This window comes from Haplochromis burtoni, unplaced genomic scaffold (assembly GCF_018398535.1).
Source record: "Haplochromis burtoni strain Fernald_Lab_line unplaced genomic scaffold, NCSU_Asbu1 Contig_35, whole genome shotgun sequence".
In the NCBI taxonomy this organism is placed as follows: domain Eukaryota; kingdom Metazoa; phylum Chordata; class Actinopteri; order Cichliformes; family Cichlidae; genus Haplochromis; species Haplochromis burtoni.
Window position 1 is genome coordinate 245,111 of NW_024582396.1, and position 70,316 is coordinate 315,426.

The 70,316-nt window shown below is 41.9% G+C and overlaps 5 protein-coding genes and 1 long non-coding RNA gene across 12 annotated transcripts in view; 5 read left to right on the forward strand and 1 right to left on the reverse strand.

Moving 5' to 3' along the window:
• maml3 (mastermind-like transcriptional coactivator 3) overlaps positions 1-1,658 on the forward strand; it is a 130,811-nt gene extending 129,153 nt beyond the window's left edge. The window contains exon 6 of the mRNA XM_005919144.3: positions 1-1,658. This exon is cut by the window's left edge and continues 3,400 nt beyond it. The gene's annotated coding sequence lies outside the window, so the exon portion shown is untranslated.
• A 1,060-nt stretch (positions 1,659-2,718) lies between these two features.
• LOC121814304 lies at positions 2,719-3,987 on the reverse strand. Its single transcript, XR_006054263.1, has 3 exons — positions 3,207-3,987; positions 2,988-3,132; positions 2,719-2,905 (listed from the first exon to the last, which is right to left on the reverse strand). It is a non-coding gene; the product is annotated as an uncharacterized LOC121814304 (long non-coding RNA).
• Positions 3,988-13,759: 9,772 nt separating this feature from the next.
• On the forward strand, positions 13,760-34,393 carry naa15b (N-alpha-acetyltransferase 15, NatA auxiliary subunit b). Its single transcript, XM_005919148.3, is given in 21 exon segments — positions 13,760-14,012; positions 22,379-22,463; positions 22,554-22,658; positions 24,569-24,726; positions 25,372-25,506; positions 27,018-27,171; positions 27,541-27,660; positions 27,761-27,856; positions 28,307-28,413; positions 28,750-28,822; positions 28,938-29,107; positions 29,203-29,355; positions 29,931-30,059; positions 30,175-30,388; positions 30,485-30,678; positions 30,767-30,875; positions 30,967-31,065; positions 31,209-31,352; positions 32,020-32,117; positions 32,541-32,628; positions 32,631-34,393. Coding segments are annotated over 21 exon segments (2,769 nt in total). The 5' UTR covers positions 13,760-13,958; the 3' UTR covers positions 32,915-34,393.
• Positions 34,394-35,608: 1,215 nt separating this feature from the next.
• Positions 35,609-40,535, forward strand: LOC102289860 (ras-related protein Rab-33B). 2 transcript variants are annotated; one of them, XM_014332607.2, is made up of 4 exons: positions 36,613-36,722; positions 38,701-38,782; positions 39,451-39,629; positions 39,718-40,535. In XM_014332607.2, exons 2-4 carry the CDS (start codon positions 38,750-38,752, stop codon positions 40,043-40,045), a joined length of 540 nt encoding a protein of 179 aa, XP_014188093.1. In that variant the 5' UTR covers positions 36,613-36,722; positions 38,701-38,749; the 3' UTR covers positions 40,046-40,535. The 2 variants fall into 2 exon arrangements, with proteins under 2 accessions (XP_005919212.1, XP_014188093.1); XM_005919150.3 differs by lacking the exon at positions 38,701-38,782 and having other exon boundaries at positions 35,609-36,722.
• Positions 40,536-43,807: 3,272 nt separating this feature from the next.
• LOC102290168 (fibrous sheath CABYR-binding protein) lies at positions 43,808-58,112 on the forward strand. 2 transcript variants are annotated; one of them, XM_042219546.1, is made up of 7 exons: positions 43,808-44,848; positions 47,768-47,865; positions 49,622-49,694; positions 52,072-52,398; positions 54,111-54,902; positions 56,610-56,672; positions 56,963-58,112. In XM_042219546.1, the coding sequence occupies exons 1-6, from the start codon at positions 44,776-44,778 to the stop codon at positions 56,654-56,656; spliced, it is 1,410 nt and encodes a 469-aa protein (XP_042075480.1). In that variant the 5' UTR covers positions 43,808-44,775; the 3' UTR covers positions 56,657-56,672; positions 56,963-58,112. The 2 variants fall into 2 exon arrangements, with proteins under 2 accessions (XP_042075480.1, XP_005919214.1); XM_005919152.3 differs by lacking the exon at positions 56,610-56,672 and having other exon boundaries at positions 43,810-44,848.
• A 3,561-nt stretch (positions 58,113-61,673) lies between these two features.
• elf2b (E74-like factor 2b (ets domain transcription factor)) overlaps positions 61,674-70,316 on the forward strand; it is a 19,084-nt gene continuing 10,441 nt past the window's right edge. For 3 of the 5 annotated variants that reach the window (XM_005919153.2, XM_005919157.2, XM_005919158.2), the window contains exons 1-3: positions 61,675-62,044; positions 68,912-69,032; positions 69,136-69,385. In XM_005919153.2, the coding sequence (XP_005919215.1) occupies positions 68,958-69,032; positions 69,136-69,385 (325 nt within the window). In that variant the 5' untranslated portion in view covers positions 61,675-62,044; positions 68,912-68,957. Of the gene's footprint in view, positions 62,045-64,629; positions 65,593-68,911; positions 69,033-69,135; positions 69,386-70,316 lie in introns of those variants that run through there. The other 2 variants (XM_005919156.2, XM_005919154.3) reach the window with 2 other exon arrangements.

A 70,316-nucleotide genomic window follows, 5' to 3' on the forward strand; every position in this document is an offset into this window, starting at 1 on the left:
CCAGGGTGTAAACATGTTTAATTCTGCTGTAAAGCTGGGCATTTTAACATGGGAGTCTATGGGGACGGAATCATATTTGAAGGCAGCCTCAAGTGGCCACTAGAGGAACTGCAACTTTAATTATCATTATTATTATTTATTTTACACACGATTTATGTGATGGTTGGAGTAACCGTTTCATGATTCGTAGAATAAAAATATTTGCAAAAAGTGCTGTTTCATAGAGATGAATAAAGAAAACTGGAGGCTGAAGGAAAAACATATAAAATGAAGGCTGGGGTGATCAGGCCCTTTAAAGTGTGACAGCAGTTAGTATCGAGATAATCAGTGCTTCCACTGAAGTTAGTGTCTCCCTTCCCTCTCGACTTCCTCTGCCCTGATGTGTGCATAATGAATATGTGTCAAAAAGGTTTTATTACTGTACTTGTTGGTAACATCTTACATCTCTAACGCTTTAAAAGATGAATGAAAGCGTGTCTGCATTACTTTGTATTTAGCTCATCAGAGTGAAAGTGTGGAGGACGATGCTGTAATCAACAAAACCAAAAAAGCCTTCTTCTCTGTAAACTAACTCCTTGTCATCATCTGTTCTCATGGTTGTTGGTGTTGTATAATCCAACCCTTTAAATACGAACTTTAACCACCACGCCCGTCGTCCTGTAAGCGCCGCTGTGTTTGGCAGCACCCGCGAATGAATTTCTCTACTTTTTTGGGGGGTTTCTGTCACCTTTGGGGAGTCCTCCATCTCACTGTATGGAGACTGAATGTCAAGAATGGGCGGATATGTAGGGTTTTTATAGCATTCCCGAGTTTTACCAGGGGGAGCACGGTCACAAATTTAAAACCCTCTCGGTCGTTGAGCCTGATTCGTGTAGGAAAAGCAGCGGAGCGCCCAAACCTGCGGGGGCTCCAATGCTCATGCTTCCAAAAGTTTGATGCCAGTCCAGGCAGGCTCATAAATCACATGTTAGAGGCAGTTTGTGGGAAAACACCCAAGGATTACAAGTCCAACGCGGAGGCAGGAAGCTATAGAAACATGTGTGGGTCAGTGTTAAGGTCACAGCCAAAGTGAGGCTGCGTGACCTGGTTTGAAATCCCTTCAGGAAGAGAAAGGAAGCTTCCTCCAAATATCATTATGTACCGGGACCAAGTCTGTAGACAACATTTTAACGAAAACTGTTGTTATTGATGTTCTTTGTTTTATTTTATTTTTTTTTACTGGTGCTGACATATATGTGATTATGAGAAAAAAAACTATATAAAAGATAATGGCTATTTGTAAATATGTTTTTACAGGTTTAAATACATCAGATAATACAGTCTCTACTCTGTAAAGAATTTACTGTTTGTTGGAAAATAGAGAAGTATTTTTATTTTGAAGTTTTTTGGTTTCACTTTTAACCCATCTGAGCTATGCCATTGCACTTCAGACAATGTCTTACTACTAATTTGTATTGTAAACCTCCTCTCTTTTTTGGTATTTTTTTCATTTGTTTTTTCTAGTTTGAGATTTGACTCGGTTCTTAAGCAGTGCTTATTTCTTTTTATCCTGTACAGAATTCTGAAAATGTTAACAAAAGATAATTACAAGAGACTTTTTTTTGTTTGTTTTTTCAAAAAGATAAAATAAAGAGAGACTATTCTCGCTGATCATATTACATGAAAGCTTCTGTTTACACCTGGTTCATTTACATCATTTACACAGCAGCTGTCAACACGTGAAACGTGCACTCACTGGACACTGTTAGGTACACCTGGTTAGTAATGGGATGGACCCACTTTTTTACCTTAGTTCTTAATTGCATTGATTCAACAAGGTGCTGGACAACTTCCTCCGAGGTTTTTGTCCATATTGACATGATGGCGTCTGCAAGCACATCCGTGAGGTTTCTGAACGTCAGCGGGTCACCTTGACCGTGTTAGTATTAGCGTTAACGAGCAGTTGAACAGGTGGCTGGTGAGTGTTTATAAACGTTTACTTGGAATTCACTCAGTATTGCTCCAATCACGTCCAGACTGACCCATTAGGCTAAATTAACTGAACATAAAGGCTCAACTAAACTTTGGGCAACTTTTAGAATCACGTTATCTGAATACAGCTTCACTCTCAGACTGCAGAGATACATACCATCTCTACTTTTAAGGTTAGTCTTCAAACTTGTAGCCTAACCTTGATGGCATGATAAAGTAACCCTGAACCATCCTTTATTTATGCTGCTTTGGCCTCAGGCTCCTGTGAGATTTACCATCATTCACCGAGTCATCCCCATGCATTTATATGCCAGTATTTCTTTGCCATAACTTTGTCTGCTCTCCCTATAGTTGGTGCATGGGTACACTCATATACTCATCTTTTCTGTTGTCTCCTCTCTCTCACCTCCACAGCAGTGGGAGCTGATTGGAGAACAAGCCTGGTTCTGCTGAGGTCTCTTCCTGTTAAAAAGGAGTTTTTCATTCCCACCTTTTGCCATGACTCACTCATAGGCAACTTTCTGATCATTGGGATTCTCTTTGTAGCATTGTATGGCAAGTTTATATTGTAAGCTTTACCTTGCAATATAAAACGCTTGTGCTTGTTATAGATGCAAAAGAATACATGTTCATGCTTTAAAAGATGATAGGAGGTGGTTGGATCGGCTGCACCTATTCCCAAAATTCCAGGAATTATCTTGGAATTATTATAATATAGGTTAACTCCATCCATCCATTGTAATATGACACTATGCTTTTTTTGTCATGCGCCGTGGTGCGCGGGCACGAAAGGATGCAGGCGCAGACTCCGAGCTAACAAAAGACACTTTATTAAAACAACGAAAGGCGACCCGGGGAAAGTAGAGAGCAAAACAGAAACTAAAAATCCGGGGAAACAATGACACGAGGAAGCCGGGATCGGGACGGCGGGGGGCTGCAATAGAAAGGGGAGATGATTACTAGGGAGCCAGGAAGCGGGGAGAACATATCAGGACTGAGTTAGAGTAAGGCCTTACGATAGAACAGAACCGTGGGAGCTCGGGGGGGAAGTGTGGCAGTCCGTGGGGGCAGGAAGTCCGTGGAATGGCGAGTGGGCCAGGTGAGCACCGCGAGATCCAGTTGAGCCGGAGGACAGGCAGGTAGCAGACGCCGAGTAGAAACCTGGACAGAAGTAGGCAGGTTAAACAAAGTTCCAAGCAGGAGAGAATGCACACTTTTCGTGGAAGTCTGGTTACCACTGTGGGGATGACTACGGACTGGCGTGGAGCATCCGTCAGCGCCGGGTTAAGTGGATCTCCGTGTAATCACCGGGATGGAGAGCAGGTGTGCTGGTGATGGCCCAGCCCGGGGGTGTGGCTACCTGAGCATCACGCATTCCACAGACACAGGACCACGGACCATGACATTTTTTTTAACCCTGATATTTTTACATTACTTTTTTTTTTCTTCCACAGATGGGTGAGGACCTGTTGGGTTCTTTGTGTCCTCTTTTGCAATAAAAATTGAAACATCCGGTGAAAAACTAGCTCATGCATTTATTACTTCTCAGATGTTATATGATTTATATTTATTATAATTTAAATCTACTACATATATTCTTCTCACATTGGCTTCACTTGATTTCTTTCCCTGTTAAATTCAGAATTAAATTTAAAATCCTTTTCCTCAGATACAATGTGTTGAATATTCAGGTCCGATCTTATCTTAAAGAACTCACAGCACTGTTTCACCCCAACAGAGCACTTTGCTCTCAGACTGCTGGCTAACTTGTAGTTCCTAGAGTATTTAAAGTAAAATGGCAGGCAGAGCCTTTAGCTTTCACTCAATCTTATTTTATTTTGATACTGCGCCCCTTCATACATTAGTGCACTTCAGAGTGCTTTTCTTTGAACTGACAGTTATAAGCTGGTGATAAGAAAGAGCAAACTTGGCAAAACAAAACAATTAAAGATTAAAAGCCAACATGAAATAAGAAAACATATAAGAAAATCTGCAATCATCAATAAACTAAAAGTAATTTAATAATGTGTTGCTGGAAAAAATAAAAGACAAAAGGATTAAACAAGTGGTAAAATTAAGAAATCCTGCAAATGGATTAAGAAGAGAAATCATTTAAAAAAATCTGCAAAAATTAAAAATAATTGGAAAAAAATGAGTTAAAAATATGAAACATAAAGTATTTTAATATTTTAATATAGTAATGCTGGATAAAATGGATTCAGACTGATAAAAAGCCAGAAAATAATAATTTAAATATAAACCTGACAGAAATGAGAAGGTAAAAGTAATTTATATAACAGGGGATCAAACATCTGGCCCAGATGTTCAAACCAGCCCACCAAAGGCTCCAGTTAGGCCTGCTGGATGGCTTTGGAAAAAAATGAAAACTGTACAGTGCATTTTCATTTTGTTGCATGTCCGCTGCCACACCAAAATAAGGAATACGACATTAAATGACAGAAATAAAGACATAAAGGTGGTTTTCAATATTATTAATGCTACATAAAATAACAGAACCTACTTCCTGTTTTTCACTTTTTACCATAGAATTTCCTGTTTTGTAAACAGTACAACGGTACAATACATTTTTTTATAAATTGACAGAAAATGTATTAGTCGGGGTAAAGAGCTGCCAGTACCATTTTCTGTAATAGTTTGCATTTATTCACAAAGTCCTTTTTCTTACATTGTAAGCGCAGGGAGTTGTGTTGGAGAGTTTCTTTGAATCAGCTTCTTTGCTACAGCAGCATTTCTTTCTAAGGTAGAAAACTGGATATTTTTCTCAAGACATCTCAGAGCTTAAACATGTAGTTAAACTTCTTTACACTGTAGGAAAGGGGAACAATCTGGAGGTGGTTTCTTTTTCCATGGGTAATTAGGCCAAACTTTTACTTGTCCATCTCACTAAACACGAAACTCGGTCGTGCAAAACCACGGTGTAAAATTAATTTGAGCCAGGGTGACGATGAAGGTTTTCTGTTTATACATCTATAGATTTCAACACGTTCAGGTTCTCCTGCAGGCTGGTCCGTGGCTGGTGGTAGTTGGCGGTTGCATACAATAACTATGTGTGTGTGTGCACAGGGAACATTCACACTTACTCTGTTAAGTAGACAAGCTCATTTCATTCCAAGGTTGCAAGACTGACAGAGACAAATGCACACACAATCATGTGGCGCCTAAAAGCAGACTGACTAACTGCTTCAGTAATGTTTTGTCTAACACACCCAATTTACATAATTAGACTGGAATATGCTAAAGAGCAGAGCCTTAATGCTGTCTGCTTGTAACTGTGACAATGAATAAGGGACACCCTGTTGGTGTCAGGCAGACAGAGAGACAGACAGACCACATGCAGGGCCACGACCTTTTCGTCAAAATACATCTTTTCCATCCCTTTCAAACTCTTCCTTATTCCTCTTTGTGCCACTCCTCTTCGTCTTCATCCCTTTTCTTTGCCATGGCCACCATACTCTTCTTCTTCCTCCTATATTTCTGCCACATCTTTCCCGTCTCTCCCATGCTGCTTTGGTTCTTATCCACTCACTATCCCCCACCCAACATCACCACCCCCGCACACACATACACAGATATCCACCAAACACTCCAGCTTTCCCTTCTGACATTGATAAATGGAGACTTGCAGAGATGACAGCATCATTACTCATGTTCAGCAGCGACACCACCTAGGACAGAAAAAAAAAACGAGCGTAAGAGGGAGGATGAAGGACAGGATGGGAGGGAGATGGTGAGTGAAGGGGGTGGAGAAGAGAGGTTGCAGTTGGAGGTGTTTGCTACAAATGTTAACATCTCCAGAGAGCACAATGTTGAGCTGTTCATTACTGATGTGAAAAGCAGAATAACTGTGAACTGTAGCATCTGAGTCGTTGAAAGTAATCAGACATCAATCAAATAAAGCTGCAAGAAACTAATATGTTCTTTGTCAAGAACTCTTTTAATTGGTCATTTAGTGTATAAATCTCAACAGTAAAGCATCTGTCAGATATCAACAGACATCAAAACAAACTTTTTAATATGAATTTTTAATAAGAACTATGTCTAAAAGCTGGATTTTTTTTTTACCTTATCATCTTCAGCTCTAGTAGAGTGGCTTTGCATGATTTGCAGTTCAAAGTAATGCAGTTTATTTCAAACTCGTCCTTGGTGTGGCCTCACGTCCTACTTTGTATGAAAGAAGCTGATTTTCTCCTCCTTTATTAGGCTAACTTGCTGATTGGCTGCCCGTTACAGAAGTATAAACAGCAGGTAGGCGGAGCTTCACAGTTAGAGTTGTATGCCTGAAATGACCATATTAGGGATTTCCCCTATGGATTTGTGTACAAATCCACTCACCAGCCAGGGCCTGTCTGTGTCGAGTCTTGGTGTTCTTCCTGTGTGGTTTTCTCTCCTGATATTCTGCTTTACTTTTTGCTAGTGTCCTTGCAGCATGAAATGATACCTGCAGCCCTTTGAGTTGGAACAGGTAGTCCAGCTCTTCCAGGATAGCACATCCATACTTACCAGGAAGGTCCCCGGTAGGTGGAGCTAAGATGTAAGGAGAGGAATTTAGAATCTGGAAAATACAAATGGTGGTAGGGCTTCCCCATCATGTTTTTTATAAGTGTCTCTTTTTATTGTGTTATTCTCATTAATCCACCTTTCTCATATCACACTGTGCACATGCCCGATTCCTTTTATTGCATCTCAGTCACTCCCACCTGAGACGAGGAGGAGGAGCTGAGGAGGCGAGGAAGAAGCACGAGGAGAGAAGCGAAGGCAGCAGACGTTCAACAAGATGAGACATCCTCATTTTAAAGTGATGTCATTTAACTTTGACTAGTGCTGGATTTTATGATGTAACAGTGCTCAGTGCACTATATTTAAATTTATAGCCATCTTAATTTAATTCACAAAAAGATTGTGCAACTTGGAAAAATATTATGATTTGTTTGTTTTGTGAAAAGAAATTTAAGAGTCGTCCTCCTTCGGTTGGTTGTACATTCCAGCTGTGCGCTTTACATCTTTTTCTCACTGAAAGTAAAAATACTTTTGCAAAGAATACACCAGAGCATCCTCAATTAATCTCCTCCTGCACCCATCTTTCCTCTTTCATCTATGGGCATTTTAGGAGTTGAGACAACCGTCAGCACAACACACTGCGATTGATTTCTGGGTCACAGGCAGGAGGAGGAAGGACAAAGGAGACGAGGAGGCCAACTCAGAGAAATGAGAAAAGCCTTTTGTCTCTTATTTTTTGATTTTACACACTTGCAATAAAGCAAAAAGTTCTCATGCCAGCACAAAATACCAAAGAAAGTGCCCACTTATTCGCAGGTCACACAAAAACAAAGAAGCAATAAAGAAATCATTTAAATGCCTCACTTTTTGTGGGAAAGGGTGGGGGTGTCAGCTTTGTTTTTGTGTTCAATGTCCATCAAAAAAACCAAAACAAACCAACAATATTTCAGATGGGTTCATTTCACCGAGCAGAATTACTCAGCCAGTAACCTCTGAATGAGCTTGCAACAGCTTCTCTAAACATTTACAGATTCATCCTCAGGCTGAGATTCAGGAAGTTTATTCATGTTGAAATTGTTGCTGCCCACCCTTTTGATACAAAAAGCACACAAAGGTCGAGAGTGAGTTTGTGGCTGGCTGATTGAATGCATTGTCTGGATGGGTTTTTTCACAGCATCAGGATAAAGACAAAAACAGGTCAGGGGTGTCAAAGTGAGCTCAATAACAGTAGAAGAGCAACAGTAAGATAAATACTATCACATGTTTTCTTTTATGGCCAGTTAAGCATCCGAAATATGTCAGAAAAATAACTGAACTGCATGATTCAAGTAACAGCTAACTACATTTTAAAATATACTTTTATACTAATAGGACATTATACAATAAATCTTTTTTCCCCCCAGAGCTGTTTCACCGTCACCCACATTTTAGTTTCACAGATAATCTTCTATTACACATTTAATATGTATGCCATCTAGTTCAAGTGGATTTAATTCATACTTAATTTAGTCATTTTTCCATCCTCAACACACATACTTAAAGCCTGCTTAGAATAAGTATGTACTATGGATTAGAGGCGCACTGTTAATTTAAGGTCTTCACACAATAAGAAGTGAAAAGAAGTGTCTGTATTGGGGGGTCCATTTTCCAAAAAGCTAAGACGCTGGGTCAGATACAAAGAAGACTTCAATAATGTGCAAAACCCATCAAAAAGACATCTAAATGGCGCGTACCAGTCAAGGTTAAAATCTGTTTAAAAAGCAGCATATACCTTTTTAAAAATACTTTTTATTTCGCTGTGAAATGGTAAATAATTCTATATTTTGGTTTCTGTTTGTTTTTCATTGAAGTTCTAGTTTTTTAATTTTTGTTGTACTGACTTTTGGAGTTCTGTTTTGGCCGCCCCTCCCCGACCCTGGTTCTGCTGGAGATTTCTTCCTGTTAAAAGGGCATTTTTCCTTCCCACTGTCGCCAAAGTGCTTGCTCATATAGGGCAGGGGTGGGCAATTTCAGGCCCCGAGGGCCGGTGTCCTGCAGGTTTTAGATCTCACCTTGGGTCAACACACCTGAATCACATGGTTAGTTTGTTACCAGGCCTCTGGAGAACTTTGGGACATTTTGAGGAGCTAATTTAGCCATTTAAATCAGCTGTGTTGGTTCAAGGACACATCCAAAACCTGCAGGGACACCGGCCCTCAAGGCCTGGAGTTGCCCACCCCTGTCATAGGGGGTCATAAGATTGTTGGGTTCTTCTTATTGTTGTAGGGTCTACCTTAAAATATAAAGTGCCTTGAGGTGACCGTTGTTGTGATTTGGCGCTGTATAAATAAAACTGAATTGAAGTATCATGGGAGTAATGTTTGACTTTAGCTCTTGCTGTATTATTTGAGTCCTGGTTCCTGTCATAAGATATCTTCGAGTCCAAAAAGAACCTTTTAAGCTTGATGTCATGAGCAATAATGACCGCACCCCAAATACAGCTCAAAACTTAGAAGATACCGCCATGTTTGAGCAATTGTCTCGTAAATATTTGGACAGGGACACAGTTTTTGTGACTTTGTCTCTGCACATCACCGCAGTAGATTTTAAAACAAACAATCAAGCTGTGATTGAAGTGCAGACTTTCAGCTTTAATTCAAGGGCTTTGAATAAAGTATTGTGTTAACTGTTTAGGAATTACAGCCCTCTTTATATGTAGTCCCTCATTTTCAGAGGTTCCACAGCAGACATGGAGACATAAGTAGATAAGTGAGTGATAAACACTTTGATGGCCAGTTGAGACCTGCTCCCTTGTTATTCTATGACAAATCAAGCAGATTAAAGATCTAGAGTTAATTCCAAGTGTCTAACTTGCATTTGGTAGCTTGTTTGGTAGATTTGGTTGATTTAAAATGCTCTGTGGTTGTGTACAGAGGCAAAATTACAACAACAACAAAAGTAAGATTAAGTTACAAAGTGTTTTGGGTGTTTGGAGGAGGTTATTCATCACAAAGTTAGAGTCACGTTATTTCTTCTTGCATTTGAAGTTTATTCGTTGTGTTCCTTCCCCCTGCCTCAGCTATCTGTTAGTGTCTGTTTCCTGCCTCTGCTGTCATGTTCAGTGTGAAGTCTTCTTGTTTCTGCCCTCTTTACTTTGGAGGTTGCTTTTTGCTGTTTGTTTTTCTTGTTCCAGTTTGAGTAATGAAAATGCTGATTACAGCATTTAGGTGTGTACTGCAAATGGTGGAAATACTTCAGTTTTTCGGTGCATGGTCTTTTGCTTACTGTGTCTAAGTTAGTTTGGGCCTGTATACCTTTAGTATAGTGGAGAAATCCAAGGATTAAAAAATTAAAATTCTTTATGAGATGATGGGAGATGAGATAGCCTTTATTTGTCAGTTGCAGGTCTTTTGCCCAGGGAGTATAAATGTCTGCACTTCTTTTTATGTTATATTTCTAAAGATGTAGGTAAAAAGCACCTAATCTCTTTCTTGGTTAGATTAACAAAGTGCAATTTCATTATTGCGCAGGGGAGGTGGTAAAAGGCCTCATGAACTCTCACAAATGTCTTCATCGGTCCTCAAAAATCGTCAGCGGGGCAGACAGCGAGTTAATTACAGCGCGTTTCCTCCTGTAGCCAAACGCTTCCAGACACACACCGTCAGCCTTGTGCACACTCCAGAGGCACTGTTATGGGCTCTAATCACAACGACAAATGAAGTGTCACAAAGAGTGGGAGATGAGTTAGAAGAATCATTCACTCTCTCCCCTCTCTGAGAGTAATAAGATGAAGAAATGTAGCCGGAGAAGTGTGGAGTGGAAAGACATATGGAGGGGAAGAAGGGAACAGGGGAAGGGATGGTGCAGAGCGAGAGAGAGAAAAGTGTGCGTGTCAAGTTGATAAATGTGGTAGCAGAAGACATTGTGGCGGTGGAGGAGTAGGAGGCCACCAGATAACAGCAGAGCAAGGCCTAAGCTGTCTCACACCGTGAATAAAGCACCCCTCTGTCGCACACGCAAACACACACAGATTTCTAATTACCTTCAGATGACTTTATCACTGTTTCATTGAGTTATTTAAATGAAAAACGTCGCACTGTGCAAAAGTGTTCTCTACGCCGCCCCAGCATGTTCAGGATGTATAAATATATACGTGTACTTAATCACATGCTTAGTGAAGTGTCCACTCGCTCAGCTTTAAAGTAGCGCAGAAGTAGTCTGCTTGTTGGCAAATAGGCAACAAATTACGTGGCGGTGAGCGATGATAGGGCAATGATAGGCTTCGCCTCTTTTATATTCATTTGGTGTCCTCTAGTGGCTGAAATGGGAAGTGGCTCCCTTATACGTTTGTCCACTTTGCCAACCTTTTGCACAGGACATTTATGTCACATCAGATTTTATCTGAAGCTTATCGCTGGAATGTTGCTGCCTTTCATGCTGTGCTGAGAAATTTTACGCACAAACATGTATTTACGTGTTGCTTAACCGTTTTTTTCTTCTTCAAACAAACACTGTTTTGGTGGCTTTTACTGAATCTCCTTACTTCCGGTAACATAAGAAAAAAATGTGGTTTGGTGCTGTACTCAATGATGACTGGATATTTCTGTTGTCTTTGCGTTTATGTAAATAATTGTCCTTCTTTACTGTGTCTGAACTAAATTTATTTTATTAAAAACAACTTCAGACCTAAAAAAATATGGATGCGTTTATTTGTATCGCACTTTTTTAAAAACAGACAGTTACAACTTGTTTGGATAAAACGTGTGTTAATAAGTGCACATATCCCAATGTGCCAACACACTTATGTTCCTTCATACATATCAGGGGTCCCCAACTCCAGGCCTCGGGTGCTGGTGTCCTGCAGGTTTTAGATGTGTACTTGAGCCAACACAGCTGATTCAAATAGCTAAATTACCTCCTCAACATGTCTTGAATTTCTCCAGAGGCCTGGTAATCAACTAATCATCTGATTCAGGTGTGTTGACCCAGGGTGTTATCTAAAACATGCAGGACACCGGCAGTTGAGGCCTGGAGTTGCCTACCCATACAACAACATAAGCCAGGTGAGGGCTTTGCAGCCTATAAATGATGAAAAGAGTGGGGTAAACATGCACAAGGTGTGGCGGTGACAGAGAACAGATAGCAATATCTGATTCATTTAACTCTGGAAGAGCTTTGTAGGTCACAAGTGCTTTTGCCTTTGCTCTAAACCAGGGGTGTCCAACTCCAAGCCTCAAGGTCAGCTGTGTTGGATCAAGGACACATCTAAAACCTGCAGGATACCGGCCCTTGAGGCCTGGAGTTGGACACCCCTGATCTAAAGCATTAACTATGCAACACACCAACCATCATACGTGACAAAAATTTTAAACTGCCAAAGCAAAAACAGGAAGGAAGCAACACTTTGTGTACCATTCAGCAACTGCCTTCTACAGGTTGAGTCAAATCCTCAAAGAGACAAAAATCAGAACTCAAAATCACAAAAAAGTTTTTATTGATCTAAAAACAACAACAAACACCAGTCAAGGACTTGGGCTTGCCAAGAGCTAACATACTAGTCCAATTTCCCAGCTCTGTTGAATACTGTACTTTTTGTCTTGTAAGTTGCCAAAACATTTGGAAAATATTTACATTTTCGTTACATATCTCAGTTATGGGTGGTGGAGAAGATCATCTATATATTGTAAAGTCACTGGATCAATCCCTGACTCTTCTTTCTGTATCAAAGTCTCCTCGGGCAATATTCTGAACCCCAAGGTACCTGTGATATGTGTGCTGAGGTCTAGATAAAAGCCCTGCATGAATCTGTGTGTGAATGGGTGAATGAAAACTTGTACTAGAAAGTGCTTTGGGGGCTTTTTGGGGGTAATTTTAGCACATATTTTAAATGACTGTGAAAGTCAAGGATAAATGTAGTTACAGAAACAAAAGAAGGAAACTTTTGAATTAATTTGTCTTCTTTCTGTAACATGGGATACAGGGTTGCTCTTTAGAGTGACACCTTCAATCTAATTGGGCAAGAATGGAAAAATACAAAATATATAAAAGAGCGCTGACTTTTGGTGTAGCTGTCACGCTACTCTTCCTTTTCCAGACTAAATATGTTTTGGTAACAGGGTTGCACATGTGGTGTGGGACACAACTTGCAGTATAATTTCCGTTCTTTATAATATGTTGATGTTAAACAACAGTTTAATATCTATCAGAGACATGCCAACAAAATCAAAACAAAAAAAATGGATTTATAAATGTTATATTCGAATACTGCAACCATTTGAACTACTGTCAAACCTGTTGGCCATCAGTGTTGGTCAAGTTACTTGAAAAAAGTAATCAGTAACTAATTACTGATTACTTTCCCCAAAAAGTAATCCCATTACTTTACTGATTACTTATTTTCAAAAGTAATTAATTACTTAGTTACTTAGTTACTTTTTAAAAACACGATTTACAAACTGAATAGGTGATAAAGCGATAGATCTGTCAGCCCAGTTCTACTTTTTCTGCATAATCCATCATACAGAATGTAATCAAATGGAAAAGTCTCTTTTTAAAACTTGTTTTATTAGTTTGAATCTTTTAACTTTATGCATCAAGCAAAAATTTAATTATATGTAACATTCTCTGACTGGAAGAAATTTGTTTAACATTTAAACCTATTTTCTGCACGTTCCAGCACATAAAATAAAATATTTTTTTGTGTTTACACTCACTCTTTCAAATAGATGCAAGTGAAACACAGCAGAAACACAGCATGCTCATACTCTCTCCCGCACTTAATATATTATCCATTGTTGACACAGCACACAGCTGTTGTCACGAACATTGCACTGGCTTACTTCACTGTCATGAGACATTCTTGCAAAAAAAAAAAAAAATCACGGTTTTAGTAACCCAGCGTTCCTACGGGAAAGTAACGGTAATCTAATTACCGTTTTTGCAATAGTAATCCCTTACTTTACTCATTACCTGAAAAAAGTAATCGGATTACAGTAACGCTTTACTGCCCATCTCTGTTGGCCATTGCACTACATCTCACAAGCAGCTCTGTTTATAGATTTAAATATTTGTCCTATCTTATTATTTTATTCCCTTGTCCTTTATCTTTCTTAATTCTTCTTTATAATTAAGGTGCTCAGCGGTATTTGGATTTTTCTCTATGTTCTTTACGTGAAGCTGTAGAATGGCCCAAGTACTGTTATCTGTCTTATGCATTAAAGGATACTTAAACGACACTTTTCATTTTATTTATCTCAAATATGTCATGATCAGTCCACCTGAACTCTCTTTCCCCGCCATTTTGGAAGCTGTCGGAGCTTCCGTCAATGTGAGGAGGAAGTGAGTGAAAAGAGAAAACGGAGCAATCGAGCGGAGCGGCCGAAGCGGGCGAGCCAGGGCTAAAAAACATCACTCAACTCGTCTTGACTACCCGGGCTAACTTTAGCTACATGTGCTGAGGTCGAGGGGGGAAACTGATCTCACCTGCAACCATGCCGACAGTTACTTTACCGCCGAAAGAGAACGCTCTCTTCAAGAGGATCTTGGTGAGTTGGTTTTTAAGGTGCTGCACAGCGACGGCAGCCGAGTTTGGAGCTCTGTTGGCGGCAGTCCGGCTCTTACCGGAGCTCTCCGGCTGGTAGCGCTTAGCCTGTTAGCAAAATGGCATCATTGAATGGGGTTAGCTCGGCTAGCCCGGCCCCTGATGTGCGCTGTCACTGCGGTACAAAGCCAAAATGGTTGTTCATGACTTTGATGTTATTCCGATATATGCTTCCAGTGTGGTTAAATTGCACTACAAACATTTGGATTTTGGATTAAATTGTCGGTATTTGTGGTTCATTTGCGACAGGCCTTAGCACTGGGAAAAGCACGTTAATGCTCCTTTCAGCGGCAGCTAGCCCGTTAGCCGTGTGTGCTGCTGAATTAGCTTGCACTTACTTAGCTTCTCACTCAGTTTTGTGAATGTTGTGGCATTTTAGTTCCTGGCTGCGTGCATAGCTGCTGTCTTCTTAGCCGGATTGTGTTTAGTTGGTCAGATGTGTGCCATCTGACAAAGTAACGTGCTTGCAGGCCACCTGGCGTTACTTAATCGGCTAACTCTACCGAGCTAGATATCTTGGTATGTGAGGCACTAAACAAATGTCAGTAGCACTCTCTGAGTTGTGGGGGCCTGCAGGCTCCGTCATGATGAACCTTAGAGGCTCGCATAGGCCGACGTAGATGTGTATGATGTGTGAAAGCCACTGGAAGTCCGGGGAGTACCGGTGTGGCCGTGTCAGCAAATCTGTAGCCGCCCCAGGCCTGCTGAGCTACTGATCCATCCCTCCCTTTCTCCCGTGTTGCTGGGTTGTTCATGTCCTATCTGCGGGCAGTTTTACGTGGGCCACACGTGTAGCTGAACAAGTGTGAGTTAAGGCTTGTCACAGTATTTTTCAGGAAGTGCGGTTAACTTTCTGTGCGCTGCATGCCAAACTAGTCCCCCCCCGCCACCATGCCTGGTGCTTGGCGGTGTGTACCACTAAACAGTGCTGCATGGGCATCTAGCAACGCACTTTCCAGGAACTGTGGGGACTTGTGGGCAGTGAGCACTTCAGCGTCACAAACTGGATCTGATAAACATCATTGTTTTAAAAGGCAGGGGCTCAGCTGGGACTTAGCGGCTCTTTATCTGAGTATTGGCAGTCCCTATAGCTCTGGCACAGAAAACAAACCTGTGGGACTTGCACCTGAACTTGAGACGTTAGTGGCTGTACGTGTTGCATTCCTCAGTGGGAGTTTAGCCTTTCATGGAACTGGTGATAATCGGTTGACATTACATACTTTCCATATTTTTTTTAAAAAATGTAGAAGTTGTGCAAAAACTCTTAATTTAGGTAACTAGTAGTATAAATACTTGGATCTTTCTTAAGGTAGGAAATAGTTAACAGAAAATCTTCCACCAACAGACTCAGACAGTGTTTGCTTGTTAACTTTGATGTCATGAGCCAGGTCCAAATTCACCTTCATTACCCAAAAGAAAACAAACACTCAGACACTGCAGAGAGTTACAGACAATCCGGTTTCTTTCTTCTCCAATAAAAATATCAGTGCGTCTTTAACACTCTGACCTCCATAAAAAGAGGATTGTGTTTAGGTTAAATACAATGTTCTGACTTAATTATTTGCAGAAGAAAAGAATGCATAGCTCCACTATAACACTTGGATTTAATTTAAGACTGAAACTGACCAAACTTCAGCCAAGAGACTGAAGTTTGGTGAGATGATCCCATCCGCCAGACGAGGTTCAGTCATTGATATTGTGTGATCTGGATAACTTGCTATGAAAAAGTCCTGCTCCCCAACGGAAGTCTTAGTTGGTCCAACATTGATTCTATTCTGAAATGTTCAAATGTTTGCTTTTTAAATGATGCTAATAAAAGGCAGAAGAGGCCTAAAACAAGGAGCTCAGCCTGATTTTAAAAGGGAGATAGCGAGACAGTACGAGCCTGATCCAGCACAGTAGAAGCTTGATTTAGCAACAGCAGTTACGTCATCACATAACAAGTAGAAACATTCTTGTTATACTTTGCGCAGTCCTGAATTGCTTTTCAGTTTGAGTGGTCTTTAATTTTGTACAATCTCTGTAAACATTTCACATACTGCGAACGTCATTTTAACAAAAACTCTATAATAGAACCAGGTGAACTTTACGTCTTCTTCAGAGTTAACAAGGACTTTGAAATCATTTGGTGGAGTTGTAGAAAATGAAATTACTATTATTACTCTTCCTGTCGCAGAGATGTGATGCAAGCTTTGTCCCCCTCTGGCTATAGCCGGGAGCAGACCACACCTCTCTTTATTATTGCTTTCCCAGAGTGAATTCCCAAGTGCATTATTGGAAGTTGGCAGTCGTCTGCTTTTGATTGACAGTTGAGGTGGATACGTTTCCATTTTGTGGTTTCAGGATTCACAAACACGCTGCTCTCCTCCTGCCTCACCTAACAGTGGGCCCTGTACCAGTAATCTTAATGTAATGGTGGTTTTCATCAGCTGTCCTGTTAATGCTTTTGAATTTGCAGGGCAGTGCAATCCATCTAACAAGTGCATCACAGGAAGGAGAAAAAAAGCAGCGGCAAGCACATGTATTTGTTGTACTATCTATGCTGTTATAACTTATCTGCACTTTTCAGGTCTATAAACTGCTGTGTGTGTTGTTCTGTGATGCATTCAGCCACGAGACATGTGGATAAAAGGGTTTCTAGGGTTGTCAAACTAAGGGGAGATGCTCTTACAGCTCTTCTTGCTCTGTCCTCCAATTACATCATATGTAGGTCACAAATCAAGTATATATTTAAATTAATGCCCCATTAATTCATTACGTTTATATTGTTCTGTGAGATTCATAGTAGGGCTGGGCCATATCATACCGTTCACGGTAATACCGGTATAATGTTGGGCAACGATAAGAAAATAAAATATCGCGATAGAATATGGGTAAAACGCGCATGCGCAGTGCCTTTGTTTTCATACGCACATGGCGGAAAAAGCATGGCGGTGGCGGAGAATGAGAAGGGCAAAAGCGATCGTTAAATGAAACGGCTGAACCAGAATTGGTTTGTAAAAATGCTGCAGCTTCAGTGGTGTGGAACTGGTTTAACTTTCGTCCGTCAGAAACGCAACAAAGCACTATTTTCGGTAGCGCATGCTAGCGGGCCGTCGTTATTACCATGTTTTTTTTGGAACATACGGCACACTTAAAATCAATCCTTTGATTTTCTGAAAATCGACAGTGCCCCTTATAATCCCGTGTGCCTTATGTATGAACTCTGGTTGTGTTTACTGACCTCGAAACGATTTTATGTACACGGCGCTCGAGGATTTGTCAAATGTTTTAGTGCGACTTTGCTAATGTCGCACGGCTTGATGGATTGTCGGAGCATTACGGCTATCGTAGGCGGGATCCTCGCGGAGTGATACGTACTGTGCTTCAACATAATATTACCGTATTGTGTGTGTATAACCTCTTTAAGTTTTGCGGTTATTATACATGGTTATGCTCAGTATATGTCGGCCAATTTCCACTGGAAATGCCTTTTGGTTAAACTGTCAGCAAGGAATTTGCATTTGCACTGTTACATTTTTATATAACTTTAATCACATAGAAAACAGCTGCTTGATGGTTTTTTTTTGTTTTGTTTTGTTTGTTTTTTTTGCACTAATAAAGTTGTGGAGTTGTAAAGTATTTTGTCTAGTGTCAATTATATTGTCAGTTATATCGTTATCGCAAATTTTCAAATGTATATGGTGATAAATATTTTTGGTCATATCACCCTAATTCATAGTAAAATCTCCCTCAAGTTTTTGCCCTATATGAAATAAAAGTGTGTGGTGACCAGCTTCATCCATCATCTTTAAACGAGCGAAAACAGAAGGAGGGCGTTTGTCTGTTGATTTGATTTGAAATTGGAGCAGAGACGTTTGTATATCTCCACCGGGCATTTGTGAAAGACATGGCTGTGTGTGCTGAAGAGCTGAGTAAAAACCCGGGAGACATTTCACATGTATTTAAAAAAAAAAAGACTGAACAATTAGAGCATGAAGAAAGTAAAGAGCCAGGCAAGTTGTTTCAGCTGTTCAGCTGATATCATCCTCTAATTTTTCACTAATTACATCAGGCTAAATTAATAAGTTGTTTGTGAGCAACATGGAGTTCAACCAACTGCTGAACTTTAAACTTTGTCTAAGCCTCTTTGGCTTTATTATAGGTAATATTTTGAGTTTAAAGGAAAGATTAAGTTTTAGCGGGATTACTAATGATTGGTGTTTTTTCTGAGGGCTCTGTCTGTGATGATAAAGTGAGTTCACACCCCAGCACTGAGTGAGAAGTCACTACTGACATGAACTCCTGTGAGTTGGGCTTTCATTTTCACGTCCTCCGTTCCACCATGATTTTGATCTGAAATAATCAAACTATGCATTGAAATGTCTAATCGAAATCTAGCATTGGTACTGGGGACTTCTTGCAGCGATCTGTGCAGCTTAGAGCTGAGACTGACTTCTCTGGTGGTGGCAGAGTATTCTTGATAAGCACAGCTGATGGTCTTAATGCTTCTAAATTTATATGAAGCACACACGGTATTATCTCAGAGGACTGATTACTTATTGTCTGTGTCAACGGATCATAATTATTTAAAAATGAATCATTTAAAATGTAGTTTTATATAGAAAGGACTGAGAGAACCAGCAGACACAGTTTAACAGTGACTCAGTGTACTTTACTTTTTACCGGTGTGCACTGCTCATTGATTAATACCCACTTGAGTCTGGCATTGACCTAATGCATTCTTGATATTATTTCTCTAAATACATACCAAACATTGTGTTCTTCACTCTGGCTTGTGTTACATGCCTCTTCCTTCTCTTTTGGGTTTCCAGGGAAGAGAAATCATAACTTCCACTCCAGTTTCACTTGGAGGAAACTTTGGGAAATATTCCTAGAGGGACAGTTAGCTCTTATGAAAAGACAATGTAGAGCACAAGACGCTGTCATTTGGATTTGTTGTTCTACAATTAAACCAGCATTGCTGATTATTAGTAATTGACGAGACAATATTTAGCATCTCATTTAGACTTGCAGTAAAAACACAACATATGTTAGAATATTGAATTAAATGAAGCTTGGCTTCAGGTTTTTGCATTGTACACATGTGTTGTGGCAGGAAAGCGGTCATTCAGAACTCAGACTGCAGATCAGATCTGCCTCTTTTACATGACCTGATAATGAGGGATGGTGCACTGTTGATCCTTAAATAAAAGTGCAGTAAAACAAATGAAGGCAGGATCCACACGGGTGTGTTTCAGGCTTCAGTGCTCTCGCTTACTGTTCATTTTAAGTAGGGTTGTGTCATGTATTGGCAAACTGAATTTCGGATCCTGTGCTCGGACAACGAAAGTCAACAGAATTTCAACTTTGAGTGCCAGTGGAAGCACGAGCATTTCATATCATGGTCATTTAAAGTCCCCTGTGCCTTTATCTTAAATCAAGAGAGGGATGTTGGGTAATCATCACGTTGATCATTGCAGTGAATAAACAGATTGTTAAAGAACAAAGTTACTCACAGGCAGCGAGCTCAGTAATTGGGCCTGCTGCATGTTCTTTAAATGGATTTATTAAACAAAGGACTGACAATGTGTTTAGCACTGGGCTATGAGGTGCCACAGAGGTGCACTACATGGAGGCACCTAAAGAAAGCTCCAAGAGAGACAAAGGACAACTGGTGCCTAAAGGAAAACCCTCTGAATGTGTCAGGAGTATCGGAACAGCTGAGACGCATTTTCTCTAAACAGTCTCTGTGGCTTTCAAACCCAAAAACGCGGTGCACCAAAATTGGTCCACCAAAAGTATCGGGTCCCTTAACACAAAAAGAGTAATATAGTAAAAGCTGTTAAGTGCCAGAAGGATTGCCGTGATTTATACATCAGCGAAACCAAACAACCTCTGGCTAAGCCGATGGCACAACACAGAAGAGCTACCTCGTCAGGCCAGGACTCTGCAGTCTATTTACACCTACAGGCCAGTGGACACTCTTTCAATGATGAGGATGTGCACATCCTGGACAGGGAGGAACGTTGGTTTGAGCGCGGAGTCAAGGAGGCCTAGTTTCACTCATTATGCAAATGTACCGTTTATTAGGTTGAGGAACCCTGCAGTCAGCGGAGACTGAAGAGTCACTTGGATGAGCAATGAAACGTTTCTCCCTCTGAAAATGCTACGTCCAGATGAACAGAATCAACTTTTGGGATTTCCTTACCTGAGTGATTGAGCATGCATCAGGACAGATGCATGACATTCTGTAACCTTGAACACAGTTTGAGTGTCCTTTGTGTGGCAGCACAGACAAAAAAGTGGAGCTGCATATGTGCACATCTGCACACAGGTGAAGAGAGTAGCGAGACATCAGGTGGTTTATTTAATTTCCACTTCCAGCACGAAGAGTAAGTAATGCATACAGATCCACAACAAGCACGCTGCCATATATGGGCTCATTTACATGGTCTCAGTATACCTTAATGAAAACAAACCTGAACTCATATTTATGCAGGATTACCTTGAAGACTGTCATACAGCCATGAACAGCTATTCTTTTGTTCCAGAGTACAATAAGAAGACGGAGCCTTACACTCCAGCCGCAGGCAGGACCTGAGCCTCTTTCTTTCTGTCCTCCAGCTCCACATCTCAGCTGGTGGTGTAACTGTCCCCATAGTTCAACAGTGGATTGCTTAATTTCGTAACCAACCTTGGCACCCATATGTGATGTTGACGTCATCTCTGGGGTTTTGTTTTGTTTTTTTCACTGTTGGTGGAGCTGCTGGTGGTACAACGCAATGCCATCTGCCAGCTTAACTCTTCCTGCCTCCCTCACAAACACACAGTCTCCTCTGACCACCAGCTTAAAAACAGAGGGGGTTTATTGCTGACTGAGCATCTGCTTGCTTATTGGAAATGTAGAACCAGCGTAGCTAGTTTTTAATATTTTTGGAAGGAAATCGTAGATGCTCAGAACTGTCTGATATGTTTCGCTGCAGTAATACAGGGAGACTGTGGTAGTTTATGACTACAACTTTTAAGTGTTGACTGACCAAAAATCTGTTGTTCAAGGTGTTTAAATGTGCAGTGCACACAGTGCTGGGCAGCATGACCACACATTTGTATCTTTTCAGGCTTTTCCTGGCTCAGACGGGTAGTATGTAGTAGATGGCAGTAAATGCAAGTTGGACTGCAATGAGCTTGTGTTATTTATCACTATTATTCAACTGATTAAAGTCAATTCCTACATTATAAAGCACTGAAAGCATCACTGTCAGTATTAAACGGGTGTTACAGGGTAAGGATAAACAGCTGTACAGTTGGATTTGTGAATTAAACCATCAGTATACCCACTAAATAGAAGCTTTAGCCTCATGTGACTTCAAACTTTCTCTCCGATTGGTCATTTAACTTGTGATTATAGTCAAACTCAGGCAGTTTTACTGTGTGGACTTTATCAGCGAAGAGAAGCAGGCTAACAGTGTCTTTGAAGTAAAGACTGGTTTACTTTAGTCATAACAGCCTTTACAACAGTTTTGTTTTGAAATTAGATGAATTAAAATGCGTGCAAAGAAAACAGGAGAGAAGTTTTGCTGTGGACTAGAAAGGCATACTGGTTTTCCTGTTGTTGTGGGGACTGTTTGTTTTCTCTGATACCTGGAATGGGTGATACGGACCTGCACCGGTGCTTGAACAACGCAAAGGCACGTGTCACGAGTATCGGCAGGCCTGTAATGTACTACTGATAAAGCCACCGCGAGAATCTGGGCTGTAACTGACAGCGTTTCCTGACGAGCGTTCGGACTGCGGGCGATAAAAGTCTAAAACACTGCAGCTTAGCCAGCTGAGCCGGCGTGTGTGTAAAATATAGCAGCTGTAGATAAGAGGAGAGTTGAGTGCTGGAAGTTGGACACTATACTTCATGTTTATGTGCTGCATGTTCAATCGCTGTCTGTGATTAAGCACATTTGCATTTTAAATTACTCAAATAAAATTCTCATGATTTTTCTTTGGCGTTGATTAAAACGGCTTTGGGGACGGCGCCAGAAGTTTCTGTTTAGGGGGGGAAAGGAACGTGCATATGATTAGGTCCAAGAATCTTAATCACGATTATTTTGGGCGACACTGATTACTTGCAGACTTTGGAAAAAAATGTGTTGTTATACTTTAATAAAACTGAATGTGTCTTAGCAATGTTGAAAAATCCATTTCCTGGATGAAGGCAGTTGGTAGTAAATAGATGCAAAAGCAGAACGAGCAGAGACCCAGAACACGGGCTTGACCCGCTGACCTGTTTAAAAGTCACTTTGGCCTAAAGCGATTTCTCTGTCCTTCCTCTCGCAGCGATGTTACGAACACAAACAATACAGAAATGGGCTCAAGTTCTGCAAACAAATCCTGTCCAACCCCAAGTTTGCTGAGCATGGAGGTAAGCAGCAAAAATGTAGCTGTACGGAGAATTTTTCTTTTTCTCTTAAATGTATTTTTCACCATCTACTGCATCCTTTTCTTGCTGCAGAGACCCTGGCAATGAAGGGCTTGACCCTGAACTGTTTGGGGAAGAAAGAGGAGGCATACGACCTGGTGAGGAGAGGCCTGCGCAATGACCTCAAGAGCCATGTCTGTATCCTTATAGACAGCACTGCACCCTCTGGGTTAAGCAGCTGTCGCTTTGAACTATTAGCAGTGTCTTTTTGCAGGATGGTTGAAGTGTGTGTCTGTGTTTGTGGGATGCTAAAAGGACCTTGAGGTGCCTCACATTGTGTAGAAGAGCTCTGCTCTCGGTGGAGCACTGTCAGCACATTCTCTCTGTGATTCTCTTGCAGAGAGTGAAGTCTGTGCACGTTGCTGGTGGATGAGGTCTATCTGAACCTAAACCCTGCCTAAAGTCAAGACAGAGCAGCTCTCTGCAGATACACTGCTATCTCTTTAGCTTCCACAGTAAGTCAGTATCCAGGGCATGTTTCCGTCCCTCAGAGGGCGTGCTTTGGTGCACGTATGCAAAAAAAAAAGTGTGTTCTTTTAAAATAGCTGAGGCTTTGCAACACATCAGGATTTTAAATCACGGAGTTATGCGTTGCATAAGCTCATAATTATGATTGGTAGTTCATTTAGATCATTGCTTTGTCATTAATCAGTTTTTAGAATAATCATGTTCAGCCACATTGGAGATGAAGCCTGAACAGCCTCAGAAACAGTATCCTGTTTTATGGATTTATCTCTTACTAGCCTTTTAGATTTGCCTCTCCCTGCTTTAGTTTCTGTGGCGCCGGATAAAAACTTCATCAAAACACTGTTTACACAGGATTTGGACTTGGCAGCACAGCAGCTAGTGCTAGTAGTTTTTACTTTGTGTTCGACCCATGTTGAACACAGCGTTGAGATGATTTTTGAACAGCATGAACAGCTTCATAGTTAGCTACTGTTGGAGGTAATAGCCTCTTTTTCCCCCCCTTTGTTTGCGCAGGAGGAACTGTAGAAGCCATAATTGTTACAACTCTATTTAAGGATCTTTTTATAGCTCCTGCAGAAGGATAGGAAATGTCCCAGTATTCAGAGACGTTTGAGTGTAGGTTACAGTTACTGGTCCAGCTCCTAATGTTCATGGATTGTTGGGACACATGAATACAGCACCAGAAGCAGCCATTAAAAACACAGCTTTTACAGTTGTTTTTCTAAACTAAAAGTATTAAAGTAGCTTAAATATAATTTTGTTGTCTCAATGTAGATCATTCAGTGCAGCCTGTTTTATTAAATCCTCACACTTAAATTTTTGTGGGTAAAATTGGTTAAAGATAACAGCAGTTTAATAAGATGCACTTTATCTTATGCGAGGTCCATGTTGGCCCAGCAGTGCGGCTGTTGGACTACGGAAAGGGTAAGAAGCAAGTTTGATGACAAATGGCGTGAGAATAACAATTACTCTTCACAGTTTAAGCCAGAAGTGCTTGTATGTCGAAGGTGCTTCAAACTTTGGACAAAGTTTTTATTTTTACATTTGAGCAACATCTATAAACACAACCAAACACGTCTCATTTAGTCTCCCTGTTGATTTTAAACTGATATACATGTAATTACTCGTACAAAGTCTACTTTCACTATCGTGTCAACATTCTTGTAAATGTGGATATTCTGATGGAACAAAACAAGGACACAGAAATCATCAGTGAAGGTTTTAAATGAATCATACGAAATGAAACATGGTGGCATCACAGTGGCTCCCACCACGCAGCAACACAATGAAGAGGATGACACAGGGCTGCAAGTAAAGGAAAGACCACATGATGCATAACTAGTGTTTAGCTATTACAAGGCTTCAGAGTTCATATAACAGAAAATGCAGGAAGGTGCCTTGTTCCTGAGAAGTGAGCACTTCTGAGATCCTTTCGCTCTGAAAGCAGCTTTTTAAAAGATCACATCACTTCAGTTCAACCACAAGAGAAGAGGCTCATTGAACCCCTCTCCCCTTTTCTGTACTTCATTTGATAGCATCATACAAATTGTGCATCTTCCTTAACTGGCCTTGCGTACCAGGCTGGCATGTGTACGGTTTACTCCAGCGCTCGGACAAGAAGTACGATGAGGCCATCAAGTGTTACCGCAACGCCCTCAAGTGGGACAAGGACAACCTGCAGATCCTCCGAGACCTGTCCCTGCTGCAGATCCAGATGAGGGACCTGGAGGGCTACAGGGTGAGTCAGAGGGGGATTGTGTCTCTTTAAGTAGTAATTGAGAGATGTTGCATGTTCTTAATCAAAAGCTGGGAGGTTTTGATGAAAAGTTTGGCCACAGGAGATAAATCCTGTTGGCAGAGGCATGTTTTAAAAAATCGGTAAACTTTTTATAAAGGAAAACAAAAACAGTCCTCAGTTAGTGGGGAAAGAACTTTCCTGAAGGGAAGCACACACTTCCATCTGTCGCCCTGCCTCGTCCAGGACGCAGTATGGCTCTGAATTAGAGAGGACTGGGCGAATCAGCATCCAGATATCAGGTTGCAGTCAGTCTTCACAATGTAGAACAGCTCTCCTGGGATTTAGATGCTTTTATAGTGAGAGGTATGAAATGGCAAGAGGAAAGTCTGGCTGAAAGGATTAAAAAATATGGATGAGAGGACAGGGAGGGGCTCCCACTCAGAGTGTATTAGGTGTTAATTTTAGTTCTCCCTGAGCCAGCTAGCAACATCCTGGTGTCACTACCATGAGTCAGCACAATCACTTTCTCTTTGTTTATCTTCCCAGCACTGCCTCAGGTTTGAGATAATGTGGGCTTATAGGGAACGTAGAATTTTTCCACCTGATATCAAATGAACTCAATGCTGGCACATTGTCTTTCTCCAGGAGACACGGTACCAGCTGCTGCAGCTGCGTCCAGCCCAGCGGGCCTCCTGGATCGGCTATGCCATCGCCTATCACCTCCTGGAAGACTATGAGATGGCAGCAAAGATCATTGAGGAATTCAGGAAAACACAACAGGTTAGACACAGCGACAGTTTCGCATTTCTCTTACCCGAACCAGGAGATGACTTTCAGTTGTTGTCAGTTTTGTTGTCACCCTGTCGTGCAGCTGGCCTGAATTTCAGTTTGAATTTCAGTGATCTCAGCGCCAAGGTCAGAGGTCACACTTTCTGACAGTATTGTGAATGCAAGAACTGGAGAAGGAAGTCACCTTGGACTTTGACATTCATACCATACGTGCATCTGCTAGGAGGCTGAGGGGGATGCACTGGAGGCCGCTGATGTTGCAGTTTTAAATAGAGTGGCCACTTGCTCACATCAGTAGCACCTTCTGCCAGTGGGATACAGCGTAAATGATACAAACACAGACTATTCAGTCGAGACTCTGCAGCTGTGCAGAGGCCAGTACTGCAGACACAGACCAGGCACCTATTTTAGAGTGTTTCAGAGCTGCCACAGCTGGAGTCGGTGCGTTAGATTTCAGTACAAGCTCTGGCCAAGAAGCCAAGATAAATCTTAACAGCTTACCTTAAGCAAAATTTGTAGTTTTTCTCTTAATTTTTTTGTCCAAAAATATCTTTGACTGGAATTTAAAAAAAATAAAAATTAAGAAGTTGCATTTTCACTGATAGAGACCATCTTACCTATTCTTAAAAGTAGGGGTACAAGTAGCTGTTACAGCCAACTGGTCCTTACAATCCTTCGGTCTAAAAACCTGTGATTGTGCTGAAAGTTGCTGGCGGAGTGTGGGCTGATCTTATTTGCTTGTGGCGTTGTTGATGCTTTAGCTTTCCACCTGCTGCGGCGAAAACAGAACACAAAGACAAAGAACTTTAACGCTGTTCACTGCAGCTGCTGTTTGTGCTCATTTGCACTTTTTTTCTCCTCCTTTGTGGTGAACCTTCCTGTCATTCAATCAGCACACACTGATTTGGCTACACCCTGTTGGCTTTTTAAAGCACTGCACCGGAGTCGTCGCCATAGTTTCTGCGTTGGCCACATTCCTGCAGTGTTTGTTTCTACGCAGCAGGGGCGGTACGCAGACGCACACCAGTGTGGACCAATAGCTCCTGCTGCATGGAAAGTTTGTGCAAGGGAGAACCCCTGCCACTAAAGAAGCTTGAATATGAACTATTTTGTGTACTTACAGGCACCATGCACGGCTCCACGCTTTGATGAGTAACAGGCTTACTCGTATTCGTGACGCTGTAGGTGTCTGACTCGCTGATTTACAGTGAGCGCTTTGTAGCTTTGCAGCCGGTGGGTGTTTTTTCTATCGTCTCTGCATTGGTCACAACAGCAGTAGAGCTCACTCGCTTTCACTCTGGCGTGCTCCTGATAAGACCAGCCTGCTTCCTGTCTTTGTGCCATCTGTGTAATACAGTGAGCTGGTGTGACCGTGCACACACACACTGAATAATTCAGTTTCCTGAAAAGCACAGCGGCTCCTGGAGGTTTTCAGTCATGCGTGCCTGGTACAAAATGTTACTGACACTCAGAGTGGTCTGTTCTTTGTCTGGTCTGTTCAGACGTCTCCGGACAAAGTGGACTACGAGTACAGCGAGCTGCTGCTCTACCAGAACCAGGTGCTGAGAGAAGCAGGTTTGCACAAGGAGGCCCTCGAGCATCTGTCCAACTACGAGAAGCAGATCTGCGATAAACTGGCAGTGGAGGAGACGCGAGGTGGGTGACTGCAGAGTCTCTCTGTTAATCTTCGGAAGTGCAAACATCTTTACCAAAGTAAAATCAAACAAGCAAAACTTTATTGAAAGAGCACATTTCATTCACAGTGGTGGAATGGTGTTAATGGTGTGATAAAACCTGCTGCCACTAGGGGGAGCAGTGATGCCAGCAGTAATCTGGCATAATGCAGGTGCTGCAGGAGAGAAAGGCAAACAGTCATCTAGAAAACTTTTCTGAGGCTGATTTAATTTTACCGTCTCTGACACTCCTGTGAGCAGAAGTTTGTTGGGTTTTTGTTTTTGCTAGCAGCCATGATTTTTCTTGGCTTGTTATCTCGATTTAACAGTGTTTGCGCCCATGTTTCTGTAGGAGAGTTACTGTTGAAGTTGGAGCGTCTGGATGAAGCAACAGAAGTCTACCGCCGTCTGCTGGAGAGGAACCCAGAGAACTGGTCCTATTATCACGGCCTGGAGAAGGCCATCAAACCAAGTATGACACGAGTCTTGTCACCACTGACTTCTAAAACATCCAAATCGGTGGTGAAGCTAAATCCTGAATTCCTCTGGATTTTTATTTATTTTATTTTCAGGTACTGTAGAGGAGAGATACAAAATCTTTGAAGAAGCCTGGGAGAAATTTCCCAAAGGGCTGGTGCCTCGCCGCCTACCCCTCAACTTCCTTTCTGGTATGCAGCTCATTTCTCCGCTAAATCAAACAGAATAAAGCCAGTGTTCACTTATATTTTTAAAACACCCTTTAGCTCTAGTCATAGTTTAGGCCTGTAATTAGTTTAGTTTTAGTTTATATTTAGTTGACTAAATATCATAAGATTATCGTAGACTAAATCTGAAGTTGATTCAGTGACTAAAATATAAAGAGGTTGGTTGTTTTGTTCCAAAATAGTTTGCAAAGCTTCGTATTTTCATCTCATTTTTAGTGATGAAAGTGTAAGTACATTTCATCATAGCTTTTGTCCTTGTATGTTAGTTTTTGTTTAGTTATCGGCTTTTTCCATCAGGGGAAAAAAAGTTTGTTAATGAAAACTGACCAAAATTATTAGTCAATGAAAGTAACAATCAAACTACAGAGTAAAGATTAATTTTCTTTTGCTTTGTCTTTTTGTTTTTCTCTGAAGGTGACAAGTTCAGAGAGTGTCTGGACAGGTATTTGAGGATGAACTTCAGTAAAGGCTGCCCGCCCGTCTTCACCACGCTCAAATCGCTGTACAACGACAAAGAAAAGGTGACGGCACACCTGCTGACTGATCTAAAATTAAATCACAGTCACAGCCTCGGACCAAAAGAGTCTTAAAGAGGCTCAATTCCAACTCATTCCAACATTTAAAATAAATAAATAAAAAAATTGGAATAGCTTTGCATGAGTTAAAAATTATCCCTTATTATCTTATCCTGGGCCTCAGTGAAGCCCTTCAGCTCATCCTCTGTATAAAACGTATGAAATTAGCATCGACCGTTGTAAGAAATATTTATGAACAATAAGTCTCTGTATTAACTGCACGATTCTGAAAATCCCCTTTGCGTCACGCTTCATATTTACTTTGTCCTCCTTTCCTTTTAGGTGGCAATTATAGAGGAACTGGTGGTCGGCTATGAAACCTCATTAAAAAGCTGCCGAATGTTCAACCAGAACGGTGAGAGAAACATTTCAGCATCCTAACAAACCAGACGAAGTTAAACCAGCTGTAAGTTTTTGTGTAGCTGTTGCAGTCGTTTGGTTCCAACCCTAACGAGCGTCTGCTGTTCCAGATGACGGTAAGGAGGAGCCTCCAACCACGTTGCTCTGGGTGCAGTACTTCCTGGCACAGCACTATGACATGATCGGCCAGCAGACACTGGCTCTAGAATATATCAACACGGCCATCGAGAGCACGCCCACGCTCATCGAGCTCTTCCTCATCAAAGCCAAGATTTACAAGGTGGCGCGCGTGTCTGATTTGTACGATTGTTTACTATTTTAGACGCGTAGTTCTGCTGCGGTGGTGTTCTCGACTGACCTTTTTCGCTCCTGCAGCATGCTGGCAACATCAAAGAGGCTGCCCAGTGGATGGATGAGGCCCAGGCTCTGGACACCGCTGACAGATTCATCAACTCCAAGTGTGCCAAGTACATGCTGAAGGCGACCATGATCAAAGAGGCCGAGGAAATGTGCTCCAAGTTCACCCGGGTGAGAGAAATTGAGCAGAGTGACAGCTGACCAACCGATGAGGACTTTTAAAAATGTCAAAACAAAATGTTGGCAAATGATGAGTACAATCAGTACTCATGATGAGTACAATCAGTACTCATCATAATGAGTACTTTCTATCTTTAGATCTCTGATAGACTGATGGAGAGAGAGATTCCCACTTTTCGTACAAGTTCTAGTGATTCATGACAAAGTAATTGACTGTGATCAATCGCAGCGGCCTATTTCCCAACATTGTTTTAAAGTGGAGGGTGAGCCATAAACAAAAACCTCTCCATAGTCAAGCACACGCAGAATTGTGGACTTTAAAATAATCCTACATTAGCAGGATTCTAGCTATTCTAATGTTCTTGACCAGTTAACTCGATAACCCTCTTTAAAGTATCTCTGGTAAGCATTTATAAGACTCATGGAGGGTTTTAATGCAGACTATAGGCTCAACACTGTTAGTTCACCTCATCAATAGCATTCAGTTAAGAATGGATCCCCATGGAACACGTACAGTAATGGTCAGACTGCCAGTGCTCATGTGTATATGTCTCATGTTTCTGCAGGAGGGAGCATCAGCAGTGGAGAACCTGAACGAGATGCAGTGTATGTGGTTCCAGACTGAGTGCGCGCTCGCCTACAAAGCCATGAACAAGTTTGGAGAAGCCCTGAAGAAGTGCCACGAGATCGAGAGGGTGAGGCTTTTCTGACGGGATTTTAAACTCTGTGTGAAAGTACACGCTCCCTAACCGCCCACAAAGTCTTTCTGGGTGTTAAAATTGTTCCTTTTTTACTCTTTAATCTCATCAGCATTTTGTGGAGATCACAGACGATCAGTTTGATTTCCACACTTACTGCATGAGGAAGATGACGCTACGCTCATATGTGGACCTGCTGAAGCTGGAGGATGTGCTCCGGATGCACCCGTTCTACTACAAGGCCGCAATCACGGCCATCCAGATCTACCTGAGCCTCCACGACAATCCGCTGACGGATGACAGCAAAGAGCTGCAGGCGGACACTGGTGAGAGACGCACAGTGAAGATCCAGCTCTGAGTCAACGAGGCTCTTATCAAGGGAAGGCCTCCACTGACCGTCCTTTTTGTCTTCATTTCTCTAGCAAACCTATCGGACAAAGAGCTGAAAAAGCTGAGGAACAAGCAGCGAAGAGCCCAGAAGAAGGCCCAGCTGGAGGAAGAGAAGAAGAACGCGGAGAAGGAGAAGCAACTCAAGAACCAGAAAAAGAAGAAGGAGGATGACGACGAGGAGATCGGAGGGCCCAAAGAAGAGCTCATTCCTGACAAGCTGGTGAAGGTCAGTGGCCGATACGTGAAGTATTAAGGTCTGTTTATCAGTTTTTAGGACTCGAGTTTTACTTTGTTTTGCACATTTGCTTTTACAGGTAGAAAATCCACTGGAAGAAGCCATCAAGTTCCTGACGCCTCTCAAGCACCTGGTCAAAGACAAGATTGACACCCACCTACTGGCCTTTGAGATCTACTTCAGGAAAGGTTGGCGCGCACATGTTATGTGTTTTTTACTCCGCCAGTACCGTCTTCGTCCCCATTTCTGCCTCACACGTTTACTGTGTTCTCCTTTCAGAAAAATACCTGCTGATGCTCCAGTCAGTGAAGAGAGCTTTGGCAATCGACCCCGACCATCCGTGGCTGCACCAGTGTCTCGTACGCTTCTTTAAAGGAGGTATGAGAGGATTCATTATTTAACTACCAGCACATGCTCCTAAGCGCTCGGTTTTAATTGCCTCTCTATGCTGTTGCTCTTCTTCGTTCCTCTGCCTCCACCTCATCCTTACATAATCCTTTTTCTCTGTTCCCTCTTTGCAGTTTCAGAGAGCAAGGAGCTTCCAGAGGTGGTCAGGACGGTGCTGAAGCAGGAGATCACCCGGCTGTTCGGAGACAGCAACGCTAAGAGCTTCAACCAGGCCTACCTCACCAAGCACTCCAGCTCCATACCACACAGACTGGCTGGTAAGTCTCTTTGACCCTCACTTCTAATACTTTGGTACTTAATGCAACAACAGTTCAATTGACACTGAAGAGCAGTACTCATGAAAACATTTAAGGTTATTTGACATGACCTGGGGGCCGTTTCTTCCATTGTTGCAAATGTTTTTTGCTTGAATGTCACTCCGTTTGTTTGTTTTCCCCCCTTCTTAGTTCATCTTTGCACCCAACGATCCCTTAAAATGTAATTTTTCAAGCCCTGTCCACAGGGCTTTGTAGCTGCCGGGTGGTCTCTAGCAGACATTTCAGGTTTCAGTTTTTTGTTTTTTTTGTTTTGGGGGGGGGGGTTGCTGCTCGTTGGTCTCATTGGTCCCATTGTGGAAACTTTGCACCTAAAGACTGATAGATGAGCACAGACGTTGGGCAACCTGTTCTTCCTTAGTGAAGGCACTGATTCACATCATGCATGCCCTTGCCTCTTACCTTAATATTAATCACCTTACTAAACTCCCGACTCCAACCTCGGTCCTAACATGAAACCCAAAACAGAGACTTACCCCTGGAACATGCCTTTTAAAGGTTTGTGGACCAGCCTCACGCTGCAGAAATATTTCTGCGATGGATTGATCTTAAAATGTAGAGTTATTAAAAACACACTTTCTCTCACTCACCTTCTCTCTCCCGCCCGTAGCTGCGAAGATGATGGTGTATCTGGACTCCTCGATGCAAACGAAAGCAGCAGAACTGGCCGGTGCACTGGATGAGTCCCTGAACAACAGAACCATACAGGTACGTATTGGCATCATGTAAGAAGACGGGAGGGAAGCAAAGAAACAGTTACGACTATTCTTATGCTAAACACACACTGGAGTCTTTGCTGTTGTGCAAATATCAAAAGTGGAATAAAAGTTAGTCTATCAGGTCCTCATGGCTCAGATGCTGAGAGTATCCATCTCTCTTGGATCAACCTGAAAAAGGGCTGGAGCAGAACAAAGGAGTTTCTTCAGTGAAGTGAAACCAGCCAGACAGGTTTTCCTAAAAAAGTTGGTCAAAGGACCGACCGCAATCGAGAAGTTGCGACAAAAACTGTGGTAACCAATAACATCAGGAAGTACAGCAGTTCCTTTTGAGTTGGGATTGTGACTGTGATAAACTGTCCACTCCTCCCTGCCTGAACGTAGCTTCTTTTAACCTTTGTCCTCTCGTCTTCAGATCTGCACGGAGGTCCTCGACTGTCTTCGCAGCGGCGCCCTGGGCGACTGTAAGGAGCACGCAGAGTCGTACCGCGCCGAGTGCCACAAGCTTTATCCCTACACGTTAGCTTTCATGCCCCCCGGATACGAGGAGAACACCAAGATTGCCAACGGAGACGTTTCCACGGAAACGGAGGAGCTAGCCAACGAGATGTGAGCACGGCGGTACAGCAGCGGATGAGAAAAGGAACTGGGCCGAGCACGGAGCCTTGTGGTACGCCTGTGGCAGCCATTTTTGTAGAGCCGGACACAGGAAGCGAAAAATGGGTGTTTCGTCCTCAGGCTCAGCTCAGCTCTGACCTGGCTCGGCTCGGCTCTCTCCCACATGGGTGAAAATCAGGACTCTGTGTGTGCGTGCGTGCGTGCGTGCGTGTGTGTGTGGAGGGCGTGTTTGTGTGCGTGCATGTGTGCGGTTGTGTATTTGTTGGAAACAGAAGGAGGAGGGAGGGGAAGAAGAAGATAAGTGTCCATTTTACTTTTTTAAAACAGAGCTGGCAATGCTGAACATGAAAATAAAGAATCGGGAGAAACTGAGCGCTGGTTTTCCTCTGATTAATAACAATAACGCCAACCACTCGGGCGTGACTCCCAACACGTTGCATACTCTGCTCCTCTTATTTTAAAATAAAAGCTAATCTAAATGAATATGGGACACGGCTGTCGGTGAGGGGCGGGGGATGGGGGGGACTGAGCGGAGCGGATCTGATCTCTGACATGTCCGCAGGAAGCCGAGCGGGAAGAGTTACCTGAAACGGACACTGAGGACGACCACAGGTGTTTCTGTATCTGCTGTGACGCTCACTCAAGTAAAACGCCAGAGAAAGCCGCCTCGCACGTCGAACAGCTTCCCCCCCCCCTAAAAAAGTGCTTCCCTCGCAGTTCCAGGTCCAACATGGGAACACGTAACCCTCTGTCCTCGTGGAGCACCTCGTAGCACAGAATAAAAACTGTAAAGATTGTGTGATGCGTTCTGTTTCAACTACACAGCTACTCTTAACTTTTCTATATAGCTCTGAGAGAGATGGATAGACCTAAGCAATACCACAGACACTCTTACCGATGATAATCATTTCAGGATCTGGTTGAAGCGGTTACACGGAGCCTCCGGGCGGTCACTTTTATTTATGCAGCACATTTAGTAACAGGAGTTTGGCCCCGGGTGCTTTCCAGACGAGGCAGAGTCACTTGTGTTGTTGCTCTTTAGAAATGGTTTTATCTGCATGATGTACAGAGACTCTTTCGGTGAAGGCGTTTATGAGCCTGTAGTGCTTTCAGAGGGATCTTCTTCTCTGCTAACTTTGAAAGTCTGAAGTCAACATCCACTGCCCCCCCCCTTTGCCAAAATGATAAGACACGAACAAAGGCGAGTAAACGTACAAACATCTGGAAGCTGTTTTACTTCTTCTGTACCACCCCCACATCTTGTTTTTCTTCCCCTTCTTCCTCTGATTTTGGTTCTAATGTGAAAGATGAAATCTGAGATGGTGATGTATGATATCTCTGGATTTTTGTATTAAAACCAACAGGAAAAAAATGCTTGTTAGCCTCCCTGAGCTGCCCGTGTTTTCTTTGCAGGGGTTAGGTAAAGCTTTCGCGAGGACCAGGTTTTACCTGCTGTTTCAAACAAACTAACCTTGAGTGGAAGTGGGTTACGAAGCCCTCTGACACCGACGCGGGCTTAGTAACCAAACGTCAAGAATGTGCAGCACCTGTTTTGTGTGAGCTGGAGGAAAATCCACACGCCTGCAAAAATTTTGTTCTGTGTGATTATTTCAGGAGGACTGTTTCACCAATAAAATAAAATGAAATGGCTTTCACGATTTTTCAAATGGTGCTTCATAGTGTCAAGTGTTAAAAATCCCAATAATGATGAAAAAAGACGAGTGGGAACATTTCAAATCAGAGTAGGAAGAGTTTCCTGTCGGTGATCTTAATGCAGCAGCCTTTATGAGAAAGGACAGGGCATCTCAGTCTCTACCTTAGACAGAATAATGGACGAATACAATATAAACATTTCATTCACAGAAAATTCAAGCACAAACTCAACCGTGAAGAAGTCTGTGTGGACTCATGTGGCCTTTAGAAAAACTGCAGTTGTTGTTACTGCTGTGTTGGCTTGATTATCCAACACCAGGGGTTTCCCTTTTGTGTCAGCACTACCTCTTTATTTAGAGACAGTTCAGTGGTAACAAAGGTGATTTCGTACCTGTCACGAAGTAGGAAGGTGCAGGGTTTTTCCTGCACTTTAACCAACCAGGTTTGGCCTCGTACCAAATGAAATTCACCAGGACTGTGGTTTAAAAAAACACAGTTTGACCAGTTCTTATTTTTTAAAAGCTGGTTTTAAGTTACTGAGTTTAAAGTACTTCTTTATCAAATGGCCAAAAATAACAGAACAACGCACAGACTTCTGTCAGATAACAGACTTTTATACTTCCTCTCTGTGCTGATCACTGCTTACGTGTTGTAGGGAAAATCCCAGAATTAGGTCCTGGTACTTTATATTGGAGCCTTTCCCTGCTCACACAGGCATGATCACACTGTGTGCTTTAAAGGCTTTGCCCCTGTATTTGACAGAAATTTGTGCATTCACTTATTTTCAGCAAATCCTGCCTAACAAAACGGGATAAATCATTTTATAGCCACGCTGGTGACTTCCCTTGCTTGGGTAGTCTAAAATGTTTTATTTTGAAACCGCTTGTGAAGTTCAGGGTCAGTGGAACCCACTCCAACTGTCAGAGGGCAGGCGGCGCAGGCCAGTACAGAGAGAACGTTAATTTAAAATCACCAAATAGCCTAGTATCCTTCATGAGCACACAGAGAACATTGAAAACCTGAACCTGAGATCCTCTTGGTGTGCGATGGCAGTGCTCCTACTGTAACAATAAAGATGATGGTAAAAGTTTATCTGGTTACTAAGAGCTGAAAACCTTATTTTAGGGGAGGAAAAAAAATCAGTATTATTTATTTTATTTTTTTTAAATCATGTTTGATTGTTAATCTAAGCATGCAGTTTTTGGTTATTTATGAGTGAAAACCTGGTGTGGATGCTACCAGAAAAAGTCCTTTGAAAACACCTTTTTTTCCCCAAAACACAAAAGTAGACCTTCTCTCTAATCCATCACGTTGGCACTGAAAACTTCCAAAGCACCAATTTAACTTAAAGCTGTGATTTTAATAAAGTTGTAATGTTTGTGCCCTTGTCAGTTACAACCAGGAAACCTGTGATTCTCATTAACCAGTGTTTGTTTTTCCTCTGCTATCCTAAAATTCCTATAAAATCTAGTAGTTTTTAAAATGTAGCCGTCTCCTGTCACAGAGTGAGGCTTCACCTCTGCACTCAGGTGGCACCACGGTTCATGCTGACCAAATCATCATGTACAATATAAAGTATAATTAAGCAGAAAAGAAGAAACAGAGCATTAAAGGGAACCACCAAACTTGATATATGAGTGGGAAGCAGGATGCGGAATCACTTGGCGTCCCCACCAGGAGGGGGCAATATCGTGTTGAAGAGGTCAGCTGCAGTGAACGTGCGCGTCTTTATGTTCTGACCCCCCCAAAAAAGATGACCTGTTATTTCTAGGAGAAGGTACCACCATGTCTCGCGCTGTTGTGGATTAAAAACACTTAAAAGGGAAAGGAACTAAAATCAGCCAATCACGTTAATGTGCCAGGAAGCTGAGACCCTGGATTCTCCACCCTCATCACCACAGTGAAACGCCGGGTCCTCCTCCTCACACCCACGCTGGGCAGCACTGTGAATAGTCTGCACGGAGTTGCTGGAAAGGTTTTCGAAACCAGCAGAAGATTTTGTGTTTGCAGAAGTTTTGGTCAGGGGAGGCTGCATCTTTGGAGACGCCGTTTGAAGCCAAGTGCGCATTTTTTGCGCTTTGTTATTACCTTGAAGGACTCTGGCTACATGGATTCGTCTCTTGAGTTTTCCAGTTCTTTGGGTAGTGTTTCCTCACTGCTAACCCGCTGTCGAACATTTAAGGTGCTTGTGATTGGAGACTCCGGGGTGGGTAAAACCTGCCTCACCCACCGACTGTGCGCCGGGGAGTTTCCCTGCAGATCGGAGGCTACCATCGGCGTGGACTTCCGCGAAAGAGTGCTTGAAATCGATGGAGAGAAAATTAAGGTAACTGGTGATTATCATCCACCACTAAAAAGCTAGCATTAATGAACCCAGCTGGAGATATTTGCCCTAATAAGGGTTCTGAACGACAACTTTTACGCATAGCTAAAACTCTTATTTTGTAAATCCCCAAACTATTAAGTAACTTTTGGTTTGTTGAAGTTTTGGAAATAATTTCTGTGAGTTCATTTGTTTGTTTGTTTTTCAAATTACCCTCATGATAAAAGGAAAAACAGATAAGCACGTGTGAGCCGGGCTTCGATTCCTCGTGTGTTGTTAAAACGTTTTTATCTCCTCTGTCCTGATGTTCTCAGGATCGCTGTTAATTAAGTGTCTACACTGCAGTGTGGCTCTGCTGCATACACGCTTATTTGTCCCAGACTGAACAACTGAAAAATTCTCTGGATGGCAGAAAATCAGCAGCCACTGCGAGCTTCCACAGCCACAAAAACACACATTAGATTTTTAGGCTGTAGTTAGGATGTGAAGAAAGTTTGTTTGTTTTGTTGAAATGAAAATCGAATCCGGTATTAACTAAAAATGTGAGTCTCAGTTGGTCTTTTGAAATGACCACATGATAGAGGAAGTGTGTCTGAGTGGTGACACAGGATTTGTAACCTTAGGTTATTTTTTCCCTTTTGCTTAGCGGTGCATTTAGTTACCAATGTCTGACACAGTTTAACAACAGCCCAGGATCTTAAACCGTAAGTTCGTGATCAAGTCAGTCGACTGAAGTTTTCTAGGTCCATCCAGTGCAGTCAAACCGTAAAATGGACATTCTTTCTAATGACCAGCGGGTGGCGACTCCTAAGATTCAATTGAACTGAAATTCAGTGATAATGAAAACCAGATAATCAGGATGAATCATTTATGTTTTAGTAATGTTTCTATAAGCGGCTCCAAAATAATTCAGAAGTGTTTCAGCGCTTTAGAGGCAGTTACTTCAGGTCCTGCCTCAAGCAGGTCTGTTCAGACTCCCAGCTCTATGGTAACAAGTAAAGACTAGATCCTGGTGGTGTGGGTAGTAAGCATATTTTAAATGTTGCCTTTGGAGTTTCAGAGCATAGATCTAATTACCTAAAATACTGAACTTCTGTACACGAGAGGCTTCCAAAGTGGTGTCAAAGTTTCTGCAAAATAATTTTTTAGAAATATTAAAATTGTGCTGTAGCGTTAGAAAGCATATATCCACACAGGATGCCAACATATATTCCTCACATTCACAATATCAGTGGGTCACTAGAAAAACTCAGATATGATTTTGACACATCAAGTCAAATATTTATCAAAAAGTTTCAGGAAGTAAACACTTTCATATAGTTTATAAGAATATGCTTTAACGCCACCTGCTAATGCTGATTTGATCCAACAGTATTGTTACTGGGATGCTTGCTTCTGTTTAAGGGGATCAGGAGTGGCCAGAGTCCTCACCCCAAACTGACTCACTGACTGAGGCTAATGTGCTGACAACTGAATCAAAAAAGATTAGAAGATAAAAATATCACTGAACTCAAAATGTAATTTGGCATACATCAGGTCTAAAGTCTGATATGCACCACTGCTTAGGTTGCTGATGAAGCATCCATCTACTTTCATGTCACTGGGTCCAGGTCTTTGCGGCAGGAGTTTAAGCAGAGATGTCCAGAACTCGTTCACCTCCTTCCGCTCCTCTAGGTAGACCCTGACGTGCTTTTGAGCAATCTAAGAAGCAGAATCTCTCTATCGCATCCTGGATCTCCTCCAGTTCGACATGCCTGAAATATCTCGTGTAGCAGTTGGGAGGCATCTGGAGGCGCCCCTGTAGAAACTGAGCTCCTCACCCTGTCTCTAAGAGAAAACCAGCACTCCTCAGAGTGTCACTAACCACTCCTTATCGGTTATAGGTGTGGGCAAGAATATATTGACTGTAGCCAGATTGAGAAGGTCTGGTCCACAGGCCACGTCTAACCTTTGGGACCTGTTTGGTTTTATCCTTTTGCAGCTCAGCCGCCATCTTGGTCCGAATCCAGACAGTTATTTGAAGCCCCTAAATGACTGAATGGGAAGACAACACATGCACACAGGTTTGCACCGTTATGGCTGCATCCCACAGGAGAACCGAACAAACAGCATGTTTTGTTTCCGGTTTAAAACTCTCGAAGAGCTGCGCATCCAATAAGTTACATTAATAAACTCACCACCATCTTTACTAAGATCACATGTAGAGGCGTGCAGTGCAATGGGATGATTGGCTAATGCATTTCCTGCTTCAGCTGTTGATTGGCTTTTAAAGGCCAAGGCCACCAACTTTGGCATTTCAGAGCTCCTCCACAGATTTCTGTTCAGGATTGTTCTTGGGTGCCATGTCTCCTGGTCTGCGTGCCCCTCTGTCAAGTTTCTTCCCTATTTTTGCATTAATGTAGCTATTTTTAATGTCTTTTCTGCAGACATGAGGACTGTATTTCTGAGGGGTCGGGGGGGTCTGTTTTGAAACTTTGAAAAAACGTTGACAAAGCCTTGAAGAGAAATCGTTGGTTTAAAAAAAAAAAACAGGATCGGCTTGTTTATTCCTTTTTTTTGGTTCCCTCTCAGAAATGACTCATGTCTCTGTGCATGTCACTGAGTTTAACGAATATCAACACTTCCTCACTGTTCCTTCCGTCCTTTTCCTCGTGCTTGTGCCAGCACCAGCCTTCATGAAGAATCAACCTCTCACTTTCTTTCCTTTCTTACTTCCCCTCCTCACCATCAGCTCCAGCTGTGGGACACAGCCGGACAGGAGCGCTTTCGTAAATCCATGGTGCAACACTACTACCGTAACGTCCACGCGGTGCTCTTCATTTATGATGTCACCTCTCCTGCCAGCTTTAGCAGCCTGACTTCCTGGGTAGAAGAATGCCGGCAGCACTCCCTCGGCCAGGACATACCCAGGTACCTGCATCACTTCTCTGTGTGCAAAAGTGTTTGTTTAACTTGGACCAGACTCTTTGTGACCTTTCATTTCCTCGTCTCCTCTCAGATTCCTGGTGGGGAATAAGAGCGACCTCCGTGACCCCAAAAAGACTGACAGCCAGGTGAGCCAGGAGCGGGCAATGAGCTTTTCCAAAGCCCACGGCATGATCTTCTTTGAGACATCTGCCAAGGATCCTCCAAAGAAAGGCACAAGTGGACAACAAGGTAGCAGGCAGGCACTGTATCAGCAGGATAATGTGGAGGACATCGTCACCGCTGTTAGCCTCAAGCTGAAGAGACAGAAGAAACTCCTGACAGCGAATTCCCTGGCGTACAGCGGCTCCTTTAAACTCACTAACAAGAAGGCCGAGAAGGAGCCGATGACCTGCTGCTGAGAGCGAGGAGGACGAGGACATGCCAATCCAGTCCAGTCACTCTCACACAGAACTTTAATATTTAAACTCTTAAAAATGCAAAACGTGCCACTCAGAAATTTAGTGTATATTTGTGATCTCAGTGTTTATAAAAGCTGCAAAATAAAATACTGTGAATGTAAACATGCAAGTGAGCTTTCGATGCAGTGACGCTGTTTGTTTTCAGCGTGCGTGGTCTCACTGGCTGAGCTCAGGGTTTTCTCATTTCCCTGTTTTGTGCCTCCTTGTCTCCTCTTTCCTTCTTGTATCTCAGTGCCTACAGTGCGTCTCGAGGAGAGAGGAGGCTTTGCAGGAGCTGCTATGAGTGAGGAAGCACAGGTGTGTAATCTCCATCTGTGACGTATGCACAAATATGCAAACCACGGCAGGATGAGGACTCTATAAAAAGGTGTTTTATTTCTGTTTTTACGATGAATAAAATAATAAAAATGCATGATATTCACACATTGTTGTGACATTGTGCCCACTCTGCAAGTTGATTTAAAGCTAGAGAGATAATTTATCAGGAACTCTGATACACGTGTGACAGATCGCGAACTATAATGGTCTGCTTTCCCACATCACGTTTAATTCATGTAAAATAACAGCTCAGAAACAGGGCTGCGATTTACCAACATGGAGTAAATAGTCATGAAAATTTTGAGCCATTACTGTGGATTTAGAAAGTGTCAGGCGATTGCTTCTCACACATAAATACAACGTAATGCAATCGTCTATGAGCAGCTCAACTTTCACAGAATTTAACAGAAAACCCTGTAACTCAGCAGCGCACTCGACTCCAAATGCTAAACTCCTACCTGGCACGAGTCACATTAAACTTACAGCTTCCTCAGCTGCTGTTATTCACTGACTCAGACTGAATGTGCACCCAGGAACTGATACCACAGATCCAACATGTCCAATATGACTGGATGCATTAAAGCAAGGTACATAGATCTGAGAATGAGCTCTTTATCCGTATCAATCAGGGATGTAAACCAAGAACCAGCCAGTCAAAGGGTCCAGTCAAGAAAATGTGAAAATTGCAAAGCAGGAGGTCAACAGTTTTTGATTTTTACTTGTATTCTTGATGGTCTAACAGCCTAGTGTAGTACACCAAAGTAAGCAAAAGATTAACTATTAAATCTGTTCCTTGTTCACCACAGAATTTCGTTCTTTTTCTTTTTTAAAGTGGGTCCATAAGAAATTTTCTGTAAATTAAAAAAGAATTCAGGTTTTAATTATATGACCAAGTCCAGGTAATGAGCTTTTGTGTATTTATTACTCAAAGTGTAAACCCAAGGAGCGGTGCAGGTGTGGTTATTTGAGGCAGTACTGTGGTTTCAGTGGCCAAACTGGGCTGTAAGTTTGACACCGCTGGTCTGGATGCTCTTTCTGTGAGTTTCCTCGTTTTGGAAATGTCAGCTGCAAAGATGTGAGCCGTCTCTGGGATGTGATGGCACCAAAATATAACTCCAGGCTTTTGGAAAAACTGACTCTTAGTGTGATATTGTGCAACGTCTTTTCTTCCTACTGTCACACCCACCAACCCTGGCACTGTGCCTCCATCTACCATAATGAGTCACCGTGTCATTTGGTTCAATAACATTCAAAAGAAAGCAAACATCTCTGCTTCTGATTTCTCCAGTGCTTAAAAACTTTGAGTCAAATCATCCTGTGCCAGGCGTGTCAAACATGCAGCCCATCCAAGGGTCACAGAGTGAAATTTACTCAGTTAAAATTTACTCAAATAGTTCCAATGAGATGAGAAGAAGGAGGCGTGAAAGCATTTGGACACTTTACTGGAAAAACAAAGACATTAAACGTGGCGGTTTTTGCCTTTCCTCTGAATCTGATTTGTGGTAAACATGTACAGACTCACTGAATGTGGAAAATAATACATATTTTTCTCAAGACATTTCAGGCTGTTTATAAACAGATGCTTCATTAAATGTTTTCAGAATATACTTCTTTATCACAGAAAGGTCAAATAAATTTTTATTGTTTTATCTAAACGGCTCTTTTCTGATAGATTAGATTAGTTAGAGGTTCTGGGGTAAAACTTCTTAAATGTAATCTTGTGGTGAGCTGGTCCTTTTCTCTGGAGGATAAAACATATTTAACACTTATGTGATTCACTAAGTGTGTAATATGAGCTGGTGCTGTTTTGATGCATCACCATCTCATCCTGGCTGCCCGCGGACTCGGCAGCAGTCATGCTCGGGTCTTGTGCGTGATGTGGGCGTTGGAAAAGTGCATCACATGTGGTTTCACGACTTTGTCTAATCGATGATTCAGAGCTTGTCACATGATTAAAGTCGAACGGCCAGACTTCTGCAGATCCTACAGCCAAACAACAGCCAGCGTCTGGTGTTTAAGGACGTGTGCACACACGAAAGTATCACAGCTGTGCAACATTCAACAGCTCAGTAGTAGGCGTGTCTCTCTGAATGCAGGGAAGAGTGGAACCAGAGGAGGAGAGGCTGCTTTCCTTACTCTGAGATTTTTAAGTAAAATCTTAATTGCTGTTTTTGTACGTTTACTGCACCTGTAAACTTACCAAAAGAAGCTCTATGAAGCTCCTGCAGGTGGTTCAAGAGAGGAAAGGCCTCCTGATAATTTCATAGTGGGGGTTTAGCTTGGAGCATGTAAACTTTGAACAGTTTTTAATGAGTTTTAAACTGGGGACTAAAAAATGACTTGGGAACTCAGTATGAAGCGAGTGTAGGGTCTGATGTTTTGCGGTTTAAAGCCCTACTACAACCTGTCTTTTTTAAGTCTTATAACACAATGTCCATTATATCAGAAAAATGCTAAGTCTGACTTTAATGAGATAATATTTTGGCACTTCTTGGTCTGACCTAACCAGCAATGTATGATGGTTGAACAGGAAGCATCTCAGAGTAAAATTACTCACTTTATCTCAAATTTCCACTTCAGCTACAGGTTTAAGGCTTTGCCGCGACCCTGCACACTGTAAAGATTCAATCATTTTATTTTACTTACAAAAATAATACAAAGTAATTGCCACAAAAAGGCCAAGTACTATTAACTATAAGCTATTCCTATTTTTTTTTAAATTAAAAGCCTTTTTTACAAAGTTTTTAATTATTGTAAATATTTTATGATTGCAAAGTTGTGACCTGTTTTTGATTCGTGTGTATTGTGCTTCAATGTAATTGATATATGCATACTTAGCGATCGGAAGGTTGGTGGTTCGATTCCCGGCTTCCCCTAGTCTGCATGCCAAATATCCTTGCGCAAGATACTAACCCGAAATTGCTCTCCGATGCATTCATCGGAGTATGAATGTGTGTGAATGTCAGTTGTGCTTGTGCGAATGGGTGAATGCACAAGTTGTGTAAAGTGCTTTGAGTGCTCAGAAGAGTGGAAAAGCGCTATATAAGAACTAGTCCATTTATATTTTTACAAATGTAAAACCTTACAATGGATGGAACAGCCAAATTATGTGGACTTTTTTGCATCTACGTTCTTGTGTAATGTTTCATTAGATATTATACTTGATGTCTTGGGCTCCAGGAACACTAGCAACCACTATTGTGCAAGCTAATGTGGTTCATTATATATAAATAATTAAATAAATAAAAATAAACCTTAAAAGGGGGGACTTACTACTTGTACAGTATTCAGTGGTAATTAATTAGTATTTATTTTGAATTAAATTGAGGTGCAATTTATTTTATTCAACTTCAGCTGAACTCAGAAAGAAATATTTATTATTTATTATCAAAAATATATTTGTTTTTGAAAGTTCGGAGTACTTATGCACATCAGTTACCTCAGGTTTTGTCAAACTTTTTGAGAACCACTGTATTAGTCCATGTCATTAACTTTTGTCTTCTCTCTTCTGTGCTTAGTGTTTTGTATTTATGTCATCTGTCTTCCTTCACGTCCTAACTGCTCACAGCAGATGGCCTTGCTGAATCTGCCTCTGCTGGAGGTCGCTTCCTACTAAAAGGGACTTCTTCCTCCCCGCCATCGCCAAGTGCTTATGGAGGATCAACTGGACACTGATGAGTTTTTCGCTTTAATATTGTGGTTTTTGTGATTTACACCTTTGAATATAAAGCACCTGTTGTTTTTGTGAGGTGGTACTAAATGAATACAACCGAACATATTATGGGATGTTACACAAACCTTGCATATAAGTGATTACTGTCAGTAGATTTAGGAGAAGTCAAACTTTGATAAAGTCTCACGTCCAGATCTGATCTACAGGCCAGTCTTTTGTCCTTGACTCTGTCACTCCGTGCACACTCTGACAGAGATCGCATTACGCAACCAGAGCTGAGGTTGTCATGCAACTGAACTAGAATGTGATGCGCTTAAAACCAGCCTGCGGGATCTCTCCTTCTCACAGTCACAGCTGAGAGAGAGGGCAGAATGATTTAATGAAGGAAGAGGGGGATTATATGATATATGGAGGTCAACATCTGCCTCAGAAGGATCCAAACACCAGGAGAAAATACAAATCACAGCTCTGCTCATTCTTTGGTGCTTCAGTTCCTGCTATTTGTGTTCTGTTAGATTCTCGTCTGCAGGGGGCGTGCTGGTGGAGCTGTCTGCTTTTGAATGGGGGTGTGCTCTGTTCCCATCAGCACTGGTGAGCAGCAGCTGAGCGCTTCCCATCATTTCGCTGTAAAACCTGCCGGAGAAAAACTCGCTTAGCTGCAGCTGATACCCGAGCAATCATGTTCTGCAGACGGGCATGGCAGAGAGTCGGGCCGCTGGCACGGAGGTCTTTCAAGCCGACACCCAGATACGGTGAGTCAGGACATTTAATGGGACTTTCCAGGAATTATTACTGTGGCGTTAATTAGAGTAATTAAGTAGAGTTTATAGAATAGTTGTGCTCGTTTATTTTCTGCTGCTGCCAGTTCAGTTTATTATTTTTTTAATGATTTTGTGGGTTGAGAAAGGGAAAAGTAAAAGTCCCATAAAGAGACGCACTTGCGGGCTTTCCAGTCGAGCTGCAGCAGTCTGATAAAGAAGGCGTGTGCTCTGGGAACACACAGAAGTGTACCACTTGAAATATTACATATTTCAACTTTGTTACAATAAATAATAACTAATCCAATATTTGAACAGAAATAACAATTAAAGGCGATTCTTTATGATGCATCTAAGGAGTGTAGACGATGAAATCACGTCCTAAATCCAGTTTATCTGGATAACAACGTTTATAACCTATTAGTGAACAAAACATCTGTTTTTCAGAATAATTATTTTTAAAATCTGAATCCAGAGAGCGTGCAATGACGGAGATTTCAGACTGGCTCTGTTTTCACGCATGCCTGCCTGCCTGGCCCGGATCATCCTTTAGTTTGGGATCAGAGCTTTGTGGAATTCAGCCCGAGGCAAAGCTGCTGCTTCTGCTGCTGCTGCTTTAATTTCCTGCTGAGAAATCTGCGGCAAAATGCTGCAAACCAGGCTACATCTGGCCACGATAGAAGGTTTTTGTGTTTTTGAACTTACAAGCAGGCAAAAAAAACAAACAAAAACTAAACCCCAGAAGATGTGAAAGAAAGGAGGTGAATACTGCTACTGCTTTCTAACTACACACCAGCTCGACACACTGCATCCTAAGTGTGCAGCAGGTCCCTTCCTGTTTGACCATCATGTCCTCAGACATGTCTATCTTGTCTGCTGTTCCCTGACATGCGTGTCTATGTTTACAGGCTTGAACCCAGCAGCCAGGATTAAGTGATTACCTGTATAAATAACCTGTATAAGTAACCTGTCCCTGCACTGTGCTGCTGTGTCATTGGTATTAGAGCAGGAGGGAGGACAAACCTTAGCTCTGTTTTGGGTTTGTAATTCAGTGGAGCTGCAGTGAAACTTTGCACAGTGCTCTTAAATATAAAGTCAAAAACAGAGACAGCGAGTCGGCTTCGATAAAAGGTTGATGGGACGGTAAAAGCTGCAGCTTAGCACAAAGAGTGGGAAGAGGAGGGAAATGGTTCTGCCCAAAGATAAAAATAATCTAAAAGCATCTCTAAAGCTCACTGAAGCCATTTTTACAGCTCACGCATGAACTCCAGACGATGCTGAAGAGTCACTTTAGGAAACAGATGTAGCATATAAATGTAAAAGGTCTGTATGATGACCAGACATACTAGCAATGCTAGAAGAACCCTGGTTTAGTCAGACAGTTGCCTGCAGTCATGCAGGTTTAACAGGACATGACACAGACTTTGTGTTATATGCATATATCCTGTTGGGACTTTTATGTGTTTTCTCACTGTTTACTTTCACTCAAAACTACCATCATAGGTTTAAGCTCTGAAAGCTCATTGGTTAAGTTTAGGCACTGAAGGAAAAGCATGTTTGGTTAGGTTCCGGCAGAACAGCTAAACAATTACATCAATTCAGTTTAAAGCTTTTTGAAGCCAATGAATGAGGCTGTAGATAGATTTAAGCCTTAGTGCTTTCTGGGTTCACGGTGTCATTTCAGCTACTTTAAAGGGAACACATTATGTTTTTATTTTTTATCTCTAGTGCTCTACAAGAGTAGCTTTGCTTGATCCACGGTTCAAAACAATCCTTCCTTCCAGAGCTGTGTGCCTGATGTAAGCGATGTCCGCTTTCACTGACATCATCCAGAGCCAACAGTAGAAAATAGTTTGAAGCAGGCTGAAGCTTGAACTTTTGGTTCACAGGAATTGTTTTCACCTCATAATTTAAAACCTTAGTAAATAGTAATATGCACATCCACCGTTCTAACAGTTAATATATGACAGAAAATGTGCAAAAGCATAATGGATCTCATTTAAGATTTCAAAATGTGTCTAGGCCATTTGGCGCAGTTCTTCTGAACCTGTGAGAACAAAGTGACGTTTATAAGAGAAGCCTTTTTCTTGTATTATTATTAAACCAGTTTCAACCTTGTGAAAAGCAGTGGCTGGCGAGGTATGTGCTGGATGACAAAGAACAATCGATAAAGTTTAAATGTCAGTCAGTGGAAAAGTCAAAAGTGACAGGATGGGTTAGGATTTGCATGAACACACACAAACAAAGAGGGGTGAGATGTGCTGCACCCTGTGTTCTGTGACTGCACACTCTCACAGTGTGTGAGAGTGAGAGGTCCAGATAGGAAGAGATTAGATTGAGGCTGTGTGATTTTATTTATGCCAACCTGCTTGCACCACCTTTAAACACCAGCTGATCTTTTTGCAGCAGCACTCGTCACCAACACCACAGCGGCAGTCCTGATTTGTGCTAAATGACTATTCCATATGAATTTGAACCCATTGCTTTATGTTGTTTGTTTTGATGCAAATCTGAGATCATCATTCAGGAAGTCTTAGTGTTTGTGTAGAGTGTGTGTGCGTGTGTGCCGGGGGTTTAATTTAAGCAAAGATTCAGTGTTTGGCTTGGCTGCTGCTAAATCTTTCCATCTCCTCTGCTACAAATGACCGGGCTGTATTGTGTAACTGGATTAAGGGATGGAGACATGTTGACGCTGTTGATGCACTGTTCTTCGTGCCCGTCGTGCTTCTGATGGAGCGACAGTTTTCTGAACAAAATAAACTCACAAAGTATCAGAGCTGTAGTGGTTTCTATCCATGACTCTCCAGTATTAGTACCGATTCTCATTTTAAACGCACTTACGTGTGTTTATATAAATAAATGTCTTTATTACAAGCTCGCCGGATAACTGTACCCGTGTGTGTCTCTCCACAGCTCCGGTGCGACACATGGCCTTCGGTGTTCCTGGAGGCTCCACCAACATGACGTACTTTGTTTTATGTGGCGGCGGCCTCACTGCTGCAGTTGTTTATGTGAGTATCAGATCAGGTTATAGGCGGTGGTTTGTAAGTCCACATTTTCACCGTGTGTGTACTTGTTTTTGACTGCTGTAAGCAGGTGTTACGCATGGATTTTTCAGGTGAGGAACCTGAACTTGTGCTACAGCGTGGGCAAAAGAAAATCTTTGCGATCATTTGTATTAATATTCATTATTTGTGTTGTTTTCCTTTATATGAGCTGTGATCAGCTGCCCTGTGGTGCTGCTGCTCTGAGGTTTACTTCTCTTTCTTGATTTAGACAAGGTAATTCAGTAATAAGCAGGTGTTATACACTGATTTTGCACTTTCTACTCCAGATGCCCATCCTGCTGCCACCACAAAGGGATTCATGTCTAAATTGAACACTGATGACCGCTAACATCAATCTAACCCAGTTTTTTTCAAACTTTTCCTCACATTTCGTTTCAAAAGCTGAAAAAGTTCATGCCTCACAGCCTGTATTGTTTTTAATCAGTAGTTAAACATAAACAAATCCATGTTAAATTTCACATAAATAGAGGTGCAGTAGCATCATTAAATTAATTTATTTCCCCTTCGAAGAAAATCATTTTCACCTGGTTGTTCATGTCCGATCAGAGGTGCCCATCCCAGAGTATGAGAACCTTTAAGAACCACTGCGTGCTCTGCACCTGGCCTACCTCATCACTGCAAAATGAGGTTAACCTGCACAAGACCACCTAGTACTACAGATCCACTGTAGTTAACATGAATTACAACATTACAAGTAACCTTTAAATTTAAGATGATCAAATAACACTTGTTGACCAATCCTTACCTTTGTCTGTTTCACACAGTTTTTTTTCTATTCTTGGCTCTGTGTGATGTCACTGGGAGAGGATATCCCTAATATGGTCATCTCTGGCACACAAGTCACCTGCTGCTTACACACGTGGTTTACAGGAGACAGAATAATTAAATATTACTGCTGCACACATTCTCAATGAGAATAAATGTATTAAGTCACAAAGTTTAGCAAAACGTGCAGCAGTTATATTCAGTTATTTCGTTAAAGACTTGTCATGTGTTCAGGTGTGCAGAGATTTTGAACTAGTTGTTTACGTGAAGAAAGTTTTCCAAAAGGGAGGGGGTGGTGGGGTTAAGATGGAGGATGAACGGAGCGGTTCAAGGTCCAATACAAGATGACTGAGGATTATTTTGAAGTGTTAGTCATGCAAAGCTAGTGCAAGAATAGAAACACAGAGCTGGAAATGAAAGTAACTCATCCCCCTTTTTCTACTTTTCAATAAATTCGTGTTTTTCAGTGTTATACAGGAGTGTAAAAAAGGTCTGCTCTCTTTTTACATCTTCAAAGAAACAAAATCCTCTAGTGCGTTTTTTTTAATACTCATTCAAAACCAGAACAACAAGCTGCTGCACTGGATATATGCAGTTACCTGGTAGTTTTACAGGCTTCTGTCCTTGCTGGTGCAAACTGGGAGCGATGCAGTCTGAAGCCAGGCTGGTCTGCAGACGTTACCACAGCTCAGACGCTGGACGGGACAAAAGAGGCTCTTTGTGCTTTTTGACAATCTCTCCCTTTTTGCTGCCATTGTTCGGTCAAATTTGTCACCCATTCACCGTCAGGCTCTTGGCAAAGCAAACAAGTGTGTCTGACTGTGTTGGTCCATGTTGGACAAAATGTCAGCTTGAGGTTGGATTTTGTTTCGTGCCGTTATCATTAGCTGTGTGCTGGAATGTAATGAGTGCATGTCTGCTGTGTTTCTCTCAGGCATACAAGACGGTCAACGATGATACCGAGCGTTACGAGGAAAGACTCGCCAACATGGGCTCCACGGCGAAGGGTTAGCTACTTTCTCACACACAAACACACACACACACTCAAAAACAAGCACTGTCACCCACAACTCAGCTTTGTGAACATGACATTGTGCAAGCCGTACACGCTGCACAGACAAGACACACCGATTTCAACTTATGTGATCGCGGCTAAAGCAAGAGAAGGTCTGATATGCAACTTAAAACACTAATTTCTTTTCAAACCTTCTATTTAACCAGTATGTGAAACTCAAGGATAGGCAGCACCAGCCTAGCTTGTTTTTGATAGTAGAAAAGCTGGAGATCCTACAGGAAACTCACACAGTCACAGTGAGAGAGTGCAAACTCCCCACAGAGCTCCCGTGTGTGGGTTCAAACGCAGCGATGAATGAAGAGCCCCGAAACACCATCCATGACTGTAAAAGGACCGGTTTTATCAAAGAAATCCCTCACTGTGAGCCTCCTCTCTAAAACAGGTTAAAATGGTGCTACTTCAGCTTGTGCCATTAAGATTAAAATTCCCCAAGGTGTGACAGCCTGTCGGAGTCTGTAACTGTTTAATCGAAGACAGAGAAGGCAGGAAGGAAGAAGCGAATGTATTTCAGGGCTGATTCCAGCTTCACCAGCTGCACGGTAGACTGATCACTCTGAATGGCTTCATCGTGCCTGTCTGTTTTGATTTCTGTCTGCGCAATTTTTGTCTACTCAGCCCGGAGAGGCCATGGCGCTGTGCCCAGAGCCGTTAACTGTGCTGTAATGGTGCTAAGCAGCAGCTGTCAGTGGGTTAGTTGTGATCATGCAGCACTGAAGTGTTGTTTTCACTCCGAAATAAGAAGTCAAAGTGCTGCTGCTTAAAGCGATGGAGAGGAAACCACCGCTGGTCTTTAAGGAGCTGAATGCACACATTTACCTGACGTGCTTTGCATCTATAACAAAGATGGGAAAGCTTTCCATAACATTTAGTGTGTTTAGGGGAGTTTTGACCATTCTTCCAGAAGTGCATTTCTGAGGTCAGACACCAATGATGGACGAGAAGGCCGACATCGCTGTGTTCGTCCCAAAGGTGTTCTATCAGGTTGAGGTCAGGACTCTGTGCAGGCCAGTCAAGTTCTTCCACGCCAAACTCATCCATGTCTTTATGGACCCTGCCTCGTGCACTGCAGTGCAGTCATGTTGGAACAGGAAGGAGCCATCCCCAGACTGTTGCCACACAGTTAAACGTCTTACTGTGCTGAAGCATTAAGTTCCTTTCACTGGAGCTAAGGGGCCGAGCCCAGTTCCTGAAAACAAGCCGTGCACCATAAACCCCCCTACACCAAACCTTACACTTGGCACAATGCAGTCAGACAAGTCAGACAGTTGGCAACTCGCTCTGTGATTTTTCTTAGCCTACCACTTCAATGCTGAGTTTGTCATTCCCAATCACTTCCACTTTGTTATAATGCCCCCATAGTATATAGTGCTTGATTTTATACACCTGTGGCCATGGAAGTGAGTGGAACACCTGAGCTCCGTGAGTAAATACGTTTGGCAAAATAGTCCAAGTTCCTTGAAAGGAACAGTATAGACTGAAAGATTGACGTAGTTTACAGGTTTGAAAGGTGGGAGTTAAACCTGCATTCTTTCTAATGGCCAGTAGGGGGTGAATTGTGTCGCTGTAAAAACCAGTACAGTAAACAAAAATGTGAGAAAAACAAACCTACCGCTCACGTGATGTAAAACCTCAGAAAAAGCTTTCCTGCTGGGTTTATGTCATTATAGTACGATTGGTCTGTTAGAGGAAAATAAATAAATAAGTGTATGATGTAAGGCCAGTCTAACTTATGAGTGACAACTCAGTACTCTACGCATGTGCTCTGTTTCCCAGTTAATGATACTGGTTTCAGAAATCTAATATGGCAACAGCCAAAAATGTCTATAATATTAGCTCAGATTTGGAGACTGAGACGTTAAACTTTATCTCTAAAGTGCTGACTGAAGTCGTGCTGAGCTTTGATTCTGACTTTTTCACTCCACAATCTTCAATAAGCAGTTATAGGAGTGGTAATAATATATTTCTGTCTTTCACTGACATGTTAGGATAAGGATTATCCTTCACTTTGCTCATGTTTACAGTTTTAACAGCAGCTATGTCACCTTTTAGTCCTCAAAGACCTAAAGTCTTGACCTTTAAGCCTCCTTTATCTGCTACTGGAAGTCTCATATCAAATAGCTTTTAATGCACAGATGAGCAACCCGCTGGAAAAATGAAACCTACATTAATAAAAGTGCACAGTTGCTTTCATCTTTAATCTCCAGAGGTTAACACTTTATTCAGGCACAGATAAAACAAGCGTCACATAGCTAACATGTACTAGAGAGAAATCTTTCACGTGTTTCTCTTTCTGGCCTCTTACGCTGCAGCTTCTTCAGCAAAGGCAGCACCAGAGGCAGCTCCACCTGCAGTTGAGCCTGCACCGGTGGAGGAGGAAGCCCCTGCTGCTGAGGTCATCGCTGAGTCGGCCCTGGCTACTGCTGCTGCAGAACCTGTAGGAGAGACAGCTGCTGAACCTGTTGTGGAAGCTGCGTCTGAAGAAGCAGAAGCCGCCGCCGCCGTCTCTGAGGCGGTCGTTCCAGAGGCAGCAGCTGAGTCAGCAGAGACGGAGGACGCCGCTCCACCTGTGGAGGCAGAGGTGGTTGCTGAAGTGGCTGTGGAGGACCCAGCAGAGGAACCTGTGGCAGAAAACGCTGGTACGGCAGCAGTAGATCTCACTCCACCTGCTGAAGCCGAGGTGGCCCCTGCTGCAGAGGTGGCTGCTTAAACCTGTGATGGCTCGATAGTTCACCCAGTTGGAAGTGCTCTGTCCCTCCTCCCTGCCCCAGAAAAACGGACTCATTAACCCCATTTTTTTTGATAATGAGGGGGGAAAAAAGTAGTTTCAGTTGTTTTAAAAAATCTGTTGGGGGTTCATCAGTCCAGTTTTCATCTCTCCTCCTTCCCTTAGCTCTCCTAATGCTTCACATCCAAAAACATCTGGAATTAGTCTGTGTGATTAGAGCCACTGTGGAAAATTATGTCTGTATAGAAAATCTATCACAAAAAGGAAGAAATCCAAATTATAATTTGGATACTGTACAGTACACGGGGTAAATATAATGGACAGAACTAAGTTGGTAATTAATGCTTTCGAAAAATCTGATTTTAAGTGCTCTTAAAACAGGACAGCCCTGTTTCTTGTTCCTTTCCAGCAGGTTTAGATGGTATTTTATGTGTTCAGCCATGTTTTCTTTTAACCTCTAAACTCACCGTGAAGAGTTACCTGAACCAGTTAGCTCTTTGTTAGCAGACTGCAGTGCTGGTCTTGTGTTCTCAAACTATTAAACAGTTTTTGCACAGAGTGAGACGTGGTTAAAACTTCATTTCCTACTTTGTGTTCTTTTTTAAAAATCTCGTGCAGTAAGATGCTTTCTCATATTCATCATTACCACATATCCATCTTATTCTTCTACAGCTACACCAGCCTGCACTCACTTTATTTGCCTGGCACACATTTCTATTTTGTTGCCAATTTGTTCCCTAAAAAATCAAAGTCCTCTTTTTGTTGCTGCTGTCTCTTTCCTCTTTTACAGAAAATGCATTCACCCTTATGTCCGTGCATTGAAACTGGTCTTTGGTACAGCTGTAATAAAGATTTTCTTTAGTCTCTCAGATGTTTTTGCTTGTCGCTCCACACCATTAATATTGTATTTGGAGTAGAAACACCTACTTCCTGTAGAAAAGCTCCTTATCCTGAAGAATCCCTGTGCTGTGTTCATGCTCCTGTCTGGCTTCAGCTCGACTGCCATCAAACTAAGAAGTTTTTCCAGCCTTCATAATTGATTTCACAGTATTTCCCACTCACAGAATAATGAGCAGAAAGAAACCTCTGTTAAAAAAATGCTGAAAAATAAACATAAATGCAAAAATAAACACATGGTTACAAGTGCACAGAGGGGATATGACTAATACTTGTTTAAACGCTTGATTGTTTGAAAAAAATTCATCTGGAGAACAATATAAGAATGTGAATAAGGAATTAGTCAGTGTCTACAATACCAGAAAAGAGTATATTGCATTAAACCTGGGATATGTAGTCTTCTGTAGAGTGCCTGAACCTGTGGTGACTGTAAAATATCCAGTTATAGATTCCTGGTCAAGGTAAGTTGAATTAATAGAAGATGTAAGAAATTATGTTTTTCATTCATAAAAATTAGTGAGAAGGGTTGAAATTCCATTTAAAGGTCTTAAATAAGCACAACGCGAGTTTAGAACACACTCTAGTCACACTTGTGATGTAGCGCAGAACTAAAGTAGATTTTAAAATGTTGGCATTGAAGTAAATCTGTTGATTTTTAACAGCTAGAAGGTTTTTCATCAAAACCTGTTTCTCAGCCATTACCTCGTGTCTTTTTCCCTCCATCAGAGTCCGCACCAGAGCTGCTCACAGATGTTAAGCTCTTGACCGGCTCAACAGCTGAAATTGCCGCAGCTTCTGTTGGTGAGAAGGATCCGATGGAGACTGTCCAACAAACTGAAGGTGAAGGAAAGGGACACGAGGTGCTTGAAACAGAAGCTTTGGAAGAAGCCTCAGCGGCAGTGGCCAAGGAAGCATCTGAAGAGGGAGCAGTTGTAGGAGGTGAGGAGGAGGTGAAGTCTGGAGAGGGTGAGAAAAGTGCAGAAGATGCTCAGACTCCAGCTGCTGAAGAAGTGATAACGGAGGTGACATCTGCTCTGGCTGCAGCTGTGGACGAGGAGGCAGCGGCGGGATCTCATCCTGAAGAAACAACATCTCCAATGCCCACTGTGGACGAGGCAGAGGCTGAAGTTCGACCTGCTCCTGAGGAGGCCATCGCTGCTGAAGATGTTGCTCCTGCTGAGGAGGCCACAGTCACCAGTGAAGCTGCCCCACTGGATGAGATTTCACCAGCTGACCAGGCAGCAGCTGAAACACCTGCAGAGGAGACAGCTGAAGCTGCTGTCAGCACGACTCAGCTGGCAGCAGCCTCCGCTGGAGCGGACCTAAAGGTTCTTTCAGTTGCAGAAGCAGAGCCTACATCAGGAGCTCCTGTGCATGAGGAGAAACCCTGCCACTCCTGCCACTCTGCTCCCTCAGCAGGAGAGGAGGTGGCGCCACCTGCTGCTGTAGGAGAGGAGTTGATCACTGATGGTGCTGTGGATACTTCACAAGAAGCCAAGGATGCAGCCTCAGCACAAAGTAAGAATAAAAACCCTCCAATTAAACACTGTTTCGGCTGAAATTCTGCATCATCTGTAGTATGTCCCAACCCGGTCTGAGAAGCAAGGGATCAACAGTGTAGTGAAACTGTGAAGTGAGAATTATTTACCACTTCACATAAAGTTAAAACAGTATTGAAAGTATTAATATCAAATTGTAGTTTTGAAACAAATAGGTTTTAGTTTTACCTCAAAATGCAAAAATCAGACAAAAACTAAAATCTTAGGTTTTAGTTTAGTTTAGTTTAGTTCTGCTCGAACAAAACTGCACAAACAAAAGACAAAGAGGAACCTGGAGTGCAGGATCTGTTGCTTTTAGCCTACTTTATCTTGTCAGGCAGCTTCTATTTTTGGGATTTCTCGGTAAAGCAGGTCTGCCAGCAGTCAGTCCTGGGCATGCACACAGTGAATCAGTTAATTCATGATTTAACAAGAGGGGGCAATTACTTTGTCAGGTAATGTCAGGTTGGTTTGGATACCATTTTTCCTTAATAAATGTAAAAATATATAATATGTATTTCATTGGGTGAAATGATCTGAAACAAAACAAATCAAACAAAAACAAACAAAAAAAACCTAAGAAATCAAAAAGAGGACAAATACTTTTTCACAGCACTGTAAATATTGGCTGATCACACGGCACAATAATAATAATTGCAAAGACACAAAAACAGCAGTGATGGTATATGAAATCAATGGTGATGTCATCATTTTTATTTGTATGTTTATGTAATATGTACATAAAAATAAGGATAAGTTGGTATGTTGACTTCATAGTTGCGTGACTTGAAGTGCAGCCACAGTGACACGGGGAGGAATTCAGTAGACTTACAGCTCTGTCTGGTGATATTTCTGTAGCACTTCCCTATCAAGTTGAACAAACAAGTTTTATCTTTTAGTATAAAAAGGTCTTGAACTTAGTTTGTAGTGTGTATTAATATATTTGCACTTTACTGCTGTTTAAGGATCAGGGAAAAAGAGGAATTGTGACTATATGAAGAATAAAATATTGGGAAGTGAAACCCAAAACATCACACAAAAGAAAACAATTATCAAATTGTTAAAGTAAAACAGGAAACGGCCAAAAGGAAAGAACACTGAGACTAACACCAAACAAGATGGCATAAAAAAGGAAACACAAGAGATCAGAGGAGCTCGTGCAGAAACAAAGAGAGAGGGAAACAATGAGGGCGCTAGAAACACGAGAACCAAAGCAGAGCTACAAGGAATGAAGATCAAAAAATCAAAACAGGAATCCAAAAATTCAACAAACACAAAAATCTAAATCTCAAAGAAAAAAAGAAACTAACAACACAATCATTGGACAAATACAGGGAGTTATACTACGTTTAGATAAAGCTAAGATAAAAAATAAAAAGAATCACCACAGGAAGGCAAAACCTCGGGTTCTCAGAGGTGAACAAGATCAAAGTTATGGCCATCAAAGCTGATGAACCTTCCCAGATGACCAAATACAACACATTATCAGTAAATAAATAAAGTAGTAGGTCACTCACTGGCTCCCTAACGGCCTCCTTGCCACTCATTCGAGAAAACTTTGTGAACTCCCCCAAACGCCAAATGTATCCCTGTTCGAGTTTGCCCTCGAAAACAAGCAAGCAAAGACAGCAGTAAAGCCTTTCCTGTATTTGGCTCTGACCAGATGTATTTCTGCCTGTATCCACAGAGACAAAGGAGTCTAACTGGACTGTAAAACGCTGCTCAGTCATGTAATTTTACAGTTAAGAAGGTAAAGCAGCACAGCTGTACACAGACCTAAAGAGAGCTAAATGGACAAATATGCACACATTTTAGCAGCTCACACTGTAACAGCTCCAGTGGGTCTCATAAACATTCACAGACACTTTTCTCTGCTTCAAATGTTAGAAGATAGTTCAAGCTGCACAGCTGTGAATTCAATATTTAAAATCCTATTTTTTAAACTCTAGAAAATGTGCACTGCAAAATCCTACAGTCATGTACACCGAGTGAATGCGTTTCTGTCTCCTTTAAGTTGAAGTTGTGCTTGTTTTCTTGCAGCCATGGAGGCGACGGTGGTGGTGATAGCCCAGTCGTGACGGGACAGACAGTGTGCCTTCCACAACACTCGCCTATCTGTCAACTAAGCCAGAGCGACCGGCAGAAAACAAAAAACATGAATAGAGGTAGTCGCAGGTGTAACCGACTCAAACGTCCTTTCTGAAATGTTATCAGAGTTGTCTTCTGTATTAGTGCTTGTGAGGTGATTCCTATCATGTCCTCTAGGTGCCACTGTTGCAAAACCTTTCATGATCAGCTGAGGCTTCTTTAAATCTTTCAGTAGGCAGTGGAAGTGGGTTACTGTAATACTGTGGTGTATTTTAGCACTGTGATAGACCACTTTTATAGACAATAAGTTTGCCAATGTGGACAAGAATTTTTAATGGGAGTGTCACCTCAGTGTGATTTACCTGCTCATATCAGCTCACATACATATGATAACTTTATTTCAGAACCAGAGTTACAAAGTTCTTCAAAATATTTACAAAAACCAATCTTAAAACAGGAGAAAGTTTATACAATGAGAACTGCACAAATAGATTTATAAAGGCGAGGAAAAGCATCAGATTCAATAACAGATAACAAAATTCAAAAGAGCAAATACACAGAGAACTAAAGAGGAAAACCACAGACAATGAAGTGAAGAGTAGGGGCACCTTCAGAATTTTTTTCCATAGGGGTGGCCATGTGGGGGCCACTAAAAATATTGGGAATTTCCAGTTTTATTATGCTGTTGTCAAATATTGGTTACTTAAAAAATGAGAAGAGAAGAGAAGGGCAGGACTATTTATACACCTGGGGCTAACCAGTTTTGTGTTACTCTAACGAAATGGTACTAAAACAGGAGAATGAGACACGGGTGAAAGTAATCAGGATATTCAGACAGATGAGTAAAACCCAAAACAAACTAACAAAATAAAATAAAAAACAATCCACAAGACAGGAAGAAACACTGAGCATGTGAGAAATCCATCTATCGATCCATTCAAGTATGAGTTATTGTGCTTGTTGTTACAGGCTGTTCAGTTCTTTTGCAACACAGTGAGAGCTTGGTCCATATTGCCAATAATACGGTATGTTTTGTTTTGTTTTGTTTTTTTGGCCTGTCCCATTTGGTTCTTTAGCCGTCAGAATTGTTGTCTGAAGACCAACAAGGATACCCAATGGATTTATTTTGCCAAATGGATCATCGTGGCATTGCCGTATTGGTCCATTTGATCGACCTTTGTTTTTATTATTTATTTTATTTTATTTTCAGTTGTTACAGACGGGACAGACATGAGTGAGGGATAGGAAAGGGAGAAAGAAAGAGGAAGGAAAAGAAAAACAGAAGGGGAGAGGGACAGTGAGAAAGGGGAAAAAAAATCTCCTGGATCACCTGTTGAGAGAGAAAGAATAGAAAACAAGCAAAAAAGACCGGACAGGCGCCGTTCCTTCGCTTGACCCCAGTTGCTCTCTCCGTTCTCCCGTAACACTGCTCTTTTATTGAGGTTACATGATATGCATATCATTAACATATAACATCTACATAGGTATACATGTGAACAAAGAATACTGTGTGTGTGTGTGTGTGTGTGTGTGTGTGTGTGTGTGTGTGTGTGTGTGTGTGTGTGTGTGTGTGTGTGTGTGTGTGTGTGTGTGTGTGTGGGGTCAGAGTGTGACCCCATAAACGACTTCCTTAACCTGCTGGTCTGGAAAATCCAACAGTTCATCTAAACAAAAAGCACTTAGACTAGAACAGACGTAGCTACGTTAATCCTACCATAAAACAATAAAACAAGGTACGACCTCTCCATGCTCCTAGGATGTAGGTGTGCATTCCAGTGTGGAATACACACCAAGCCTTTGCAGCCTGCTAAAGATCACAGTCCTATCACAACACAATTGATTATACACCTCTAAGCATATATGGTTAAATATTTCTAAGCATAAATGACAATCAACAATACAATACCTAACAGCGAGAGCCCAAGGAGGCCCACCGGAGGGGTATCCGTGCCACCCTCATGGGAAGGGCTGAGGATCCCCGACGAGGCGTCACCCAGTAGCCACCGAGCAGAAGCTAGAGGGGGCTGCACCGGCGTGCCCGCCGGCTCTGCCGGCAGCCAGCTGTGCCAGAGTGAACCGAGCCGCAGGCCCAGAGGCCGGAGGCCCGAGGGCCCCCGCACCCGGGGTATGTTGGATTTAGTCCTGATCGCAGTTTGACAGCCAGTGCTGTCCTCTGTCTGGGATTCCTAATTTTTATGGACAGGATTTCTGTGTGTAGGCAAGCAGTCTCCAGTTTTGTGGCCGCTTGATCTCAAGTGCTTTGAGTGCTCAAGCAGAGTAGAAAAGTGCTATATAAGAATCAGTCTATTTGCCATCTCATATCTGTTTTTATGGATGCTGTGGTTCTGTTGGCTTCATCAGGTGACGACCTCCAGCTCGCACTGGGGTGGTTCGCAGCTGAGTTTGAAGCAATGAGAATGAAAATGATCTCCTCTGAGCCTGGGTGGAGTGCTCACTCTGGGTGAGAGATGAGTTGTTGTGCCAAGTGAAAAAGTTTAAGTATCTCGGGGTCTTGTTCACAAGTGAAACGAACAGGAGACTGACAAACAGATCAGTGTTGCATCTGCAGTGTGGACACTGTACCGGTCTGTTGTGGTGAAGAAAGAGCTGAGCATGAAAATAAAGCTGTCCATTTACCAGTTACCAACCTTACCTATGGTCACAAGCTCAAGGTAGTGAATACAATGATGTAATCTCAAATACAAGTAATGGAAATTCCTCTAACTTAGAAATAGGGTGAGGAGCTCAGTCATTTATGAGTGTCTTAGATTAGAGCCGCTACCCCTCAGCATCGAAAGGAGCCAGCTGAAGTGATTCAAGCATCTGACTACGATACTTCCTGGGTGCCCTCTGGGTGAGGGCATACCCAGCACACGCTGGAGAGATTATATCGCTCAGCTGGCTTGGACACATCTTGCTGTCGCCATAAATAAGGTGGAGGAGGTGCCTGGGTAGAGGGAGGTCTGGGCTTCTCTGCGTAAGCTGCTCCCCCACGATCCAAACCCAGATAAGTGGCAGAGGATGGATGGATGGATGGATGACAATCTTTTTCTCATAATACAAAGGCAGGTACTTACATGACTGTCTTATTATCCATACATATTAGAATTTTCTAGGTTTTAGTCTTCCTCTACAACTGCAATAAAAAAAATACCGGTAAGTGGGGTTTAATTTACTCAAAGGAAAAAAGAATTTTGTTTGTCAAATGGCAGAAAAATATTGTTGTTATTTATATTTTAGCTCCTGCAACAAAAGTTTGCTTTAAGTGGTTTAAATGTTAAGTATGTGAACATCAGTGCTTCCAGTTATGTAAGATTGACACAAAAGCTTTATTTTACATACAGAAATAAACATGTTATTGATGCACTTTTCCTTCTTTTCTGATACCACTAGCACCTAAAATAGTTTAGAAAAAAGTGTTGAAAGGTCAAACACAGACACATATACACACATACGGAGGTGAAAAATACCTGAAGCAAGAAAAGATCCGGTAAACACACTTCCACATCCATACCAACACCTATCTATACTTACACAAATCTCCATTTAAGTGCAGACTGGGTAAGAGAATAAGAGAAAATGATTGTAGATATATAGATTGAAACTTTGTTTAATATATCTGCATATTAAACAGTAACTTTAATTAGCTTGTAATTAGCAAATTGCTCTGCAAATGACTTCTCTGTTGTCTGATAATGTACTCAAATTTTAAATAAAGTGAATTAATAACTAATGAGATTACATGTTTTTGAGCATTTGTCTGTTCTTTTTGATCTTTTTGGAATAACTTGGTCAAAAGCAAACAGAAGAAGGATAAATATGTGCCCCCTTTGCTAAAGTTTGTGGTGCAGAACAGGTCGATCTGTTGTCAGATAATTGCATTTCTCTAATAAAAACACTTAAAAGAATAATTTAGAGACTAGACTATTTACTGACAAGCAGTTTCATGGCCACGTGAGACCTGTTACCTCATTATTTCATGAAAAATAAGCAGATACAAGATCTGGAGTTGATTCCATGTTGTGTTGTTGAACTTAGTAGCTGTTCACTGGAATTCCCATCAGCCACCATTAAGTTGAATACCAAAAAACCTAAAAACTTTAGAAGTGCCTAATTCTACAGTCCACTATATTCTTAGAAAAGGAGGATTATTGTTATTGCTGAGCACTGGCCAGTTCAACAATAACAAAAGGCCATGAAGACCACAGAAGACATCTAAGGTGGGTGATTGCTGAATTCTTTCCTTGGTTAAGAAAAACATATCGAGTCAAAATCTACAATCAAGAGATACATTAATGTACCTGAGACAAAATTAGACTTTACAAGAAAACACCTAAAAGAGCCTGCTGAGTTCGGGGGGGTCAAAGGTGGCAAGCACGATCCAGTGCAAATGGATAATGACCCAAAGCAAAGTGCAAAAGCAACAAAAAAAGATATTCTTCAGTTTCCAAGTACTGATCTCATGTTCTCTATGCAAACAGAGCATGCTTTTCATTTGCTGAAGACAAACCCGAAGGCAGAGAGATCCACAAACAAGCATCTGATGAGAGGAAACAGCATTTGGTCTGCACTTTAGTCACGTGTGGACTGTTTGATTTAAAACCCACTGTGTACAGCTGTAAAGAATGACTCTTTAATTGTTGGTGGGCTGGGATTGTTTATGATACGGCGTGACGTCACTAGTGTCACTTGCCTGAACAAGCAGAGAGTAAACTGACTGAGCCAGTCTCCATGAGCCTCTGCAGACTCGACCGACCGTTTCGCAGCTCACTCACGGACCTGCATTTACACCCCAGAATCGCGGATAACTTGATTCTGGTCGGCCGGGAGGATCCGGGAGGTCTCCTCCTCCCTCTCCTCACCATGAAGGCGACCAGCTAACGCTAGCCGAGCAGTGTCCGCTAACAGCGGGACTCCTCCGGGCTGACAGTTTACAGCAGCGGCGGGTTCAGAGGAGGAGGAGGAGGTTAGCACCCAGCTAACCACACACTGCTGCCTGTGAGCCGATCAGGAGCTGAAAGGAAGGATTAGACGGTGAGTGAGCTCTGTAGCAGCGTTAGCCACATGGTTTGTTGTTATCCTCTGTTTACTTGCTTTTCTTTCATTGCTAACTTAGCTAGCTAGCGTTAGCGAAGTTAATGCTCCACATTCAGTTTCTGCTCGGGGCTCTCAAAGAGATTTGGGCGTTACATGCTGAATTGAGTAGACTATTAGTTCAGGGAGGTATCATTTCAATAACAGATTCCCTCCTGTGGGCTGCTCTTTATGTCCAACATAGTCTTTGACTCCAGGTTAGGGTGAGCAGGTGTCCCAGTTTGTATGGGACTGCACAGCACCTTCAGCCTTAGTCCAGTTGACATGTTTAAGTTATTGTGTTACAATGAGAGAATAATTGATAGACACCAGCGTAAACCCCCCAACTTTAGCAAGAGTCATTTATATGTATGAGAAGCTGTAAAAATTGGATAAAAATTAAATGCAGTATATTTATAACTTTTAAAGATCTCCACACCAACACGTTGTCTTTATGAGGTTTTAATTTGCTTTCGGAAAGGCATCAGACAATAACACAAAATACAGCAGCTGTTTGTTTTTAAAGTTATATACGCTGTTGACATCAGTAATTTCTTTGACATTTAGTTTGTCGGGATCTGGTAACTACTGCATGCATGTAACATATAAACCTGTGTTGACAGAATAGTGTCAACACAGGTGAGTGTGCGGGTTGAGAGGCAGATTTGCATTATGATGTTATAACAGGTGTTGTGGTCAGAAGTAGGTCATTGTTGCTCATGTATTTATTCTTTTCCCCCTCATTTCCTGTTAGAAAATGTGATTAGCTGAAAATAGAAAGATTTCCTCTACACGCTGTAATGCATTTTGCCATCAATGTTGTTAATTAATTAATTTTATGTAGGCCCTACAAATATCCTGAATAGGAAATGTAATGACACAACAAAGTGGTGGGGGAGGGGGGGGGGGGTTTATTGCTTTATAATACTTAAATAAATAAATACGATAATATAAAATATTATAATAATAAACACTTGTTGCAGATTTTCTTAAATCTTTGTCGCACATCATTTTTCTGCAGCAGTTCTTGGACAGATTGGACAAAAATGAAACCAACACTAAAACCTCATTGCAGTTGTGAAGCATGGTGGAGGCAGCATCATGGTTTCAGAGATCTGCCTTGTGAGTGAATGAGTGGATAAATTAACCTTGTGATGATCGAACAAACTGTGTAGAAAAATAGCCAATATAATAGTGTGCATTATAAGGTTGATTTATGTGTGGCTTATATGGGATTTATTTATTTATTTTAAATGTATCTCTGGCCTGATTCAGCACGTGCCCCCCTGCTGGTGCATGTGTCAGCTTAACGTCCTGATGTTAATCTGAGACTCTGAGGAATGACCTGCGAAGGGTTAAAGATATCCCGACTGTTCTTAGGGCTCCTGAGATGATCTGAGATCATTTGTATGGGTAATTATTACATTAGTATTAACAAAGAGTTCACACTCTTTCTCGCAGTTGTGTGCGTTGGTGTGTGGAGGTATTTACAGTTTGATTGTGTGGGGCAAAGGACCTATTTAAATGCTGCAGGCTGGGAGTGTCCACTCTTTGTGCTCGTTCATCATTAACCAGACAGCATGTCCTGCAGTGCGAGTCAACAGTTGAACTGTGTGGTCTGAAGGTTTCACAAATGTTCTCCACTGCAAACATGGACCCTGGGTCCAAGGGGTTGGTTGCCACAGAAGATGATGTATGATGGGATACAAGAGAGGTGTGCAAGTTTAAATCACAAAAGGTTGCACTTGTTGTGTGTGTCTTTATATTTTGGGCTTGTGTGACTGTGGCCGAAATTATGCTCATTATTATTTAATGTTATAACTTGATTTTTGGGACATCGTGCACTTGCTCTTGCTCCTTACTACACTTGAAACCAAAGTGTTTCCAAAGAGATGAAGTCATTTTACTTCATCTGAAGCTCCAACAGCCTGTAGAGGGAGTGAATTTGGGGTTTCAGAGAAGAGTGAAAATGCTTCAGCCTAAAGAAACAAGAGAGTGACAGCATAAAAGGAACAATTTTCATCTGAATTATTATGTTCTTATAGTTGTTCAAAGCCATATATGTAGCTGATGAGTTTTCTGAATCACATGCATTATTCAATTTGCACAGAGGATACAAAACAATGCATTTCTAAACTGCTAATTCCATCTCATTTATACATTGTATTGTGATAAATATCTCTGTAATAATTGTGTCATTTAATCCTTCTAATATTCATAAAAGGCAGTTTTAAGTAGTTTTAAAATGAAAGTTGAAACAAGTTAAACTTGAGTTAAATATTTGATTAGTCTGTCAGAAATTCAGATGAATTATTTATTTATTTTTATCTGTTTTTATGTGTTTATTTTTTTTATTGAGTTGGCCTCATTCACTACATTGAGTCACTGGACTCTACTCTGTTTGTGCAGATTGGAGACTTTTGGAGTGTTTTTAATGGATTGTCTGATATAGTTTGATGTGACATATAGATCATCCGAGAAGCTTGTCTTTAGTTCTTTTTAGTTGGCAAATAATTAGCGTGTGCGTGTGCGTGTGTGTGTTGCACCTGCATGTTAGAGTTTGACATGATAAATTACAGTCTAACTTCAAAATGCAGCCTCCAGAACTATTAGGCGATATCATAATGTCTCTTATCTTTCATGTTGATAATGATATGAACGATAGTCCTGGAACTGCATTATGATCTGGTAGAATAACACCAGCACGGAGATATCAGATACTTCATATGCAGCAGAGGTCGACCAAGGACTCGGCTGTTAATGGCATTTTCCCCCATGAAGCGTGGTACTTAAACTCTCCACCATCAATACGCAAACTGACTACTTGAATAACTGACATCCAGAAGTTAAAGATTCAGCATAGCTGATTTACTTCACACCATTTTGGCAGTGCTGGCTTGTGTATTGTAAAGCAAACTAAAAATTAAATATATAATCAGTAACTTAATGGCTGTTTAATTCTTTATATAAGCGGAGTGTATTTTTCTTTTGTGTGCCTGTATGAATGGAGTCGGGTGGGTGTCAAGTAAATTCTGAGGTCATACTTGCTGTGTATGTGCTTGTTCTGTCATCTGTGTGTGTTTGGCGAAGGCCAGCAGGGCAGGGCACAAGGCATGGCGTTGTATCGTGACCAGCAGCCCCAGTTACTTGGAACAAAAGGGCTGTTGTTGAGAGATCATGTGACTGTGTGTGTTCCACCCTTGTCATGTGATGTGAGCTCAGGGCAGGGTCTGAGAAGTGCTGAGTCGCTCTGAGAGGTTCCTTCCACCCAGGGAGCAGGCAGAAAACGAGCATGCACACAGGAAGAGGAGAGTGCCGGTCGGGTGGATGGATGTCAGGACAGAGAGGAATACGGAGACATCTTCAGAGACGCAGAGAGATTCAGAATAACTTCTGTTGCTTTCTCTACAGCAAGAAAACATCACATCCTTCTTTCACTCTCCTCGATTCTCTTTTTCTCGATTTCAGTAAAGATGCAACGCAGAGTTTTGCATCGGCTCTGCGGCGAGGCAAGTTTATTCTAGTTTTCTTTTTAGTTCATTGAGATTGAGTGGTGGTGGTGGGATGGCTTACCTGATGTCACAATGGCTGCTTAACCTCACAAAATCTGGAGACTTCGCTTACTGTGAACCCAGAACAACATTTGTAATTAAATTTAGCTGCTACTCTGCTCTCATCCTGGCAATCGGTTATGAAGTTAAAGGTGGGTTTCGCACACATGCAGAGGAAATGCAGACCGGCGCAAACATTTCCCATTCCTGGAATACCAGCATGACTAACTGACTTTTTACTCATTTATGTTTGAGCTGAGAAGTGAGACACAGCCACGTGTCGTGTAGCAGGTCCTGTAATACTTGTTTGAATCAGTGCAACCGGCCTGAGAGAGCCGGCTCTTAACAGATCTCTTTTGTGTGTATGTGTGTGTGCATGTAATCAACCCACTGTGGAACTGGCCCTGCAACCTACGTATTCAATACCACTGCAGATTGTTTAGTTGAGTAGGTGAAAGGGTTTTTGCCGATCAGTGTCGTCATATTAGTGAAAACCTACAGTACACTTTCCACACGCAGGAGTCTGTACTTTGACACTCAGTCGCTTTCTGATGGACAGAGTGAGATAACTTGGATAGTTTACGAAAACCCTGTGTGTCACAATCGCTGACTTCTCCATGAGCTTGCATAATAACGTCTGACGGTTTGAGCGGAGTAGTGAAACGCAGAGAAACGCACACACACACCTATATTTGGTTACCCTGTTTCTGTGTCAGAGAGCAGGAGGCATGAAACCTCAAACCTGAAAAGGTACAGTGTCTCTAACGTCTCACTTTAAGCGCACTGAAAATTTTATGATTTTATTACAGATAAAGCAAACAGTTATGATAACGCCAAAAGGCCATTAAAAAGTATTCCAGTACAGAATACAGTGCGGTCGCTCAGTCATTTTAGCTGCTAAGTAGCCGGATTGCTTGAGAGTAAAGGAAGGTTTACTCATCTTTACTTTCAGAATAGAAACCTGCAGTGTCTTGATTTCTGGAGGCTTTACACTAAATGTCCGTCTTTGAGAGGGGTCACATGATTGCCAAACATGTCTGTGAGGATAACGTAGCCCTTACAGCTCTGCCAATTAGTGTCTGCCATATGATGCTGAATAATTGAGCAGAGGACTTCTACTGAGCTGATAGCATTCTGGTTTCAGTAGCCGAGGGAACACCAGCACAGCATGGCTCATCCATTATACAGCACTTGGAGTAACCGAGCATGTCCTGAAACACACTGGTGGAGCGCGTTTTGTGGTCAGCTTGGTGCACCAGGGTGGGTATAAAACTATAAAATACTAGCAGTGGCCAGTGGTACCCCTCAGCCTCCTAGTAGATGCACCTATGGTATGAATCGCTTCGTTCTCGGATTCACAAACTTGGGTGTCCAGGCTATGTGCCCACCTGGCCGTCAGGGTGACGACAATACCGCCTCAGCCTTTTATGGCTGAGGAGCAAAAAGCCCTGGACCATGCATGAATCCCATGTCTTGTGTGTTGTAGTTAATGACCTGCTCAGTTTGTGTCTTCTTTGATATTGAAAATAGAGTGTAGTGCATGCTTCAGACAAACCTTTTTCTATAAAATATATCTGCAATAAGCTATATTTGCATTAAAATCCTATAATTATCTTAAAATCCTGTCCATGCTGGCTTTCCTTTCTTGCATAGAACATTAGTAAACATGTATTCAAATGCATAGTTACTTACATCTGAAAGTTTTTGAGATCGCAAAACCAAGTTTTAGCATCCTAACTACCAGCATGAGGACCTATTATGCTCTATATTTATATTCAGTTCAAAAGTATCTGAAACATTTTTAGCTCTTCTCCACCCTTTCTTTCTTTCTGATTGGCTGTCCCCTGTAAACAGAACGTTCAACCAACAGTTGGGTGGGGCTTAGAGCTATGTGCCTGAAATGATCATAATAAAAATATCCCTTCTCCTTGACACCATACAGATCCAAGAGTAGAAAAAAAAACAGACTGAGCATTTTGGAGCAGTTTGAAGACTGATAGGCAGCTGATGCTCGCTGTTGTCGTTCTTACAACAAGTGAGACATCGTGACCGACTGATCATGCATCGATGCTGTTGTGACTAGAGGCTAGAGGCATGACTGCGTCACTATCTGCCAGCATGTCAATGACACATGGGTGCAGAAGCTCAAAGGTTCCTAAGAATTGCTGCACACAGGGAGATTACTGCAGAAACCTTTAAGGAAACTGCTTCAAGTGCTTTGTTTCCTATTTCAACATCTTCTTTTAATATTCCAGCAATGAAGTGGTGACTTCTTTAATTTTTCTGATTTCAACAACTATCAGCTGCCATGAGTCGAGCTCGCTTCAGAAGAGATTTTGTTTTTGTATTGTGAGCATCAAGTATTGTAACAGTTTATATCATGTTAAAAAAACAAGAAAAACCATAATGCGGACTGTTCTCCACACAGTGAATTTTCTAGTCCTGCACGTGGAGTTGCAGGCACAGTGTAAAAGCCCTGCAGGTTGGTTACTACTGTTACCCAGACATAGTTTGTTAGCCAGACCAAGTAATGCTTTCACAGCAGAGCATATGAAAGCACAGTTTAATTCATTTCTTACACTTTTTAGTGTATTTAGAGTTAAACCCCTTTCAAGTACATGGAGGAAGTTTGAAAGGGTTTCTGTGTCTATGCTTGGTGAACTATGATTGTTTTAGGGAGGGTTGGAGGTGAGATACTTTGATGCTTTTAGTTTTACTTTTACTGAGAAGTTGAGTTTTTTTTTTTTTTAAATTTTATTTTCTGTTTGACATACCTTTCTTTCCTTACTTTCCATTTGACAACATCAGACCACACCAACCCTTTAAACAGTGGGCAGTTAAAGATTTAAATGACTTCCTGCTGTTGTGTTCATGTTTGTATATGTTTTGGCCCAGCAGTGCAGCTCTGACGGGAAAGCGAGGGCCCTGTGGTTCCACCTTGTCTTGATCTTCCACTGGACACTGTGCATGTGTTTCAGGGGGTGGATTTGGCTTGTTGCCAGCTCATTTCTTCCTGTTACAGCAGAAAGGCACTTCCTGTAGGCTAAAGCCAGAAGGGTGGAGATGAGCGAGATGAGATTGCTCCCTTTAATGAGAGCTTGGCCTGTAGTTTGGACAAAGGAGGAAGGTGTGGCAAGGAGCTGGCCAGTTTACTTCTGTTTTGTAATGATTTGTACTCTGATTTTCACAGCTTTGGGAGCTTTTTAGTGAGACTGGTGTGTGGACTTTTTGTGTTAATGAAGTTTTTGTTTTTGTTGCCGCTTCTATTTTTTTCCAGCCCACCAGGCAGAGCAGCTGTGGCAAATTGCAGACGAGCATGAGTCATGACCTCAGTGGTGCTGGTTGACACTGGTGGGACAGTGGTGGAGTATGTCACAGCTGAAGAGGACCCAGAGCAGGTGCAGCAGACACAGACAAACTCATTTCAAACTTACTCTTTCAGTTAGAAACATCTTTTTATGACAGTTTCTCTTTTTTATTCTCCTTGCCGACTTTCTCCAGGAGGAGGGAGAGTGTGAGGTGGACTTGGAGCTGGAGGGAGAGGTGGAGGGTGAGTGTGAAGCCGAGGAGGCCTATGAAGAGGAAAAGGAGGAGGCTCAGGACTACCCAGCAGTCATAGTGGAAGAGGTTCCTAGTGCCAGCCTGGCTGAGGAGCAGAATTACTCAGCCCAAGTGTTGTTGTATGGTGATGAGGCCTATATCATGCAGGAAGTGGGAAACGAACAGGAAGTGGAGACGGATCGGGACCCAGGTGAGGAAAAATGTTTTGTGTTACTAAAAGTGCGCCACGGTCTTTGTTATGTTATTGCATCAGTCAGATTTTGAATAGTCTTTCCAGTTAAAACCAGCATAAAATCAGATTTTTTGGAGAGGTTATTTTATTGCCTCAAAGGCAATCAGAATGATTTTTAAAACTGCACGTGATTGTATTTAAAAAAAGACCCACAGCGGACCGTCCTGCCCAAAGATACAGAACAGCAGTGTGAGGGGAAACATACGAACATGAGATTAAAGAGGCCCAGCCAGTTACAAGAACCTCGATAACACTTAACTCAGGCCATCAGCTTAACAAAAGACACCAACTAAATCACTGAGCAACATCTGTGCTGTACTTAAAAAAAATGTCCTTTAAAGTTCAACATAGCCAGACTTTCTTTGTGTTAGCTGGATGAGTAAATCCTTAAACCTCGGTCAGAGATGACTAATATTATGATGGTGAATATCAACTTTCTGTTAACTCAGGCTTTCTGCTTCAGGTGTTGTTTCATGCATCATTTCACTCTTCGTTAGCACAAAACTGACCAACTAATCAAATCAGGAATACGGGTGATAAGGATCAATAAAGAATATTTTTAAGAAGTCAGAAATCAACACTCGTGCTACAGATAAAGCAAGAGAGTAAAACTGCAGAAAATTAGTAATCGTGTGAATTCATTCCTTAACTGTATTTAGGGGTGCAAATTAGAGCTCTGAATCTTTAAACTATATTTAAACTATTTAAAGGTTACTCGGTGCATTCAGGCCCTTACTCTTGAATTCCTGTGATTACAGCAGGGCTTCCCTTGTATCTGTCACTATTCAACTCCCAGTACTTCTTTGGTGATGGGAGTCAGCACACTGGGAGTGCACTGCCACCTTGTGGGTGTTGTTGTGTAGTTGAATTTTCTGTTTTATGAGGTTTT

Coding starts and splice junctions, on each gene's coding strand:
- LOC102289860 (XM_005919150.3), top strand. CDS start 36,504: ATGGATTCGTCTCTTGAGTTTTCCAGTTCTTTGGGTAGTGTTTCCTCA. Junction 36,723..39,450: donor TCGATGGAGAGAAAATTAAG/GTAACTGGTGAT, acceptor CCTCACCATCAG/CTCCAGCTGTGGGACACAGC. Junction 39,630..39,717: donor CTCGGCCAGGACATACCCAG/GTACCTGCATCA, acceptor GTCTCCTCTCAG/ATTCCTGGTGGGGAATAAGA.
- LOC102290168 (XM_042219546.1), top strand. CDS start 44,776: ATGTTCTGCAGACGGGCATGGCAGAGAGTCGGGCCGCTGGCACGGAGG. Junction 44,849..47,767: donor CAAGCCGACACCCAGATACG/GTGAGTCAGGAC, acceptor GTCTCTCCACAG/CTCCGGTGCGACACATGGCC. Junction 52,399..54,110: donor ACCTGTGGCAGAAAACGCTG/GTACGGCAGCAG, acceptor TCCCTCCATCAG/AGTCCGCACCAGAGCTGCTC.